This window comes from Mustela lutreola, chromosome 8, assembly GCF_030435805.1.
Source record: "Mustela lutreola isolate mMusLut2 chromosome 8, mMusLut2.pri, whole genome shotgun sequence".
Taxonomy (NCBI): domain Eukaryota; kingdom Metazoa; phylum Chordata; class Mammalia; order Carnivora; family Mustelidae; genus Mustela; species Mustela lutreola.
In genome coordinates, this window is record NC_081297.1 from 97,121,597 (window position 1) to 97,193,685 (window position 72,089).

The 72,089-nt window shown below is 36.0% G+C and overlaps 2 protein-coding genes across 2 annotated transcripts; both read left to right on the plus strand.

Moving 5' to 3' along the window:
* Positions 1–27,911: 27,911 nt before the first annotated feature.
* LOC131839045 (NKG2-A/NKG2-B type II integral membrane protein-like) lies at positions 27,912–40,353 on the plus strand. Its single transcript, XM_059186108.1, has 6 exons — positions 27,912–28,103; positions 28,506–28,583; positions 29,068–29,121; positions 30,107–30,258; positions 38,351–38,457; positions 38,691–40,353. The coding sequence occupies exons 1-6, from the start codon at positions 27,917–27,919 to the stop codon at positions 38,800–38,802; spliced, it is 690 nt and encodes a 229-aa protein (XP_059042091.1). The 5' UTR covers positions 27,912–27,916; the 3' UTR covers positions 38,803–40,353.
* Positions 40,354–51,538: 11,185 nt separating this feature from the next.
* Positions 51,539–58,166, plus strand: LOC131839810 (NKG2-C type II integral membrane protein-like). The gene is made up of 5 exons (XM_059187524.1): positions 51,539–51,608; positions 52,905–52,958; positions 53,472–53,620; positions 57,653–57,756; positions 57,985–58,166. The coding sequence occupies exons 1-5, from the start codon at positions 51,539–51,541 to the stop codon at positions 58,109–58,111; spliced, it is 504 nt and encodes a 167-aa protein (XP_059043507.1). The 3' UTR covers positions 58,112–58,166.
* Positions 58,167–72,089: the final 13,923 nt, after the last annotated feature.

A 72,089-nucleotide genomic window follows, 5' to 3' on the forward strand; every position in this document is an offset into this window, starting at 1 on the left:
GTCTCCTCCAATTTCTTCCCATTCAATTTTTTCCCTTCTTTCCTCTGTGGTCCTCTGAGTTATTCCTTACGTTCCACATATGAATAAAACCATATGAAAATTGTTTTCCTCTGCTTGACTTATTTTACTTACCTATATTCTTAAACTATTTCCTTGGTAGTAAGTGTAGGTATCACAAATATATCTTCTGTTTGTTTTTATTGAAATACAATTGACATATAGTAGTCTATAAATTTAAGGCATACGTTGTATTCATTTGATACATTATGTATTGCAGTATGATCACTGTAATTATGTTAGATCATACTTTCACTGAGTGCTGGCTGATCATAGCCATGTGTCAGGACCCAGAGAGCTGGTCACGGGCTCTACCAGCATAGCCTCCAAAGGCAGTTTAAGCTGTGAAATGGCTGCTTGGCCCTGGCAATGATAGGTCAGTATTGAACTTCCATAGGTAAAGGAAAGGGTCCATGATTTCATATTAGTTACTTGAAGCATTCACAGTAACATTTCACACAAAAAATAACAAATACTAAAAATAATAAGGTATCTGGTATACATCCAACTATATAGTCTTATAATGATGGCTTTAAATAATCTTATCCTTTAAGGCAAATAAAAGTGAATATACACAGATTTAAAAATTTACTGACATATTTACCATTTCCACTGATTTATTCTTTCTTGTGTATATGGGTTAATAATATGTAGCATCATTTACATTTAACGTGAAGAACATTCTTCTACTAAGTAGAAATTCTCTTAAGTTTTGTGTTTGTCTTGGGGTCTTTATGTACCTTCTTTTTTTTTTTTTTTAAGATTTCTTTATTTATTGAGAGAGATCTAGGGTGAATGCGGGGAGCAGAGGGGGAGGGAGAAAAAGTCTCAAAGCAAAGTTCATGCTGAGCGTGGAGGCTATCACAGAACTCAATCCCAGGACCCTGATATCATGATCTGAGCTGAAATCAAGAGTTGGACACTCAACCTATTGAGCCCCCCAGGTACTTCTATGAACCCTATTTTTGGAAAGATGGTTTTGTTGAATTTATAATTCTTGTTTGACAAGTCTTTTTACTTTTGTTTGTTTGGTTGTTTGAGGCTTTTGTATATGGGAAAAGCTGTTTTGTTTCTTGTTATTTTTTTTTTTTCAGTACTTCCAGCTCTGAATGACCTTTCTTGTCTCTTATTCTTCATTGTTACTGGTGAGAATTCATCCATTAGTCATATTGTTATTTTCCTAAATGTAATGACTAGTTTTTCTTTTGCTGCTGCACATAGTGGCTAACTCTCACTTTCAATATTCCTCAATGGAGTGGTTCATTTGCTACAGTTAATATAACATATTGACACATCTTTATCACTCAAAGACTATAGTGGATTTTTTTTGTGCATTTTATGATTTTGGAGAAATATGTAATGACAAGTAGCAACCATTATGAAGTTATGCAGAGTAGTTTTGTTGCCTTAAAATTCTCTGTACTTCACTTATCCATCCTTCCTTCTGGCTAAACCCTGTTAAACACTGATCTTTTCAATGTATCCAGAGTTAGTTTTTTCCAGACTGTCATCTAGTGGGAATCACACACTATCTCACATTTTACATTACATTTAACTATATCACACATCTTTACCAACTTTAAGCACACAGTTTGGGAGCAATAAGTATATTCATGTTGTTGTCCAACAGATCTTTAGAACTTTCACCTTGTCAAACTGGGACTCTCTACTCATTGAACAATAATTTCCCTTCTATACTTTCCCCTCAATCACTATTCTTCTTTCTGTTTCTCTCAGTTTGACTACTTTAGGTACTTCATATAAGTGGAACCATGTATCTTGTGTGTGTGTCTGTGTGTTTGTGTATGTGGGTGGCTTATTTCATTTAACACAAAGTCCTGAAGTTTCACTCATGTGATAGGATTTTCTTCCTTTTTGAGGCTGAATATTATTATGTTGTCATGTGTGTCTTGTGTTTTCTAGATCCATGCCTCCCTCAGTGGACACATGGGCTGCTTCTACCACTTGGCCTTGTGAATAATGCTGCAGTGAGCATGGGTGCCCAGAGAGCTCTTTGAGATCTTGCTTCCAATTCTTTTAGGTATTTTCCTACATGTGGGATTGCTGACTCACTTAATTTCTTAAAGAAGTTCCATACACTTCTTCACAATGGTTGATCAATTAGTACTTCTAACAACAGTGTACAAGTGTCCTCTTTTTCCACCTTGTCACTGACATTTTTTTTATAGTGACACACTTTAAGTGTCTTAATTCTTTTTAAAAATAAATTTACTTTATTTTAGAGACAGAGTGAGAGAGAGAGAGAGAGAGAGCGAGAGTATGCAAGTTGGGGGAGGAGTAGAAGAGGGGGACAGAGGGAATCCCAAGCCGACTGCACGCTGCCATGGAACCTGATGTGGTGCTCAACTCCAGGATCCTAAAATCAAGACCTGAGACAAAATCAAGGGTTGGCTGCTTAACTAAAAGAGTCACTCAGGTGCCCCATTTCTTAATTTTCTTGGTAGACATTTTTGATAACATAGTTTACTGGACATGCATCCTATTTCATTTTTCTTAGATTTATTATTTTCTTATAAGTTGCCTAAACTTTACTGCACAATCTTCTCTAAAGTTGGCCTCCTGATATTTTTTGCTTAGTTTTTCTAAATTTGTATTGCTTACCATTTTTTAGCCTATCTTCCTGGGTATGATCCTTGTGATTTTTTTTAGTTTAGAAATGAACCACCAAATTTTTAAAGACTGTGCTCAAATACTGCACACAAGTCAGCAGGGCTTCCACCCTCTGCCATGTGATATGTGTGTATGTGAGTGTGTGTGTGTGTGAGAGAGAGAGTGTAGGGAGTCCTCATAACTTTCCAACAGTTCTCAAGTCTTCTTCAGCTTTTACTTTCTTCTAGGTGCATCTTGGTCTCCTCTCCCCATTCCCATATTTTTTCCATCAGCCAGGAGTGTGTAGAGAGCTACTGTCATCTCTTCAGTTCTACTTTCCCTTAGAGTCCTTCTCATTATACTTATGGGGGTCACAATGCTTGATAAAAATCTACAACCTCTGGCTAGTAAAAGTATGGGTTTTCCTCATTCATACCAAGCGAAATCATGAGCTGAAAAGTCAGTGGGATATTTCAGTCCCTTCCCCGCTGTTAACAGAGTCTCCCCTGTGGGACCAGCGCCATTGCTTTCTGCAACTTCTCCAAATTGTGGACTCACAAGCTTCTGGACGACTGAGCTATGGTGGGTGGGTAGGGAGGCATGGGAGCAGTGCTAGGCAAGAAGACTAGAGATGTGCTTCTTCTTACTTGAATCTCTAGGAGATTTTCATAATAGATAATTCACAAAATATTAGTAACTCTTGATAAATTATCAGAAACCTGAAATTGTTATTTTTATATGGTTGTCCTCCTCACTAACTCCTACTAAGATATTTTTATAACATGTTCAGTATATAACACTATATGAAAATGTGAAAGATTTTATAAAGTAAGAAATAAGTAACTGTGGTTGTTATTACAAATTCAAGTAAGAGATTTTATTTGACTTCTTAAAAAATTGTTTTGTCTTAGTGTTTGCTCGGCCTCTTCACTCATTCTTCATGGATTAGTAGAGTTTCTCAGAATATCAATATTAATTCACCTCTGTGTCCAAAAGCCTTGACCTTCTTTCCTAAACCATAAGATTCTCGACAACTTTTGTATTTTATGCCTTAAGAGGACTAATCTTACAAAGAATCAGTACAGTACATGAACAATTCTATAACACAATTGTTAAAGTGTTTCCATAGCAGAATGATATGGGAAATATTCAGATTCAGATGTACAACTATTAGTTTACATAAGCAGTTTATTGTTTAAAACATTGAGATTTATATTTTAAAGAGTAATAAGATATAATTCTCTGTATTTCAGGTCATCAGTTTTTTCAGCAAGTGACAAGAATTGTTCATTTTTCAGCTTTGACTCAAACATAAGATCTTTTGAAAACTGCTTAGATCTAAAAATATATGTTTGTAAGCATTGGGCATTTTAGTTACCTAATTTTGATATAACACTACCTCACCAACTATAAAGAAGATATTTCTCATTTCTTCAAAAGGCATACAATTTTCCTAGATATTTTTCAGATACTATTTTTAGAACAATTTTAGGTTCACAACAAAATTGAGAAGAAGGTACAGAGCTATCCTCCATTGTCCCCGTACACACATGTGAATGGCCTGGCCTGTTATCAGCATCATTCACTAGAATGGTTCGTTTGCTACCACGAAGGAACCTGCAGTTTGCATCATAATCACACAAAGCCCAAAATGTACCTGAGGTTTCCCCCTTGGTGTCATAGAACTGTTTTTCCAACTTAATTTTATTAATGTAAATAATATATATGCTCATGTACATATTCTACATTTTGTATGCTTTAGTTATTTGTTGAATAATAAAGTACAAATTATAATATGAAGCACTGTTATTGTAAAGTCATCCATAAGGTTATCAATCCAAATGAATTGGATTCATATTTCCAAATGAATTGATTTGTCCTAGCCCTTAAATGGGCTGCAAGTAAGGGTTGAACAACCCTGGGTGCCAAGATTACCCACCAGAACAGAAACCAGAGGAAGACTGATGTAAACAATTATTATCTATTTGTAAGGGAAAGACTACTAAGAGGGAAAGTTCTAAAATGAAGAAAATTATAAAGAATTTCATAGGGTTAAAAGAGAGTACCCAAGGGAGAGATCACTGGGAAACCACATCTACTCTCTGGATTTAGGGGATTTAGATGTCATTGAAGACAATGTGGCCACACACAGCTTCATGGCAGGCATGCTCACTGCGTTGACCTGGGACAGAGTAGCTCCACAGTCCACAGGCTGAAATTGGTGAGGCTGGATCTCAGGTTGTGACTGGCAGGCAGGAAGAACCCCTGTTAGGAGGCAGAGAGCAAAGGCCAGGAATCTTTGATTGCGACTGGCCACAAGTACTTGCTGGAGGCACAGGTAACCTGCAAGCAGCAGGTAACCAAGCCATAGAGGCCAAACACCCTGAAAACACCATGAAACTAGACAAGCCCTTCCTGCTGTGTCTCTCCATTGACTTTATCAACAGAACTCAAACTCATGTGAGCTGACAAGGAAGAGAACTCCATTTTCTGAGAACAGGGCACAGAGGGATGGGTAGATTTAGAGCTAAGAGTACCAGATTGTTAACAGGCACTCAGGGTGATCATGCAACAACCACAGGATTGCTGTATAAGAGCCATTCCCACCTGCCCCACGTCCTCAGAGAATGGAATAAACAGCTATCTTCTGAATCTCTTTTAGTCCTGCATCATCAAAATTAGGTTCATTTTTTGGTAGAGATTGGTGTTTTCTCAATCATGAATAACCAGTGTCCTTCACTACTTTTTCTTATGTGATGTTTTCCTTCTTACCTGAAATTTCAGATATTTTAGAAGACATCTTGTATTATTAAATATTCCAATCCCCATTTCTGTCATCCTTACCCAGGCTAGTAAACATTTTGATGTAAAAAATAAAATGTTAAATAATGAAGAAAACAAGAATAAAAGTATAAAGATACTGTATGGGTCAAACAGCTAGTTAATGCCAGAATTCCCGAAACACCTTAGTAATTTGGTAATGAATCAAATATTTCTACCCTCATTCAATTACAAGAGGGAGAGAGATTGGTCTTGATTATTACTTGCAAAAAAAATCATGCTTCTTATACATTTATTAATTTGAATATAGACAAATATTTTTACACATATTTTTTTTGAGATCTATTTATTAATTTATTTGGCAGCAGTCAGAGGGAGAAGCAAGCTCCACACTGAAAAGAGAGCCAGACTGGGATCATGACCTGAGCGTAAGACAGATGCTTATCTGACTGAACCAATAATCGGTGGCTATACATATTCTTTACACTCTCTGTACTCTTTCCTTTTACTCCTATTGAGAAATTATATGAATATTCAAAATAAAAATCATATAATATGTAAATGCTATCTGTAACTATTCGCTGACATTATGCTCAAACAAACCAAGATTGCAATGACACTGTAAAATAAGCATTTATTTCTCATTCACCGGTTTGTGCTTTGGCTGGGTTTTAGTTGATCAAGGCTTGGCATGCATGGACATGGCTCTAGACTACAACTACAGATTCAGATCAGATCTTTTGGGTGTATTTTATTCTTAGAAGAACAGGAAACCTGATATATGACATCTTATAGCAGAGATTAGCAGCTAGGAGAAATGTGCTTCTTCACGCCTGGACTCTGACCTCAAAAATATCACATTCACACTCACATTAGATTGTGAAAACAAGTCACATGGCCAAAATTATCATTGATTTTCTGCAGGGTTTATGCCTTTCAAAGTGCTCAGGTGGAAGACGTGTAGTTTCATTGAACAAGAACCTAATCTACCATAATAACTATAGGGATATTTTCTCATTATATTTCATGAGATAGCAAAGCTTGTTTGTAAAAGAAAAATATCGGAAAATAGATGGAAAATTGAGTACTTTCTTAACTTCCAATCTAGTTTTTGCTTCTCTGTGCCAAAATGCTCGTATTTCTCTATGGTGGTAAACATCATAATGTAGATGCTTGCACCAGGAACCTTAATCAGTTTATAAATGGGAATAAGTAGTATGGGGTAAAGTTTAAGGACATTGGCAATGAAACCAGGCCTCTTCAATGTAATTTCTAAATGCACACTCTGGGTCTGTGAGTCAGTTTCATGATTGCTCTAGGTCAGTATCCTGTGTCCTGCAAAATATAATAGATACAGCATCTTATTCACAGAGTTACTTAGATTATTTGAACAGTAACTCTTGACACACAAGTATTCACTAGATTAGTCATTTTGACTTAAGAACTTGATGCTTCGTTTCTATCACCTGTGACATGGTGACCATAATAGTAGCCACATCACAGGGCTGATCTAAGAAATTATAATGTAACATCTGAACATCCTTAAAATGCAGCCTAGCCACATGAATTTCTTGCTATATGTGATATCTTCATATTTTATTTTTCCAAATATCCGATAAAAACTGATTTCCAAGAAAACTGAAGCTCTGAAATGGTCTTCTTCCTTCCACCCATCTAGTCTCTTTTGTTACAATATAGAAGTTTAACTGGGCATCAGAAATATCATCTGACTGGAGAAACTGGGTGTCTCAGTCAGCGAAGCCTCTGCCTTAGGCTCAGGACATGACTCCAGGGTCTTGGGATTGAGTCCTGCATCAAGCTCCCTGCTCAGTGGGAAACCTACCTCTCCATCTCCCTCTGCCACTTCAACTGCTTGTGATCTCGCTCTCCTCTCTCTCTGTTTCTCCTTCTCTCTCTCTCTCTTTCTGTCAAATAAATAAATAAAAGCTTTATGAAAAAAAACAATAAATATAATCTGACCTAATCTACTTCATCATACATATCAAATATATTTGCATTTTTCCAATCTTGATCAGCTTTTATCAATTTCTTTTAGTTTCCTCTGCCATTCTTTTTTTGTGTCAATATATTTAACTCTTTAAATTATTTAAATTCAATCAACATATAGTGTATTATTAGTTTCAGAGATAGAGTTCATTGATTCATTTTTCTTATATAATACCCAGTGCCCTTTACATCACATGACCTCCCTGATGTCCATCACCCAGTTACTCCATCTCCAAACACCTTTCCCCTCCAGCAACCCATAGTTTGTTTCCTATGGTTATGAATCTCTTATAATTTGTCTCCCTCTCTGATTTCATCTTTATTTTTCCCTTCCTTCCCCTATAATCCTGATTTTTTTTTAATTCCACATATGAGTGAGATAATTTAATTTTCTTTCTCTGATTGAGTTATTTTGCTTGACATAACACACTCTGGTTCCATCCACGTCATTGCAAATGGCAGGATTTCTTTCTTTTTTTTTTTTTCAAGGCTGAGTAACATTCTGTTGTGTATAAATACCACATCTTCTTTACCCACTCATCTGTTGATGTACATCTGGGCTCTTTCCATAGTTTGGCAATTGTGGACTTTGCTGCTATAAACATTGGGGTGCAGGCACCCCTTTGGATTACTACATTTGTATCTTTGGGGTAAATATCCAGGACTGCAATTGCTAGGTCATATGGTAACTCTATTTTCAACTTTGTAAGGAACATCCATACTGTTTCCCAGAGTATCTGTACCAGCTTGCATTCCCACCAACCGTGTAGGAGGGTTCCCCTTTCCCCGCATCTTCGCAAACATTTGTTGTTTCCTGATATGTTAATTTTAGCCATTCTGACTGGCATGGGGTTTGTGTCTCATTCTGATTTTGATTTGTATTTCCCCTGATGCCAAGTGATGTTGAATATTTTTTCATCTATCTGTTAACCATTTATATGTCAACCTTGGAGAAAAGTCTGTTCACGTCCTCTGCCCATTTATTACTGTATTATTTGTTCTTCAGGTGTGGAATTTGATAAATTCTTTATAGATTTTAGATACTAGCCCCTTATCTGATAAGACATTTGCAAATATCTTCTGCCATTCCATTCATTGTCTTTGGTTTTGTGGAGTGTTTCCTTTGTTGTGCAAAAAGATATTTAGATTTCAAAACAGGATTTTGAAAATTCAATACATATTATGTATGAACACTAAACAAGAGTAAATTTTTCTAGACATGAATTTCCATTTTTGAAATCAAGTTGCAGTTACTATTCTTTCTCTTATTGGTCAAGAACCCCAGTCTCCTCACCCAATGTGTTACTTTGGACATACATAATGGTCTCTTTTGGATTTGAAGACATTTTTAAAGGAATTTTCAAAGTTCAGCAAGATAGTCTGCTTGTTTTCTAGGTTTGGGGAACCTATTGGAGCCTAAAGGAAGAAGACGCTGAAATGCCCTTTTCTTTCTAGTGTTGAGTATCCCATCTACACAGATGTATTTCTTTCCATGGAGAAAAAGGAAAAGAGAGAGGCTCTTTAATATTAACATTCTGATGTGGAACACCTCCCAATTTTCTCTTAAATAATTTTTTACGTATCTACATACTTCTAAAAAAGATACTTAATGTCTTAGATGTACCCATAAGAAGACATGAGAAGACTTTGGTGGAGTGAGCTTAAGTGGAGGATCCACCAAATGCACTGGAGATATATAAGCATGGAACACAATTTTAAGAGAGTTAATCAGGTGTGAAGTCAGAGTAGAAAGAGTCATGGAGGGGCGTCTTGGTGGCTCAGTCAGTTAAGTGACTGACTCATGATTTCTGGTCAGGTCATGACCTCAGGGTCATGAAATTTAGTCTGTATCCTCCTTCTTGCGGGGCACAGAGTCTGCTTAAGGTTAGCTATCCTTGTTTTCTTCCCCTATCCCCCTTTCAAATGAAAAAAATAAACCTTTAAAAAAAAGAAAATAAGAAGAAGAGACTCATATAGTCTTGATGATAATAGCTTTGTAATACAGTATCAGGTACAGAATTGTGACACCTCAGGCTTTGGTTTTCTTTTTAAACATTATTTTGGCTCTTTGGGGGATTTTCTTATTCCACACAAATTTCAGGATTGTTTGTTCTACCTCTGTGAAAAATGCTGATGGTATTTGATAGGGATTACATTGAATATGTGTAGATTGCTTGGGAGAATACAGGTATTTTAACAATATTTGTTTTTCCAATCTATAAAAATGGAATTTTTCCCCATTTTTTGTGTCTTCCTCAATTTCTTTTATAACTATTCTACAGTTTTCCTTTACCTCTTTGGTTAGGTTTATTCCTCTGTACTATATATATATATATTTTTTAATTAACATATAATGTATTATTTGCCCATAGGTACAGGTCTGTGTATCATCAGGCTTACATAATTCACAGCACTCACCATAGCACATACTCTCCCTAATGTCCATAACCCAACCACTCTCTCCACACCCCCTCCCCCAGCAACCCTCAGTTACTTTTTTGAGATTAAGAGTCTCATAGTTTTTCTGCCTCCTGAACCCATCTTGTTTCATTTTTTTTTCTTCCCTACCCCTCAACCCCCCCACTTTGCCTTTCAAATTCCTCATATTAGGGATATCATATGATAATTGTCTTTCTTGGATTGACTTATTTCACTCAGCATAACACCCTCTAGTTCCATCCATGTCATTGCAAATGGCAAGATTTCATTTGTTTTGATGCCTGCTTAGTATTCCATTTTATATATATACCACATCTTCTTAACCCATTCATCTGTTGATGGACATCTAGGTTCTTTCCATAGTTTGGCTATTGTGGACATTGCTGCTCTAAACATTTGGGTGCATGTGCCCCTTCAGATCACTACATTTGTATCTTTAGGGTAAATACTGAGTAGTGAGATTGCTGGGTTGTAGGGTAGGGTAGCTCTACTTTCAAATTTTTGAGGAGCTTTCATGCTGTTTTCCAGAGTGGCTGCACCAGTTTGCATTCCCACCAATAGTGTAGGAGGGTTCTCCTTTCTCCCTATCTTCACCAGCATCTGTCATTTCCTGACTTGTTAATTTTAGTCATTAGGACTCGTGCAAGGTGGCATCTCACTGTGGTTTTAATTTGTATCTCCTTGATCCTGAGTGATGTGAAGCACTTTTTTATGTATCTGTTGGCCACCTGGGTGTCTTTATTGCAGAAATGTCTGTTCATGTCCTCTGCCCATTTCTTGATTGGATTATTTGATCTTTGGGTGTTAAGATTGATAACTTCTTTCTTGATTTCAGATACTAGCCCTTTATCTAATATGTATGTGCAAATATTTCCTCCCACTGTGTGGGTTGTTTTTTGGTTTCTCTGACTCTTTCCTTTGCTGTGCAAAAGCTTTTGATCTCGATGAAGTCCCAAGAGTTCATTTTTGCCCTTGCTTCCCTCTTTGGCTATGTTTCTAGGAAGAAGTTGCTGCAGCTGAGGTCAAAGAGGTTGCTGCCTGTGTTTTCCTCAAGGATTTGAATGGATTCCTGTCTCACATTGAGATTCTTCGTCCATTTTGAGTCTATTTTCATGTGTCATGTAAGGAAACGGTCCAGTTTCATTTTTCTGAGATGGCTGTCCAATTTTCCTAACGCCATTTGTTGAAGAGACTCTTTTTTCCATTGGACATTCTTTCCTGTTTTGTTGAAGATTAGTTGGCCATAGTGTTAAGGGTCTGTTTCTGGAATCACTATTCTGTTCCATTGATCTATGTGCCTGTTTTTGTGCCAGTACCATGCTGTCTTGATGATGACAGCTTTGTAATAGAGCTTAAAGTCTGGAATTGTGATGCCACCAACTTTGACTTTCTTTTTCAATATTCCTCTGGCTATTCGAGGTCTTTTCTGGTTCCATATGAATTTTAGGATTATTTGTTCCATTTCTTTGAAAAAAAAATGATGGTATTTTGATAGGTATTTCATTAAACATATTGATTGCTTTAGGTAGCATAGACATTCACAATATTTGTTCTTCCAATCCATCAGCATGGAGCGTTTTTCCATTTCTGTCTTCCTCAATTTCTTTCATGAGTACTTTATAGTTTTCTGAGTATAGATTCTTTGCCTCTTTGGTTAGGTTTATTCCTAGGTATCTTATGGTTCTGGGTACAATTGTAAATGGGAATAACTCCTTAATTTCTCTTTCTTCTGTCTTGCTTTTGGTGTATAAAAATGCAACTGAGTTCTGTGCATGAATTTTATATTCTGACACTTTACTGAATTCCTGTACAAGTTCTAGCAGATTGGGAGAGGGGTCTTTTGGGTTTTCACATAAAGTATCATATCATCTGCAAAGAGTGAGAGTTGGAGTTCTTTGCCGATTTGGGTGCCTTTAATTTCTTTTTGTTGTCTGATTGCCAGGTTAGGACTTCTAGTACTATGTTGAATAGCAGTGGTGATAATGGACATCCCTGCCATGTTACTGACCTCAGTGGAAAATCTCTCGTTTTTTTTCCATTGAGAACAATATTTGTGGTGTTCTTTTCATAGATGGCTTTGATGATATTGAGGTATGTGCCCTCTATCCCTACACTTTGAAGAGTTTTGATCAAGAAAGTATGCTGTACTTTGTCAAATGCTTTTCAGCATCTATTGAGAGTATCCTGTATTTTTTATCCTTTCTTTTATTAATGTATTGTATCACACTGATTGATTTGTGGGTGTTGAACCAAACCTGCAGCCCTGGAATAAATCCCACTTGGTCGTGGTGAATAATCCTTTTAATGTACTGCTGGATCCTATTGACTAGTATTTTGGTGAGAATTTTTGCATCTGTGTTCATCAAGGATATGAGTCTATAATTTTCTTTTTTGATGGGGTCTTTGTCTGGTTTTGGCATCAAGGTAATGCCTCATAAAATGAGTTTGGAAGGTTTCCTTCCATTTCTATATTTTGGAACAGTTTCAGGAGAATAGGAATTACTTATTCTTTAAATGTCTGGTAGAATTCCCCTGTGAAGCCATCTGGCCCTGGGCTCTTGTTTTATGGAATATTTTTGATGACTGCTTCCCTCTCCTTAGTAGTTATGGGTCTGTTCAAGTTTTGTATTTCTTTTTGGTTCAGGTTTGGTAGTTTATATGTCTCTAGAAATGCATCCATTTCTTCCAGATTGTCAAATTTGCTGGTGTATAGTTGCTCATAATATGTTCTTATAATTGTATGTATTTATTGGTGTTGGTTGTGATCTCTCCTCTTTCATTCATGATTTATTTATTTATTTCTCTTTTCTTTTTGATAAGTCTGTACCACATGGTTTTGGTGGAACTATAAATAAGATTGAGTCCTTGATTTCTTTTTTTTTTTTGTCTCATTGTTAATATACAGAATGCAACTGACTTCTGTGAATTCATTTTTTTTCAATTTTTTATTCTTTAAAAACATATATTTTTATCCCCAGGGGTACAGGTGTGTGAATCACCAGGTTTACACACTTCAAAGCACTCACCAAAGCACATACCCTCCCCAATGTCCATAATCCCACCCCCTTCTCCCAATATCCCTCCCCCCAGCAACCCTCAGTTTGTTTTGTGAGATTAAGAGTCACTTATGGTTTGTCTCCCTCCCAATTCCATCTTGTTTCATTGATTCTTCTTCTACCCACTTAAGCCCCCATGTTGCATCACCACTTCCTCATATCACAGAGATCATATGATAGTTATCTTTCTCTGCTTGACTTATTTCGCTAAGCATGATACGCTCTAGTTCCATCCATGTTGTCGCAAATGGCAAGATTTCATTTCTTTTGATGGCTGCATAGTATTCCATTGTGTATATATACCACTTCTTCTTGATCCATTCATCTGTTGATGGACATCTAGGTTCTTTCCGTAGTTTGGCTATTGTGGACATTGCTGCTATAAACATTCGGGTGCACGTGCCCCTTTGGATCACTACGTTTGTATCTTTAGGGTTAATACCCAGTAGTGCAATTGCTGGGTCATAGGGCAGTTCTATTTTCAACATTTTGAGGAACCTCCATGCTGTTTTCCAGAGTGGTTGCACCAGCCTGCATTCCCACCAACAGTGTAGGAGGGTTCCCCTTTCTCTGCATCCTCGCCAGCATCTGTCATTTCCTGACTTGTTGATTTTAGCCATTCTGACTGGTGTGAGGTCATATCTCATTGTGGTTTTGATTTGTATTTCCCTGATGCCGAGTGATATGGAGCTCTTTTTCATGTGTCTGTTTGCCATCTGGATGTCTTCTTTGCAGAAAAGTCTGTTCATGTCCTCTGCCCATTTCTTAATTGGATTATTTGTTCTTTGGGTGTTGAGTTTGCTAAGTTCTTTATAGATTCTGGACACTAGTCCTTTATCTGATATGTCCTTTGCAAATATCTTCTCCCATTCTGTCAGTTGTCTTTTGATTTTGTTAACTGTTTCCTTTGCTGTGCAAAAGCTTTTGATTTTGATGAAATCCCAATAGTTCATTTTTGCCCTTGCTTCCCTTGCCCTTGGCGTTGTTCCTAGGAAGATGTTGCTGCGGCTGAGGTCGAAGAGGTTGCTGCCTGTGTTCTCCTCAAGGATTTTGATGGATTCCTTTTGCACATTGATGTCCTTCATCCATTTTGAGTCTATTTTTGTGTGTGGTGTAAGGAAATGGTCCAATTTCATTTTTCTGCATATGGCTGTCCAATTTTCCCAGCACCATTTATTGAAGAGGCTGTCTTTTTTCCATTGGACATTCTTTCCTGCTTTGTCGAAGATTAGCTGTCCATCGAGTTGAGGGTCTATTTCTGGGCTCTCTATTCTGTTCCATTGATCTATGTGTCTGTTTTTGTGCCAGTACCATGATGTCTTGGTGATGACAGCTTTGTAATAGAGCTTGAAGTCCAGAATTGTGATGTCACCAACTTTGGCTTTCATTTTCAATATCCCTTTGGCTATTCGAGGTCTTTTCTTGTTCCATATAAATTTTAGAATTATTTTTTCCATTTCTTTGAAAAATATGGATGGTACTTTGAAAGGAATTGCATTAAATGTGTAGATTGCTTTAGGTAGCATTTTCACAATATTTATTCTTCCAATCCAGGAGCATGGAACATTCTTCTATTTCTTTGTGTCTTCCTCAATTTCTTTCATGAGTACTTTATAGTTTTCTGAGTATAGATTCTGTGCCTCTTTGGTTAGGTTTATTCTTAGGTATCTTATGGTTTTGGGTGCAATTGTAAATGGGATTGACTCCTTAATTTCTCTTTCTTCTGTCTTGTTGTTGGTGTAGAGAAATGCAACTGATTTCTCTGCATTGATTTTATATCCTGACACTTTCCTGAATTCCTGTACAAGTTCTAGCAGTTTTGGAGTGGACTCTTTTGGTTTTTCCACATACAGTATCATATCATCTGCGAAGAGTGATAGTTTGACTTCTTCTTTGCCTATTTGGATGCCTTTAATTTCCTTTTGTTGTCTGATTGCTGAAGCTAGGACCTCTAGTACTATGTGGAATAGCAGTGGTGATAATGGACATCCCTGCCGTGTTCCTGACCTTAGCAGAAAAGCTTTCAGTTTTTCTCCATTGAGAATGATATTTGCGGTGGGTTTTTCATAGATGGCTTTGATGGTATTGAGGTATGTGCCCTCTATCCCTACACTTTGAAGAGTTGTGATCTGGAAGGGGTGCTGTACTTTGTCAAATGCTTTTTTAGCATCTATTGAGAGTATCATATGGTTCTTATTCTTTCTTTTATTGATGTGTTGTATCACATTGACTGATTTGCGGATGTTGAACCAACCTTGCAGCCCTGGAATAAATCCCACTTGGTCATGGTGAATAATCCTTTTAATGTACTGTTGAATCCTATTGGCTAGTATTTTGTTGAGTATTTTCGCATCTGTGTTCATCAAGGATATTGGTCTATAGCTCTCTTTTTTGATGGGATCCTTGTCTGGTTTGGGGATCAAGGTGATGCTGGCCTCATAAAAGGAGTTTGGAAGTTTTCCTTCCATTTCTATTTTTTGGAACAGTTTCAGGAGAATAGGAATTAGTTCTTCTTTAAATATTTGGTAGAATTCCCCCGGGAAGCCGTCTGGCCCTGGGCTCTTGTTTGTTTGGAGATTTTTAATGACTGTTTCAATCTCCTTACTGGTTATGGGTCTGTTCAGGCTTTCTATTTCTTCCTGGTTCAGTTGTGGTAGTTTATATGTTTCTAGGAATGCATCCATTTCTTCCAGATTTTCAAATTTGTTGGCGTAGAATTGCTTATAGTATGTTCTTGTAATAGTTTGTGTTTCTTTGGTGTTAGTTGTGATCTCTCCTCTTTCATTCATGATTTTATTTATTTGGGCCCTTTCTCTTTTCTTTTTGATAAGTCGAGTCAGGGGTTTATCAATTTTATTAATTCTTTCAAAGAAACAGCTCCTAGTTTCATTGATTTGCTCTATTGGTTTTTTGTTTGTTTGTTTGTTTGTTTCTATTTCCTTGATTTCTGCTCTGATCTTTATGATTTCTCTTCTCCTGTGGGGCTTAGGGTTTCTTTCTTGTTCTTTGCTCCTTTAGGTGTAGGATTAGGTTGTGTACCTGAGACCTTTCTTATTTCTTGAGAAAGACTTGTACCGCTATATATTTTCCTCTCAGGACTGCCTTTGTTGTATCCCACAGATTTTGAACCGTTGTATTTTCATTATCATTTGTTTCCATGATTTTTTTCAATTCTTCTTTAATTTCCCGGTTGACCCATTCATTCTTTAGAAGGATACTATTTAGTCTCCATGTATTTGGGTTCTTTCCAAACTTCCTTTTGTAGTTGAGTTCTAGCTTTAGAGCATTGTGGTCTGAAAATATGCAGGGAATGATCCCAATCTTTTGATACCGGTTGAGTCCTGATTTAGGACCGAGGATGTGATCTATTCTGGAGAATGTTCCATGTGCACTAGAGAAGAAAATGTATTCTGTTGCTTTGGGGTGAAATGTTCTGAATATATCTGTGATGTCCATCTGGTCCAGTGTGTCGTTTAAGGCCTTTATTTCCTTGCTGATCTTTTGCTTGGATGATCTGTCCATTTCAGTGAGGGGAGTGTTAAAGTCCCCTACTATTATTGTATTATTGTTGATGTGTTTCTTTGATTTTGTTGTTAATTGGTTTATATAGTTAGCTGCTCCCACGTTGGGGGCATAGATATTTAAAATTGTTAGATCTTCTTGTTGAACAGACCCTTTGAGTATGATATAGTGTCCTTCCTCATCTCTTATTATACTCTTTGGCTTAAAATCTAATTGATCTGATATAAGGATTGCCACTCCTGCTTTCTTCTGATGTCCATTAGCATGGTAAATTCTTTTCCACCCGCTCACTTTAAATCTGGAGGTGTATTCGGGCTTAAAATGAGTTTCTTTGAGGCAACATATCGATGGGTTTTGTTTTTTTATCCATTCTCATACCCTGTGTCTTTTGACAGGGGCATTTAGCCCATTCACATTCAGGGTAAGTATTGAGAGATATGAATTTAGTGCCATTGTATTGCCTGTAAGGTGACTGTTACTGTATATGGTCTCTGTTCCTTTCTGATCTACCACTTGTAGGCTCTCTCTTTGCTTAGAGGACCCCTTTCAATATTTCCTGTAGAGCTGGTTTGGTGTTTGCAAATTCTTTCAGTTTTTGTTTGTCCTTGAAGCTTTTAATCTTTCCTTCTATTTTCAATGATAGCCTAGCTGGATATAGTATTCTTGATTGCATGTTTTTCTCGTTTAGTGCTCTGAAAATATCATGCCAGCTATTTCTGGCCTGCCAGGTCTCTGTGGATAAGTCAGCTTCCAATCTAATATTTTTACCATTGTATGTTACAGACATCTTTTCCCGGGCTGCTTTCAGGATTTTCTCTTTGTCACTGAGACTTATACATTTTACTATTAGGTGACAGGGTATGGGCCTATTCTTATTGATTTTGAGGGGCGTTCTCTGAACCTCCTGAATTTTGATGCTCGTTCCCTTTGCCATATTGGGGAAATTCTCCCCAATAATTCTCTCCAGTATACCTTCTGCTCGCCTCTCTCTTTCTTCTTCTTCTGGAATCCCAATTATTCTAAGGTTGTTTTGTCTCATGGTGTCACTTATCTCTCGAATTCTCCCCTCATGGTCCAGTAGCTGTTTGTCCCTCTTTTGCTCAGCTTCTTTATGCTCTGTCATTTGGTCTTCTATATCACTAATTCTTTCTTCTGCCTCATTTATTCTAGCAGTGAGGGCCTCCATTTTTTATTGCACCTCATTAATAGCTTTTTTGATTTCACCTTGGTTAGATTTTAGTTCTTTTATTTCTCCAGAAAGGGCTTTTAAATCTCCTGAGAGGGTTTCTCTAATATCTTCCATGCCTTTTTTGAGCCCGGCTAGAACCTTGAGAATTATCATTCTGAACTCTAGATCTGACATATTACCAATGTCTGTATTGATTAGGTCCCTAGCCTTTGGTACTGCCTCTTGTTCTTTTTTTTTGTGGTTAATTTTTCCACCTTGTCATTTTGTCCAGATAAGAGTATATGAAGGAGCAAGTAAAATACTAAAAGGATGGCAACAACCCCAGAAAAATATGCTTTAACCAAATCAGAAGAGATCCCAAATCGTGAGGGGGGAGAGAGGGGATAAAAAGAGGTTCAAAAAGGAAGAAAGAAAAAAAAAGAAAAGAAAAGAATTAAAAAAAAGAAAACAAATAAATAAAAATATAAAAAAGAAAATATATATATATTAGATAAACTATTTAAAAACGTTAAAAAATAAAAGGGTAAAAGTTAAAAAAAATTTAGCAAAAGGAGTAAAAAATGAAAAAGAAAAAAATAAATTAACTGCAAGACTGAAAAATCACAGGGAGAATCCATGAGTTCCGTGCCTTGCTTTCTCCTCCTCTGGAATTCTGCTGCTCTCCTTGGTATTGAAACTGCACTCCTTGGTAGGTGAACTTGGTCTTGGCTGGATTTCTTGTTGATCTTCTGGGGGAGTGGCCTGGTGTAGTGATTCTCAAGTGTCTTTGCCCCAAGTGGAATTGCACCGCCCTTACCAGGGGCTGGGCTGAGTAATCCGCTCGGCTTTTCTTTCAGGAGCTTTTGTTCCCTGAGCGCTTTCCATAGAGTTCTGGAGAATGGGAATACAAATGGTGGCCTCCTGGTCTCCGGTCCGGAGGAGCCGAGAGCCTGGGGCCCCACTCCTCAGTGTGCCCTCAGAGAACAGCGCTCAGTTACTCCCGTCTGCCTGACCTCCAGCCGTGCTCTGAGCTCACCAAGCCTGTGGCTGATTCAAGGTAACACCGAGCTGTGATCTTACTGTCGGCTCTGTCTCTGTAGCCGGTTTTCCCGTTCCAATACCCACAAGGTCTGCGACACTCAGACACCCCCAATCCTTCTGTGACCCTGTGGGACCTGAGGCCACACTGACCCCGTGTGGGCTTCGCCCTGGTTTAGCCTCTGGAGCTATGTCCCTCAGTGGAACAGACTTTTAAAAGTCCTGATTTTGTGCTCCGTTGCTCCGCCGCTTGCCGGGAGCCAGCCCCTCCCCCCGGGGTCTATCTTCCCGTCGCTTTGGATTCACTTCTCCGCCCGTCCTACCTTTCAGAAAGTGGTTGTTTTTCTGTTTCCAGAATTGCTGTTCTTCTTCTCTTCGATCTGCCGATGGATTTGCAGGTGTTTGCAATCTTTAGACAAGCTGTCTAGCTGATCTCCTGCTAGCTGAAATAGTCTCAGCCTGCTACTTCTCCGCCATCTTGACTCCTCCCTCTGTGCATTAATTTTTATCCTGTGCCTTTGCTGAACTCCTGCTTGAGTTCTAGCAATTTCTAGATAATATTTTTACATTTTCTCCATAGTCTATCATTTTATTTAGGAAGTATGAAAGTCTGACTTCTTTGCTGATTTAGATGTCTTTTAATTCTTTTTATTGTATGATTGCTGAGGCTAGGACCTCTAGTACTATTGAACAACTGTGATGAGAGTAGACTTGCCTGTTGTGTTTCTCACCTTCTCATACTGCTGGTGAGAATGCAAAATGGTGCTGCCACTCTGGTAAACAATATGGAGGTTCCTCAAACAGTTAAAAATAGAGATACCCTATGACACAGTAGGCACACTATTTGGTATTTATCCAAAGGTACATACATTGTGATTCAAGGGGGCACATGCACCCCAATGTTGTAGCAGCAATGTCCACAAGAGCCAAACTAGGGAAAGAGCCCACAAGTCCTTCAGCAGATGAATAGATAAATAAGATGTGGTGTATGTATACATTACCCAGGCATCAAAAAGAATGAAATCTTGCCATTTTCAATGATGTCCATGGAACTAGAGTGTGTTATGCTAAGCAATATATGTCAGTCAGAGAAAGACAAATACTGTAAGATTTCACTCATATGTGGAATTTAAGAAACAAAACAGATGAACATAGGGGAAGAAGGGAAAATAACATAATATGAGAACTGAGGTGGAGGCAAATCATAAGAGACTCTTAACTATAGGGAATAATCAGGGTTGCAGGAGGGGAGATGGGTGGGAGGAGGGAACAACTGGCTGATGGGCATTAAGAAGGACATTGATGTAATGAGCACGGGATGTTATATGCAACTGATGAATCACTAAATTCTACCACTGAAACTTTAAAAAAATGTCTCAGAGAATTCAGAGATATAAAGATCAGTGTAGCAGTTTTCTCTGTGTCTAACTTTCTAAAACTATACATTAGGTTTTGAACATAATGGACTTCTTATTCTACATCCCAGAGTGAAACAATCCTCATTTCAGTACTAATTTCAGAGGAAGATGAAGCCCTTTTTATAATTTGCTGTGTTTGCAGCAGAGCAGAAAGTGTATTCTTTGCTGGCACTTAGTTCCAAAAAAAAAAAAAAAATGCAAAATGGACAAAGTTGTGTCTGTCCAATCTCCTGTACCCAATTTATTTAATTTGAAACTTTTATTTTCTAATAATTAACAATTGTAAACTTATGAATAAGATAACACTTTAGCATTTAAAATTTGTTGCTCTGCTCTTAATTACAACCGTTTGGTTCTTTGTGGCTCCTCCTAAGGGATATGTAAATATCTAGATTTGTTCCCCTCAAAGGCTGTGGATTGGGTATGCATCCAGAGAGGGAATCAAAAATATTTTTTACAAGAGAGATCAATGTGATAATATCCAAATTTATGACACATGTAATTCGCATCTTACAAGGAGAGGGAAACAGTTAACAGAAGATTATTTGAAGAAATAATGGCTGAAGCTAATTTGAATTTATTGAAAAACACCAAATTAAATTCAGGAAGCCTGGCAAAACCCAAATGAAAAAAATAAATAAATAAAAACTAGATCACATGTGGGCACATTTTTCTCATACTTCTGAAACAGATTAAAACATATTGAAAGCAATGAGAGAATAACAGCACTTTATATGCCTAGAAATTCATTAGAAACAATAAATTTTGGAGATAATAATCATCTCATTAAAAATCCTGCCAACTCAGAATTCAGTCTTCCAGAATAAAAGTAAATGAAGAAATTTTCCAGCTATATTTGGCCTGCAGTGCAAGAAGTGTTAAAGGAAGGAAATGTGTCAGGTTTATGTGTAATAGTTTCATGAGAAATCTGGTTATTTTGGAAGGCATAAGGACATATCAGGGTAAATATGAAAGAAAATCTTCTGTTAATTTCCTTGCAGTATGTATGAGCATTCAAAGGAAAGTTTGCAAGTTTCTTCCAATATTTATAATGTATGTGATATGTAAGACCTATGACAACTATTGAAAATAATGGGTAGGGGAGGGGATCAATAGACCTGATCCATACAGGATTTCTTTTGTTGTACAGCTAATTCTACCTAGACCATGTAAAGTTAAGACTATGTACTGTAATCTTAGTACAACCACTAACAAGAAACTATAAACAGGGAGAGCCTAGAAGCCAATATACAAATTGAAATGGAGTTCTAAAAAGATTTACGTTTCTTATTTTTCAATCTCCAAATATATATTAGTAGATAAGAAATAAAGCTCTTGTCTTTCAACCACATGATCTTCTCTATTACCTTTTTCATATTAAAAAATCCTCTAAGTGTACATTTTATCATAGAAAAAATTATTTCCCAGACTTTGATGATCATCGTTGCTAAAAAATTACTTCTGCAGTTATTCTCAACGTAGGCCATATAGGATATGGAAGGTATGCTCAAAATTGAAAACCATGCAGAAAAAAAAAGGAAAATAAGAAAAGTAAAAGAGAAACACACACACACACATGCACCCCAAATAATGGAATTCTTTAATATTGATTATAAAGTACAAATATTTAGAGTGAATAAAAGTATAAAGCATACAGATGGACTACCAAAAAAGAGGTTAGTATCTGAGGGTTTGGCAATGGGAAAATCCATTGTAATCCAGAGTAATTTTTAAAAATCAAAAAGAAGAAGTCTAGAAATGAAAACAAAAACATTTAAATGAATAATCCATGGAGTGATTGAAGAACAAGTTAGAAAAGATTAGGGAGTATGTAAGTGAATTGAAAGAACACTTGAAGACAAGAGAAAAGGAGGGAGAAACTATAAAAGCTACTCAGGCATGAGGGATAACATTTGCAGAGAGGATCAGAATCATTGAGAGAATGTGGATATGCCATATTGGAAGAGAGCATATGGGATGGTATCAAGACTGGCCACTGGATCGTCCCATCGAAGAAACACAGTTCCTCATTTTGGAAAAGATACCCTTAATGAACACTTTAAACATAGTAAAACTATTTCTAATTCCCATCTTTCCATTTTCTGTTGAATCTATGACAAATTGGATTTTTGCCCCAACAGCTCACTGGAACCATTCCCTGTTCTATACACAAAATAACAAAATCTCATCTTACTTGATTAGCAGCAGAATTCAACAGAGTGGATCATTCAATCCTCCTGGAAACACTTTTTCACTTGGTATCCATGGCAACATAGTTTCATGGACTTGACTCCTATCTCATCATTTTACCTCTTCTCCTCTTCCTCTTTACATGAGAGAGTCCCAGAGCTTATCCTAGAACTTCCTCTTATTTACATCCACTTTAAGTTTCTGGGTGACAATCTCTGTTACTTTGTTTTAAGCAGCACATGCAAGCTGAAAAGCCCAGTTTTATACTTTCTTGCCCATATCTCACCATTCACCTGAGGGCATGATATCTGAATCCTTAGTCAACTGTTCCATTTGTTTGTTTCATGAAAAATTCACTCTTCAGATGTCCAATCCAAACACAGACTCTTAATCACACCTGCTTCATGTATAATCTTTTCCAGCTCATTGAATGGAAACAGATTCAATCTGTTTTCAGATCCTCAAGGTAAAGCACATGTTTCATCCATGACACTTTTCCATTTTTCTCAGGCCACGTTCTCACATTGGAGGCTTCTTAACACTGACTTCAATGTATTCCAGTGTTCAATCTCTTATCGCCATTGCCCGTTTTACCTTAGCTCAAGCCACCATATCCCTGTAGTATTTTGAATCTCCCTGTTTTTGTTCTTAATTTTTACATTTCTTTTTTTTTTAATTTTTTAAAATTTATTTGACAGAGATCACAAGTAGACAGAGAGGCAGGCAGAGACAGAGGAGGAAGCAGGCTCCCCGCGGAGCAGAGAGCCCAATGCGGGGCTTGAACCCAGAACCCTGGGATCATGACCTGAGCCAAAGGCAGAGGCTTTAACCCACTGAGCCACCCGGGTACCCCTAAATTTCTTTTTATCTGACCAGTTGAGACTACTATAATGTAGTCAGAGCATGCTACTCATCTGTCCCTGCTTCTTGAAAAAGAAGTTACAGACTTACCTAGCAAAATCCTGGGAGATCTGATCTTTTCAATTCATGCATATTACTTTATAATATAGCATTTTTCAATCTTTACTTCATTATATCCCCCAAACTCAACCTGCCAAGGAGTCTTTACAGATACATTATTGTCATGAAAATTCAAAACCAAGAACATGTTATGTCTCTCTTCATGTACTGTATGTGTATCTGCACTTAAATAAAATGGGCTAGATTTTTTCACTACCAACACAACAGAAATACAATTATAAGAGAATATTATTTTCCTTAAGATTTTATTTATTCATTTGTCGAAGAGAGAGAGAGCCCAGGCAGGCAATGTGGCAGATAAACGCAAAGAGAGAGGCAGGTTCCCCGCTGAGCAAGGAGCCCAATGCAGGACCCTGGGATCATGACTTGAGCCAAAGGCATACACTTAATGACTCAGCCACCCAGGTGCCCTAAAAGAATAGTATTTAAAAAATATTTAAACCACATTTTCCTTATCCATTCGTCCGTTGAAGGGCATCTTGGTTCTTTCCATACTTTGGCGACCGTGGCCATTGCTGCTATAAGCATGGGGGTACAGATGGACCTTCTTTTCACTACATCTGTATCTTTGGGGTAAATACCCAGGAGTGCAATGGCAGGGTCATAAGGAAAATGTGGTCCATATACACTATGGAGTATTATGCCTCCATCAGAAAGACGAATACCCAACTTTTGTAGCAACATGGACAGGACTGGAAGAGATTATGCTGAGTGAAATAAGTCAAGCAGAGAGAGTCAATTATCATATGGTTTCACTTATTTGTGGAGCATAACAAATAGCATGGAGGACATGCAGAGTTAGAAAGGAGAAGGGAGTTGGGAGAAATTGGAAGGGGAGGTGAATCATGAGAGACTATGGACTCTGAAAAACAATCTGAGGGGTTTGAAGTGGTGGGGGCTGGGAGGTTGGGGTACCAGGTGGTGGGTATTAGAGAGGGCACGGATTACATGGAGCACTGGGTGTGGTGAAAAAATAATAAAGACTGTTATGCTGAAAATAAATAAATTTAATTAAAAAATAATGAATACTGTTATGCTGAAAATAAAAAAATAAATTTAAATAAATAAATAAATAAATATGTAAACCAACAAATGGGGACAACCTGGAAGAAATGGATAAATTCCTAGAAACAGGAACTACCAAAACCAAAACAGGAAGAAATGGAAAACTTGAGCACATGGAAAATCAGCAAAGAAATGGAATCAGTCATCAAAAATCTCCCAACAAAGAGAACTCCAGGGCCAGATGTTCCCAAGGGGATTCTGCCAAACATTTAAAGAATTAATACCTATTCTCCTTAAAAAATTCCAAACAAATAGAATAGGAAGGAAAGCCTCCTAATTCATTCTATGAGGCCAGCATTAGCCCATTCGCAAAACCAGACAAAGACTCCACTATAAAAGAGGACTGCAGGCCAATATTCCTGATGAACATGGGTGCAAATATTCTCAGCAAAATATTAACAAATCAAATCCAACAGTAATTCAAAGAATCAAGTGGGATTTAATTTTTGGCGGCAAGGGTCGGTCGATATTCACAAAGGAAACAAAGTGATACACCATATTCATAAAAAAAGTATAAGTACCGTATAAAGCTTTCAAGAGATCTATGGAAAGAATTTGACAATGCACATTCAAAATAAGTGGAGATAAATATCAATAAACCCCTGTTGTTAATGGGGTGGTGTTTACAGATATTTCCCATTATAATAGAAATGACATAAGGAGAGTATAATGGAAAGAAGTGTGTAATGCCAAGATTTAGAATCCTGTATAAAAGTAGAACTGTCACATCTAAGATAATCAGGTCTCAGCATTTGTGACCAAGAAAAAAGCAAGTTAACAGCATGGGTGGTCAAGCTTCTGACCCCAATATCTTGTGGAATATAAACATTTCTCAGAGTCATGTCACAATTAGCTGACACACTACAAGCTGAAAGTCTTAGACATTCTGGGGGTGTGTGATGAGATACAGTGTCTTCAAAAAAGCCCAAGTGTAAGGATTTCCTGTTCAAATTTTAAGTGACACATTGAAGAGAAATCTACTTTTTCCACTATTACCTCTCTCTGAGCTTTCACAGGACTGGCAGTCTGTGAAGACCACAGATACTGTCTGTTTAAAAGAGTAACCTGGTCTCCCAGTGGAAGATGTAGGACTCTCTGGCCTACACCAGAAAGGGTATGTGTCACTCCTCTGCTGTCTCTCTCCTAGCTGCCTCACTTAGTGGAATATACAGATGCTGGATGGGATGTACATGAGGTACAGTTAATATGCAATCAAATCACAGAGAACATTGGTATATTTATTCCAACAATTCAGGGTAACTGACAAGAATGAATATGGAAAACATTGGATAATTTCTTAAAGTATTCAAATTCTTGCCTGTGGAGAAATAATTAGGTACATACACATGCACATAATTGTGTTTGCAGATCAGTATAATTTCAAGTGAAATCCCATAAGCATCATGAGAAGGGATGTTTAATTTTGGAATTATCATCAATATAGATATAATTATATATATTATTTGATCTTTAGCCCAGTCTTTGAAAATAGATTCTTAAAACAGACAAACATAGATGAAGGGGAAAAAAAGAGAGGAGGCAAACAATAAGACATTTGTAACTATAGAGAACAAATTGAAGGTTGCTGAAGGGCAGGTAGGTAGGGGATGGGCTAAACATGAGATGGGTATTAAGGAGGGCTTTTGTAGTGATGAGCATTGGAGGTTATATGTAAATGTTGAATCACTAAATTGTTTTCCCGTATCGAATATAATACTATATGTCAACTAACTAGAATTACATAAATATTTGAAAAAATATTTTAAGATGAAACCTTCTATCATAAAAGTCAAATGTAATTCCTCATATACTTGTTTTGTTAAATGAAAGTTTGATTGTTCATGGACAGCAGATGAGGTACCTTCTGGAAAATGTTAATTTAAACTTAAGTATGAAATAATCAAAAACTTTTTAAAAAAATTGACCAAAACTTGACAAAAAAAGATATTTAATACTGAAAGAGATTTCTGTCTAATGGATTATGTTACATGATCTAAAGGATATGAATCAGCAATGATACTGTGACTCGTATTAAAAATACTTAAGCGGGGACCTGGGTGGCTCACTGTGTTAAAGCCTCTGACTTCGGCTCAGGTCATGATCTCAGGGTCCTGGAATCGAGCCCCACATCCGGCTCTCTGCTCAGCAGGGAGCCTGCTTCCTCCTCTCTCTCTGCCTGCCTCTCTGCCTACTTGTGATCTCTCTGTCAAATAAATAAATAAAATCTTTAAAAAAAATTTTTAAAAATGCTTATGATAACTACCATACTACTGAGAACTTAGAAAAGCTGAATGGAATAAGTAGTTTAAATGCGTTATATTTTATATATTTTAATTCCCCGTTTAGATTAGTATAAACTAGGTAGTTAGATAGGAAGTAAATTCTTTTTTTTTTAATTTTATTTATTTATTTGACAGAAAGAGATCACAAGTAGGCAGAGAGGGAGGCAGAGAGAGAGAGAGAGAGGAGAAAGCAGGCTCCCCACTGAGCAGAGAGCCCATTGTGAGGCTTGATCCCAGGACCCTGGGATGATGAGCTGAGCTGAAGGCAGAGGCTTTAACCCACAAGCCACCCAGGCACCCCAGGAAGTAACTTCTTAAAGGTCATAGTCTGTAAATTTGAGACCTAGAAGTAATTCCATATTTTACTGATTTTGAGCTCATTGACTGAATTATGAAATCACATTTATTTCATTTATTAGAATTCCTTATACAACTGAAGTTTCCCTACTGCTTTTGACATTCTTAGGTTTTTCTGGAAGTTTGTACCAACAGTTTTCTTCCATAAATGAACTACACTTTTATTTATCATTTTATGGTTTTACACCTTTACTGTTAAATTGGTTGTCAATTTCTGGTGTTAAATAAGTACTTTAAAAAATACTTTTTGGTGTTTTTTATTTCATTATTGTTCAGGGTTGGGATAAGTTTATTGTGTCATGTAACATTTTCAGCACATAAAAGATTTCTTTTAAAACTTAATGATTTCTTCGAACTCCGCAATTACTCAAAGTAAGAGACCACTTGATAGTACTGCATGACATTTTAGTAAAGAAACCTGAGTCTTAAATAAATGTAATATACTCCAATTTACTCCACATACTCCTGTATGTGCTAAAACTAATATTCCCTAATCTGGGGGACTCAATTTTTTTAACCAATAATGTATTTAAAACTTGCCAAAAAAATGGTGCAGCATTTTCTTTCTAATGTAGCATTTTAATATTAACTATTTTAATATTATTCCAGTAGTGTTGACCTGTTCTATGGAATCTGGCCTTACATTAATGAGGACAGTATAATTCCTGAATTCTTTTCCTTCTTCACTCATTTGTTGCTTTACATGTTTCCAACCAATACTATTGTGTCAAACAGCGAATATCATTATAAAAACCACTTATATCTTCATGAAGCACCACTTTAAAGCTCCAAGAAAATTAGTACCAGATTTTACATTGTTCAACAGCAGATGAGTACTAGCACTCACCACACACTCCACCTACTGTGACTGTCCCACCCACTGTTCATTAAGTCCTTCAGCACAGTCCCATTCAGTCCTGTGCCTGACACCACACAGCTGCAAAGATGAATAACCAAGGAGTTACCTATGCAGAACTCAGTCAGGTTAAGGGTTTAAGAAGACAGCAAGTGAAAGCGAAGGGCACTAAAAGTGGCATTTTGGGAACTGAGCAGGAAATAACATATGCAGAATTAACTCTTCGAGATGCTTCTCGGGATCTTCAAGGGAATGGCAAGAACTACCAATGGAAAGGTAAAATACTTAATTCAGACATAGTATAACTCTAGAATGTGCACTTGGGGAGCAGGGGTGCAGGGAATGAGTAGAGGATGATCTCATATTTTTCATTTGTGTGGTTCAGAGCTTGGAGCTGGAATATGGTATTGTAATTGAAATCTGAGGATGAACCTTGTTCAAGTGTTGTAATTCGTGGTCTTAACCCAATCTCATGAGGGTAATATATTTATTGCAAATGTAATGATATATTCTGAGGGATGATTACAATGACCGATACAAGTTTGGGGTCCAAATTTTTATATGTGACTCTCTGTGCTTTGTTGGTTCTCTTGTATGTAAATTTCCTAAATGATTGTTTTTCATCCATATTTTCTGAGCATTTTCATTTCTCTTCCCACTATTTACCTTCATGTCCAGGGAAGGTCATTGCTGGGATCCTGGGAATCATCTGCCTTGTCTTGATGTCCACTGTGGTCACAATAGTTGTTATTCCCTGTAAGTGTTTCAATGATGACAAGGGAATTTTTCACTTTAATGATCATCGGTGCTCGAAATGTTGCACAATATTATGGAATGGTATTACCTCATTTTAATGCATGTTCTAAGTGTGGAATGGTTACTCAGAATCTGTCAAAAGTAGAAATAACAGAATGAATCTATATAAAGCGTATTACACATATATTCAGATTTCATGCCTGAGATACAGGTTATGACAGAGACTTTATGGAGATATACAAGTTAGTTCTTGAGACTGGTTAAACCAAATACTGTAAAGACTGTGAGGTTTGATTCTTTAAACTTTTGAATTGTCTTCTCCCATATGTTCACTATTTTATTTAATTTTTATGGGTAAAATCAATTTTATCACAGAGGTTTCCCATTCTAAATACTATACCAAACTTCAAACTAAGAAACTCAAATCATAATGACTTATTTAGTTTAATATTAAGTTTTATGAACATTGTTTTAATTTTTCTAGTTGCTGCAGGACCAGTGCAGAACAAGGCGTCCATGGAAATAACGATCCAGAAAGGTAGAAAATCATTTCCAAAACTCTGGTATTAGGAGAGCTTATATTTTGTCTGTATCTTAAGCTAGACAAGTATGATAATAGATGTTTTTTGGGGAAAATGAATTAGAAAATTGCATAGTAAATTTTCATAATTGATGAGAATAGGAGAGTATTACTTATTACACAACAGTGTAATGAGGAAATACTCATTTAAAATCAGCATTACAGGGGCACCTGGGTGGCTCAGTGGATTAAGCCGCTGCCTTCACCTAGGGTCATGGTCTCAGGGTCCTAGGATCAAGCCCTGCATCTGCCTCAGCATCTCTGCTGAGCAGAGAGCCTACTTCCCCCTCTCTCTCTGCCTGACCTCTCTGCCTACTTGTGAACTCTCTCTCTGTCAAATAAATAAATAAATAAAATCTTAAAAAAAAATAAATAAAATCAGCATACATGAGGTACCTGGATGGTTCAGTGAGTAAAGTGTCTGACCCTGGGTTTTGACTCAGGTTATGAACTCAGGGTCCTGGGACTGAGCCCCATGTCAGCTCCAGGCTCAATGCAGTGTCTGTTTGAGATATTCTTTCCCTCTCCCTCTGCCCTCCGGTTCATGCTCTCTCTCTCTCTGTGAAATAAATTAATAGATCTTAAAATAAAATAAAGTTACTACACCCATTGTTAACCAATGGACTCAAATTTCCTCCTGCTTTGACATGATATAATATAAACCGTTATACAATTCCAAATAAGTTGTTTTGTTCAGGGACTCAAAGTGCATGTAAAGATGGACATTTTTGTTTGTTTGTTTGTTTGTTTTATACTGGCACATAAGTAAGGGATGAAAGCCCGACTCTTCTGGGAATGTGCATGTGTTTTTGTTTTATTTTTGCCCGCTTGTGAGGGTAAAGTGGTGTGTTGTATACACATTTGTGTATACATATGTAACTTGCAAACTTGCAAGTTTTAATATTCAAAGCCTTTTGGATAATATCTCATAATCTTTCTTTAGCTTATCATTGTGGTCACTGTCCAAAAGAGTGGATTACATATTCCAAAACTTGCTACTACATTAGCACTGAAAGAAAATCATGGAATGAGAGTCGGTTGTCCTGTGCTTCTAAGAGCTCTACCCTGCTCTCCATAGAGGATGAAGAGGAAATGGTGAGGTTTCAAATGTTTTCAGCTTTTATTAAAAGCTTATCATTTAATATTACATTTGTAGATCTCATCCATATAGTCATACACATTGCTTGTTTATTTATTTTAAAGTCTGTTATTATTCCATAGTTTGACTCTATGATATTTTACATTTTTATATCTTTAATGTACATTTAATAATTTCTAGTTCTTGCTTTTCATAGAAAGCCATATTCTATACATGCTCTTTTGCCTGAAAAAACCTTACTACATTTTTTACCACACATCAAGAAAAACTATGTGATTGGGGCGCCAGGGTGGCTCAGTGGGTTAAGCCTGTGCCTTTGGCTTGGGTCATGATCTCAAGGTCCTGGGATTGAGCCCCACATCATGTTCTTTGCTCAGCAGGGAGCCTCCTTCCCCTTCTTTCTCTGCCTGCCTCTGTGCCTACTTGCTTTCTCCTTGTCAGATAAATAAATAAAATCTTTTAAAAAAAGAAAACTATATGACAGGGCACATTCATCACAAAATAGAATATAACTACACATCTGACCATGAGCAAGAAGTTTAGAGCCTCTATTAGCCCTGCTAATGTTAATACTGTGAAATGTCTTTCTTACTTTTGGAATTTATATCGATGGAATCATGCAGTATGCATTATTATGTGTGTCTCCTTTTGTTCTTGTATGATATTTGTAATCCATCTATATTATTCCATTTGTCTATAGTTTATGAATTTTCACTGCTGCTGTCTTATATAAATAGGACATTTTAAAAGCTCTTCTCAGAAACGTACATACTTTTTAGTATGTGGGTATTATGAATAATTATTTTATGAAAGACTTTTTCTATGTGGTTTCCATGTATTGTATTTATAATAACTTATTATACATAACTACATAATATATAGTATATTTATGAAATGTAAATAATGCATTTATCAAAATAACAATGCATCAATGTGGCTCTGTGGGTTAAGCCTCTGCCTTCGGTTCTGGTCATGATCTTAGGGTTCTGAGCCCCGCATCAGGCTCTCTGCTGGGCGGAGAGCTTGCTTCCCCCTCCTCTCTCATTGCCTCTCTGCATACTTGTGATGTCTCTTCCTTTCTCTCTCTCTGTCAAATAAATAAAGAAATCTTTAAAAAAAACAAAAAGAAAACTACATGATTGTGCATATTCATCACAAAATAGTCAGAACATAAATACAGATCAGATCATGAGGAAGAAGTTTAGAGCCTCTATTAGCCCTGCCAGTTTTAATACTGTGAAATGTCTTTGCTTATTTTTGGAATTTATATAGATGGAATCATGCAGTATGAATTATTATATGTGTTTCCTTTTGCTCTCGTATGATGTTTGTAATCCACCTATATTATTGCATTTGTCTATAGTTTGTGAATTTTCACTACTGCTGTCTTATATGAATAGGACATTTTAAAATCAATTTTCAGAAATTTACTTCCTTTTCAATATGTGGGTATTATAAATAATTATTTTATGAAAAGCTTTTTCTATGTGGTTTCCATGTATTGTATTTATAAAAACTTATTATACATAACTACATAATATATAGTATATTTATGAAAGGTAAATAGTGCATTTGTCAAAAATAGCAATGCATAAATGTAACATTATAATTGTATTTATATATGATTATTATACATTTTCTTCAAAGCATTAGTATGAAAATGCCCAGCCATGGATATGTGTATCTTTCAATATATTATATTATCCCTACATTTATCTAATGTATTGTGTAAACAGATTGTACAAAATATTCCCTTGATTCAAAATTCAGAGATCTGAGAAAAATTATGACAAAAACTTCTAGTGGTTGTAGAACAGTATCATTTTTCTGGGGTATGAGTTATTAGGATATTCTCTTCGGTGAGAAGAACACAAGTGTGTCCCTTGCTTATTTCTCCTAGATGGTGCTTTCTTTGGTCTTCTTGGAAATCCATACCATGTTTTTTTTGTTTGTTTGTTTGTTTGTTTTTTAATTTATTTTTTTATTTTCAGCATAACAGTATTCATTATTTTTTCACCACACCGAGTGCTCCATGCAATCCATGTCCTTTATAATACCCACCACCTGGTACCCCGACCTCCCACCCCCCGCCCCTTCAAAACCCTCAGATTGTTTTCCAGAGTCCATAGTCTCTCATGGTTCACCTCCCCTTCCAATTTCCCCCAACTCCCTTCTCTCTATCTCCCCATGTCCTCCATGCTATTTGTTATGCTCCACAAATAAGTGAAACCATATGATAGTTGACTGTCTCTGCTTGACTTATTTCACTCAGCATAATCTCTTCCAGTCCCGTCCATGTTGCTACAAAAGTTGGGCATTCATCCTTTCTGATGGAGGCATAATACTCCATAGTGTTTATGGACCACATCTTCTTTATCCATTTGTCCATTGAAGGGCATCTTGGTTCTTTCCACAGTTTGGCGACCGTGGCCATTGCTGCTATAAACATTGGTGTACAGATGGCCCTTCTTTTCACTACATCTGTATCTTTGGGGTAAATACCCAGTAGTGCAATGGCAGGGTCATAGGGAAGTTCTATTTTTAAGTTCTTGAGGAATCTCCACACTGTTCTCCAAAGAGGCTGCACCAACTTGCATTCCCACCAACAGTGTAAGAGGGTTCCCCTTTCTCCACATCCCCTCCAACACATGTTGTTTCCTGTCTTGCTAATTTTGGCCATTCTAACTGGTGTAAGGTGACATCTCAATGTGGTTTTAATTTGAATCTCCCTGATGGCTAGTGATGATGAATATTTTTTCCTTACCATGTTTTAAATATGAGCTCTTTTTTGAGTTTACAAGATGGAAATAGCTCTATATTGCATTTTTACTTCCCTATTAGAGTTCTTTAATGATCAGAATTTTAATATTACCATGGTCCAATATATCATTTGGGTGTTAATGATTATTTTGAACCTATTTCAGAAGTTAGTCAAAGCTCATAAATATAATTTCCCATATCAGTTTTATGTTTTTAATTTATTTATTAATTTTTCACTTTAATTAGAGTTTCTGATGCAATTGGAATTTATTTTTGGTGATGTTGTATTTGCAATGCAGAGAGATAAATGTGAAGGTTATAGTTTTCTACATCATAAACCTGATTGATGGAACACAATGTAAAGCAAAGTCGATCTTTTCTTCATAAATAACTTTATACATATATAGTCATATGCATGTCTCCATATGTTCCAATCTGCTTCATATAAGCTATGTAGATAGCATATATCTTTATATAGATAATTATAAACACATATATCAGTCTACACATTCTTTCACAACCCACAGCACTTTGAGTAAAATGTAAAGCCTTCCCTTCACTTGATGTCCCTTTACTGTGTCTCATTTCTACTTTGTTTTAAATGTTTCTCTACTTACGTTGAGAATTACATGAATGTTATCACTTTGTTTTAACTGATGATTTTCATTCAAATATCGAATAATTTAGACACTAGAGTTGAAGCAAAGCCCGTTAGACCTAACGATAGTTTTATACTTTCCTTTGTTTTCCCCTCCTTCCTGATGATCCTTGCAAGATTCCTTCTGTTACCATTTAATTTCTGTTTGGATAATTCCCTTTAGCAGTTCTTTTAGAGTGGGTTTGGCAGTGACACTTTTCCTAGTTTTCCTTTATCTCAGAATGTCTTGATGTCCCCGGCTTTCCTGAGTGATGTGCCCCTTGAATAGTCCGTGATTGATTGGTGTCTACATTTTTTTTTTGTTGTTGGTTGGTTTGTTTGGATCTTTCTAGCATGCTTTTTTTCTATTAGGTTGACTAGAGAGAAAAAACCATTTTGGGGCCTTTTGTCTGTGCACTTTGCTCTCTGTGGTTTGCTCACCAGTCTGGGATATGTGAGGCAAAGAGAAATTCCAGGGCGCTGACCACCATGTCATTCCTTGGGGTTAGAGGGCGCAGTTCTGTCAGCTTTCTCATTGCCTGTTTGAATGTTATGTTTTTTTGTGTATCATATCCAGGTATCTTAGCTGTATTTGGTGGAGGAAGTAGGGAACAGTAGCATATCCTCTCTTTCTTGCTGGAATAGGAATTCTGATATGTAGTAGTTCTAATGTGAATGTTCCTAAGACTGATAGTATTGAGCAACTTTCTCTGTATTTATTTGCCATCAATAAATGCTTTTCAGTGAACTATCTTGAAATATTTTTTTTTGTTATATTTTGAGAATTCTTTATGTATCCTGGCAGCAAGTTTTTTAGTAGATGTATGATTTGTAAATATTTCCTCAGTCTATGACTTGTCTTTCCTTTACTTCAAAGCGCAGACATTATCTTAAGGAACCACACTTCATCAGTTTGTTCTTTTATGGATCATGTTTTGTTTCTCTCTGAGAAATCACTGCCCAACTTGTGGTCAGATGTTTTTCCTAATACATGTTCTTGAAATTTTATCATTTGCACTTACAGATGGCCATCTTTTAACATTTTTGTATATAGTATAAAGTATATATTACTAATTCCATTTGAAACTGATTTCTTCCTCAACATTTATTGTGATACCATACTTTCTCCAAGAAATGATTTTGTATCATTGGCGAAATCTGCATTCCATATATGTGTGGGTGTGAACTTTGCACTTCTTTCTTGGGTTCTTTGATCTTGTATATATTTTTGTCAATACATACTTTAAAAATTGTCCTTTTACAAACAGTAGCTTTATATTAGTTCTTTTTCAGAGTTATCATATCTATTCTAGATCTTTACATGGATGTTTTCTTTTCTATTTCTGTCAGTACAAATGTGTTTTTAATTAAAAATAAAAATTAGTTTTATCTTCTGCATCAGAGAAATCACATCTTTTGACCTTCTTTATTCTGCGAATGTGACAGATTACGTTAATGGAATTACAAATGTAAATCCAATTGATATTTTTTCAATAAATCTACTTATCTTAGAGTTCATTATTTTTATTTATTATCAGAATCAGTTTAGATTGCCATTGACATGTAATTTCCTTTTTTTAGTATTACAAGAAAATGCACAAAACACACACTTTATTAGACCCTTTTTTCTACCTTGTAAGATTTTCTTTTCGGTTCTTAATTGACATTTCATCTTTCTTTCCTCATAAGCATCGAAATATTCTGTAACTGAGTATGAAAAGTTTCTGAATTAGAGATTAAATTATAGTAGAGGTTAAGACACTTCTGATATTTTATTTCCTTTTGTGTTTTGGTTTTCCCAAGTCGTATTTGGTAGGATGTTTTCAATTTTATGTCTAGTTTTAAACATATTTATATATTTTCATGGTATTCTATTATGTTAATTTTACTGTGTTATAATGTACATACAGGCAGTTGCACATGTGATACATGCCAACAGCTGGCTGAATTTTCAAGTGTTGCCATATAGGAAGGAGAAAATGAATATTACCAGCACTTCAAAGTGCCCCTTTCATTTTTTCACCTCCATTTACAAACATTTACATAAGTAGAATGATACAGTATCATATTTTATTTATGGTATTTTCAGGGGAAGCTAAACTTGTCCCTTTCATCCGTAGTTGCATGAAATTGTAAATAGTCCATACTCCTTACTGTTTTTTTTCTTTATTTTTTCTTTTCTTTAAGATTTTATTTATTTATTTGACAGACAGAGATCACAAGTAGGCAGAAAGGCAGGCAGAGAGAGAGGGAAACAGGATTCCTGCTGAGCAGAGAGCCTGATGTGGGACTCGATCCCAGAACCCTGGGATCATGACCTGAGCTGAAGGCAGAGGCTTTAACCCACTGAGCCACCCAGGTGCTCCCATAATTTATATCTTTTGATTGGAATATTTAATGAATTAGCATGAGTGTATTGTTTTGATAGTTGGATTTAGGTCTCCCGTTTTGCTATTCATTCTATGTTTATGTCATTTTCTTCTTCTGCTAGATGTATAACCCTTTTCTGATATATATGTAGGAGTGCCATCACTGAATAATATGATATTTTTATTTGTAATTGCTTGAAAAAATGCTGTACTCTTTTCCATTGTGGCAACACCAATTTATATTTCTTCCAAAGGATTTCCTTTTCTTCAGATCCTCACCATTATTCTCTTATGTTTTTGGAAAAAGCAATTCTAACAAGTGAGAGTTGATATTTTATTGTGATTTTGATTTGCCTTTCCCTGATGATTAGTGGTTTTCTTTCTTGTACCTATTGGCCATTTCTATGTCTTCAGAAAAATGTTACTCAGGCCTTGTGCCTATTTCTGAATTAGATCATTTTCTTTATTTTTATTTCCTTGTTTGTGATATTTATTCACTTTGGATATCAGTCCCTTATCTGATATAGGGTTTATAATTTTCTCCTGTTCTGTACATTGTTCTTCCAAATATTTTTCAACTTCTTTGTTCTTTCCTTTGCTGTGCAAGTGCTCTTTAGTTTAATGTACTCTGTTAATTTTCTGCTTTTTCTTTCTCATTAATGAGATGAATAAAGTCTACTATTACTTCCTCAATTTCATATATTTTTTCTACTGAATCTCCAATTTTCTGGAGAGCCAATGAAGTGAATTTTCATTCAGGTGTATAATAAACTAATTCTCTATGGTTTATTCATATAGTTTTATATCTCTATTGATATTTCCTATTTGCTGTATTCCTGCCATTATATGTGGATTTACTTATCTGAGCTGTTTTCTTTATCATTTCCATGTAATTATTTTTTTTTAAGATTTTATTTATTTATTTCAGAGAGAGTAAAAGACAGAGAAGCACAAGCATGAGCAGGGAGGAAGGGCACAGGGAAAAATGTCTCCCCACTGAGCAGGGAGCCCAATGTGGGGCTTGATCCCAGGACCCTGGAATCATGACTTGAGCCAAAGGCAGAAGTTTAACCAACTGAGCCACCCAGGTGCCCCATATAATTTCTGTATATTTATAAACAGTACTCTAAAATACTGTCTTCTACTTAATGTAACACCTTATTCCAGTAAAAGTTTATATTGACCTATGTTATCTCTTAGCATAGAAGACATTTGTCAGTAACTTTCCATGTTTTGTCTTGTTTTTGTTATTGTTTTTTTAGGTAGATATTTTTAGTAATACCGTGTAAATAACACGCAGTCTGTTTCATATTCTTATATGTATGTTTTTTGTAAGTTGCATACAATATACGGAAGGATCTTCTCCCCTATAATCTGCCTGCTGATATTTTTGTTCACTGTTTCCAAATTCTTATTCTTTATTTTTATTTTTTAGCCTTCATGCCCTGGTGATTTTGTAGCTTAGATGAAACCCACAAGTTTTTTAAAAACTGTGTTCAAAGACTGCAAGTCAGTAGGGCTTGTACCCTCTGCCATGTGATGTGTGTGTGTGTGTGTGTGTGTGTGTGTATGAGTGTGAGAGGGAAGTGCTCACAACTTGAATATCAGTTCTCAAGTCTCCTTCTGCTTTCACTTTCTACTGGCTCATCTTGGTCTCCTCTCCATGTGCCCATAATTTTTTCCATCAGTCAGGAGTGTATAGAAAGCTCTTGTCAACTCTTCCATTGTATGTACTCTCACTAACTATCTTGCCATTGTATTTATGGGGGTCTCAGTGCTTGACAGAAAACCACAACCTCTAACTAGTAAACATATGGCTTTTCCTCATTCATTAACAAGCAAAATCATCACTCTGAGCTGAAAAGTCAGTGGGCTTTTTCAGTCCCTTCCCCACCCCCACTGCTGATTGAGTCTCCCCTGTGGCACCAGCACCATTGCTTTCTGTAGCTTCTCCAAATTAGGAAAATACAAGCTTCTGGATCACTGAGCTACTATGGGCTGGTGCGGAGGCATGGGAGCAGTTCTGGGCTCAAAAACTACAGACGTGCTTCTTTTCACAAAAAATCTCTAGGTGTTTCTCAATAATGGATATTTCTTAAAGTGTTATTAACCTTTGATAAATTATCAGAACACTGAAATTGTTGTCTTTGTAAGTTTTTCCTCTTCATTTACTCGTACTAAGATATTTTTATAATATGTTCAGTGTATAACACTATATTAAAATGTGAAAGATTCTATAGAATCTATAGAAAAAATAACTGTGGTTATTACAAATTCAAATAAGAGCTTTTATTTGACTTCTAAAAAATTCTTTTCTCATAGTGTTTGTTTGGCTTCCTCATTCATTCTTCATGGATTAGTAGAGTTTCCCAGAATATCAATATTAATCCATCTTTGTGTCCAAAAGCCTCTGCCTTCTTTCCTACACCGTAAGTTGCTTAACAACTTTTGTATTTTATGCCTTAAGAGGACTAATCTTACAAAGAATCTGTACAGTATGTGAACAATCCTACAACACAACTGTTAAAGTGTTTCCATAGAATAATATGGGATATACTCAGGTTCGGATGTACAACTATTACTTTATATGAACTGTTTATTGTTTAAAATATTGTGATTTATATTTTTTAAGAGTAATAAGATATAATTCTCTGTATTTCAGGTCATCAGTTTTTTCAGCAACTGACAAGAATTGTTCATTTTTCAACTTTGACTCAAACATGAGATCTTTTGACAACTGTTTAGATCTAAAAATATATGTTTGTAAGCATTAGGCATTTTAGTTACCTAATTTGGGGATAACTATATTTCACCATCTATAAAGAAGATATTTCTCATTTCTTCAAAAGGCATGCAATTTTCCTAGATATTTTTCAGATACTATTTTTAGAACAATTTTAGTTCACAACAAAATTGAGAAGAAGGTACATAGCCATCCTCCACCATCCCTGCATGCACACATGCATGGCCTTGCCCGTTATCAGCATGATTCACTAGAATGGTTCATTTCTTAGCCAAGAGGAGCCTGCAGTTTGCATCATAATCAAGAAAGTGCACCTGAGGTTTCCCCCTTGGTGTCAAAAAACTTTTTCCATCTTAATTTTATTAATGAAAAAAATATATCCTCAGGTACATATTATACATTTCTTAAGCTTTTGTTATATGTTAAATAAAAAAAGTGCAAATTATAATATGGAGCAATGTTACTGTGAAGTCTTCAGTAAGGTCATCAATCCACTCATATTACCAAGTGAATTGATTTATCCTGCAAATAAAGGTTGCAAATAAGGAGCTGCAAATAAGGGTTGACAACCCTGGGTGGCAAGATTACACACGAGAATTGAATCAGGAACAGAAACCAGAGGAAGATTGATGTCAATAAATAAAATTTATTATCCAATTGTAAGGAAAAGCTTACTAGAAGGAAAGGCTACTAAAATGAAGAAAATCATAAAGAATTTCTTAGAATTAAAGGAGAGTACCCAAGGGAGAGATCACTGGGAAGCCCCATATGCTTCCTGAAGATGGGATTTAGATGTCATTGAAGACAATGCGGCCACACACAGCTTCATGGCAGACATGCTCATTGCATTGACCTGGTATATAGCAACTCCACAGTCCATAGGCTGAACAAGGTGGGGATGGATCTCAGGCTGTGACTGACAGGCAGGAAGAACCCCTGTTAGGAGGCACAGAGCAGAAGGGCAGGAAGCTTTCACTGGGACTGGCCACAAGTACCTGCTGGAGGCTGAATACACAGGACTTCCTACGTGCATGCCGCTGGCAACAAAGCCAGAGTGGCCAAATACCCTGAAAACACCATGAAACCAGGAAGAAGAGCCCTTTCTCTTGCAGGGTCTCTCTCCATTGCCTTTATTAATAGAATTTAGCCTCATGTGAGCTGACAAAGAACAGAACTTTATAGGATCCTGCTCCATTGTCCGAGAACAGGGCACAGAGGGATGGGTAGATTTAGAGCTGAGAATACTAAATTGTTCACAGGCACTCAGGATTATAATGAAACAAACACAGGATTATTATATACGACCCATTCCCATCTGCCCCGTGTCTCCAGAGAATGGAATAAACACTTTTCTTCTGAATCACTTCTAGTTCAGCACTATACAAAATTACGCTCATTTTTTGGTAGAGATTGGCTTCTTCTCAGTCATTAATAATGAGTTTCCTTCACTACATTTTCTGGTGTGATGTTTTCCTTACCTGGAGTTCAGATATTTTAGAAGACATCTTGTTTTACTCCAAGTCCCCACTTCTGTTGCCCTTCCCCAGACCCAAAACTACTTTGGTCTAAAAAATAAATGTTAAATAACGAAGAAAACAAGAATAAAATTTAAAGATATTTGTGTGAGTCGAACAGTTTATTATTCCCATAATTCAGGAATAACTTTAGTAATTTGATAATGATTCAGATATTTCTACCCTAGCTCAATGACAAGAGGGAGAGAGATTGAGCTTGATTATTAATTGCAAAAAAATTCATACTTCACATACATATATCTCCTTGAATATAGACACATTTTTTGCACATATTATTTTTTAAAGGTTTGTTATTTGTTTATTTTGCACAGAGGGAGAGAGTTCAAGAAGGGGGGGCAGCAGTCAGAGGGAGGAGCAAGCTGCCACTGTAAAGAGCAAGATGGGAGGGTGCAATACTCAATCCCAGGACCCTGGGATCATGACCTGAGTGAAAAGCAGACACTTAACTGACTTAGCCATTCAGGTGCCCCTACACATATTCTTTACACTCTCTGTATTGATTTCTTATACTCCGATTGAGAAATTATATGAATATTCAAAATCAAATTCATATAATATGTAAATGTTAGCTGACATTGTACTCAAACAACCAAAGATTGCAATTAAATTATAAAATAAGCATTTACTTCTCATTCACCAGTTTCTGCTTTGGCTGGGTTTTAGTTGATCAAGGCTTAGCATGCATGGGCTTGGCTCCAGAATACAACTACAGATTCAGCTCAGATCTTTTGGACATATTTTATTCTTAGAAGAGGAGCTACCTGATATACATGACATCTTATAGCAGAGATTAGCGGCTAGGAGAGATATGCTTCTTAATACCTGGACTCTGAACTCATAAGCTATCACACTCCTACTCACATTATATTGTGAAAACAAGTCACTTGGCCAAACTTATCATTGATTTTCTAGAGGGTTTACTTCTTTCAAAGTGCTCTGATGGAAGGAATGAAGTTTTCTTGAGCAAAAACCTAATCTACCATAATAACTATAGGAATTTTTTTTCTCATTGTATTTCATGAGAGAAACTTGTTTGTAAAAGACAAATATCGGTAAACAGATTTTTGAAATCAAGATGCAGTTACTATTCTTTCTCTTATGGGTCAAGAAACCCAGTCTCCTCACCCAATGTGTTACTTTGGACATATATAATGGTCTTTTTTGGAATAGAAGACATTTTTAAAGGAATTTTCAAGGTTAGCAAGATAGTCTGGTTCCTAGATTTGGTGAAGCTACTGGGCTTAGGGGTGGAAGACACTGAAATGCCCTTTTCCTAGCAGTGTTGAGTATCCCATCAATCCATATGTATTTCTTACCATGGAGAAGAAAGAAAAGTAAGAGAGAAGATCTTTAATATTAACATTCTTTTTTTTAATTTTTTTATTTTTTATAAACATATATTTTTATCCCCAGGGGTACAGGTCTGTGAATCGCCAGGTTTACACACTTCACAGCACTCACCAAAGCACATACCCTCCGCAATGTCCATAACCCCAACCCCCTTCTCCCAACCCCCCTCCCCCCAGCAACCCTCAGTTTGTTTTGTGAGATTAAGAGTCACTTATGGTTTGTCTCCCTCCCAATATTAACATTCTGATGTGGAACCCCTCACAGTTTTTTCTTAAATTATTTTTTACATCTCTACATGCTTCTAAAACAGATGCTAATATCTTACATGTACCCATTAAGAAGCCATGGGAAGACTTTGGTAGAGTGAGCTTAAATGGAGGTTCCACCAAATTCACTGGAGATATATAAGCATGGAATACTATTTTAAGGGAGTTAGGAAAGTGTAAAGTCAGACTAGAAAGAGTCATGGGAGGGCTCAGTCAATTAAGTGACTGACTCTTGATTTCAGGTCATGTCACGACTTCAGGGTCATGAAATTGAGCCTGTGTCCAGCTCCATGCTCAGTGCAGCGTCTGCTTAAGATACTCTCTCCTTTGCCTTCTGCCCCAACCCCATTTCAAATAAATAAATAAATCTTAAAAAAAAAAAAAAAGAAAGAAAGAGAAGACCGTATGGTCTTGATGATAATAGCTTTGTAATACAGTTTCAAGTCCAGAATTGTAAGGTCTCAAACTTTGGTTTTCGTTTTCAACATTATTTTGTCTTTTGGGGGGCATTTCTTATTCCATGCAAATTTTAGGATTGTTTTTTCTACCTCTGTGAAAAATGCTGATGATATTTTGATTGGGCCTCTATTGAATGTATAGATTGCTTTTGGTAGCATACATATTTATCCATATTTGTTTTTCCAATTCATGAGGATGGAATTTTTTCCATTTTTCTTTGTGTCTTCCTCAATTTCTTTCATAGGTGTTCTATAGTTTTAGTTTATCTTTACCTCATTGGCTAGGTTTATTCCTCTGTACCTTCTGGTTTTTGGTGCAATTATAAATATGATTGATCCTTTGGTTTCTATTTCTTCTGCCTCAGTGTTAATATATTGAATGCAACTGACTTCTGTGCATAGATTTCAGCAAAGGATGAATTCCTGTATGAATTATAGTAATTTTTTGATGGAATCTTTGCATTTTCTACATAGACAATCATATCATCTATGAAGAATGAAGGTCTGAATTCTTCTTTGATGATTTGGATGTCTTTGAATTCTTTCCGTTGTCTGGTCGCTGAGGCTAGGACCTTTCCGTTGTCCGATTGCTGAGGCTAATACCATTGAACAACAGTGGTGAGCATGGACTCACCTGTCATGTTCCTGACCTTCTCATACTGCTGTTGAGAATGCAAACTGGGGCAGCAACTCTTGTAATCAGTATGGAGGTTCCTCAAACAGTTAAAAATAGAGCTAACCTATGACACAGCAGGTGCACTACTTGGTATTTATCCAGAGGTACAAACATTGTGATCCAAAGGGGCACATGCACCCTAATGTTTGTAGCAGCAATGTCCACAAGATCCAAACTAGGGAAAGAGCCCACATGTCCATCAGCAGATGAATGAATAAAGAAGATGTGGTATATATACATTGAAGGATGACCCAGGAATAAAAAAGAATGAAATCTTGCCATTTGCAATGATGTGCATGGAACTAGAAAGTGTTATGCTAACCAAAATAAGTTATGTCAGAGAAAGTCAAATATTATATGCTTTCATTCATATGTGGAATTTAAGAAAGAAAACAGATAAACATGGGGAAGGGAGGAAAAACAATGCAAGATGAAAACTGAGATGGAGGCAAATCATAAGAGACTATTAACTATAGGGAACAAACAGGGTTGCAGGAGGGTAATAGATGGGAGGAAGGGACAATTGGGTGATCTTCATTAAGGAGGACATTGATGTAATGACTGTGGGATGTTATATACGACTGATGAATCACTAAATTCTACCACTAAGCCTTTAAAAAAATGTCAGAAGTCAGAGATATAAAGATCAATGTGGCAGTTTTCTCTGTGTCTAACTTTCTAAGACTATGCATTAGGTTTTGAACATTATGGGATTCTTGTTCTAGATCTCAGAGTTAAGCAGTCCTCATTTCAGTACTAATTTCAGAGGAAGATGAAGCCCTTTTATAATCTGCTGTGTTTGCAGCAGAGCAGAAAGTGTATTCTTTGCGGGCACTCAGTTCCAAAGAAAATACAAAAAGGACAAAGTTGGGTTTGTCCAATCTCCTGTACCCAATCTATTAATCTGAAATTTTTATTTTCTAAAATTAATGATTGTAAAGTTATGAATAAAATAAGGCTTTAATGTTTAAAAATTGTTTTTCTGCTCTTATTTACAGCCATTAATTCTTTGCAGCTCCTCCTAAGGAAACATGTAAATATTTAACTTTGTCCCCCTCAAATGCTCTGGATTGGATAAGAATAATAATGGAATCTGAGAGGGGATCAAAAATAATTTTTACAAGAGAGATCCATGTGATAAGACCAAAAAGTTATGACACATGTAATTAGCATCTGACAAGGAGAGGAAAACAATTAGCAGAAGATTATTTGAAGAAATAATAGCTGAAGTTAATCCGAATTTGTTGAAAAACTCCAAGTTAAATTCCGGAAGCCCGGCAAAACCTAAATTAAAATAATAAAAACTAGATCACATGTAAGCACATTGTAGTCATACTTCTGAAACATAAAAATATTGAAAACAATGAGAGAATAACAACACTTTATATATCTAGAAATTCCTTATAAACAATAAATTTAGGAGAAAATAATCATCTCATTAAAAAACCCTGCCAACTCAGAATATGATATCATTAGTAGTCTTCCAGAATGAAGGTAAATTCAGTCATTTTCCAAAAACTACTTGGCCTGCCATGCAAGAAGTGTTAAAGGAAGGAAATGTATCTGGTTTATGTGTAATAATTTCATGAGAAATACTTTATTTGGGAAGGCATAAGCATCTATAAAGTTATAAATTATCAGGGTAAATATGAAAGACGATCTTTCTTAATTTCCTTGTAGTATGCACGGCCATTCAAAGCAAAGTTTGCAAGTTTCTTCCATGTTTATAATGTATGTAATATGTAAGACCTATGACAACTATTTACCATAATGGGGAGGGAAGGGTGTTAACAGACCTGTTCTATACAGGATTTCTTTGTACAACTAATTGTACAACAACAGGATTTTGTTGTACAACTAATTCTACCTAGACCATGAAAAGTTAAGGCTGTGCACTGTAATCTTAGTATAGCCACTAAGAAGAAACTATAAACAGGGAGAGCCTAGAAGCCAATATATTAATTGAAATGGAGTTCTAAAAATTATTCAAATAATCCCAGAGAAGGCAGGCACAAAGTGCACATAGTAAAAATAAATTACAAATCCAGAAGTATATAACTTGGGGAATTAACAGTTCCATAATATGAATCATATACATATGATGACATAATTAAGAAAAGAATTCTTCTATCCCAAATTCTTACTTTGATTATTCCTCCCCATGAGTGTGTGTGGCCTAGCTTCAGTTAGTATTCCTTTGGTAGATTCAATTTAAGCTATTTTCCCTTAAAATTGATATAGTGTTTTCCAGACTACAAAAGATGGATTTTGAAAAATACTTATATTCCTTATTTTTCAATTTCAAAATATATATTAACAGATAAAAAATAAAGTTCTAGTCTTTCACCCACATATCTTTGCTATTATCTTTTTCATATTAAAATCCTCTAAGTGTATATTTTGTCACAGGCAAAATTATTTCCCATATTTTTTTTTAATAATGTTTTTTTTTTAAAGATTTTATTTATTTATCAGAGAAAGAGAGGGGGAGAGAGCAAGCACAGGCAGACAGAATGGCAGAGGCAGAGGGAGAAGCAGGTTCCCTGCTGAGCAAGGAGCCCGATGTGGGACTCGATCCCAGGACGCTGGGATCATGACCTGAGCCGAAGGCAGCTGCTTAACCAACTGAGCCACCCAGGCGTCCCCCCATATTTTTTTTTAAAGATTTTATTTATTTTCATTTATTTGACAGACGGAGATCACAAGTAGGCAGACAGGCAGGCAGAGAGGGAGTGAGGAGGAAGCAGGTTCACCGCTGAGCAGAGAGCCTGATGCGGGGCTCGATCCCAAGTTCCTGAGATCATGACCTGAGCTGAAGGCAGAGGCTTTAACCCACTGAACCACCCAGGTGCCCCTACTTCCCAGATTTTAATGATCATTGTTGCTAAAGAAAAACTTCTGCAGTTTTTCTCAACCCAGGCCATTTAGGATATGGAAACTCTGCTCGAAATTGAAGATCAACCAGGAAAAAAAAAAAAAAAGGAAAAAGGGCAAAAAGCAAAAGAAACACACACACACACACACACACACACACACGCCAAATGACGAAATTCTTGAATATTGATTATGAAGTACACATATTTAGAGTGAATAAAAGTATAATGGATACAGAATGACTGCCAAAAAAAGAGGTTAGTTTCTGATGGTTAGACTTTGGAAAAACCCAGAGTAATTTTTAAAAATCAAAAAGAAGAATTCTACAAATGAAAACAAAAACATTTAAATGAATAATAGATGGAGTGATTAAAGAACAAATTAGAAAAGATTAGGAAGGAAGTAAGTAAATTTAAAGAACACTTGAAGGCAAAAGAAAAAGAGGGAGAAACTATAAAAGCTACAGGTGTGAGGGACAACATTTGCAGAGAGGATCAAACTGATAGGGAAAATGCAGACAAGCCATACTGGAAGAGAGCCTAAGTGATGGTAGTCAGGACTGGTTGTACATTGGATCATCCCATTCAAGAAACACAGTTTCTCATTTTTGGAAAAGATACCTTTAATGAACACCGTGCTGCATCATACTGCATAGTAAAACTATTTTTAATTCCCATCTTTCCATTTTCTGTTGAATCTATGACAAATTGGATTTTTGCTCCAACAGCTCACTGGAACCATTCCCTGTTCTGTACACAAAATAACAAAATCTCATCTTACTTGACTAGCAGCAGCATTCAGCAGAGTGGATCATTCATTCCTCCCGGAAACACTTTTTCACTTGGAATCCATGGCAACATAGTTTTATGGGCTTGATTCCTATCTCATCATTGTGCTTTTGGTCTTGTTTGCTGATTTCACCTCTTCTCCTCTTCCTCTTTACATGAGAGAGTCCCAGAGCTTATCCTAGAACTTCCTCTTATTTACATCCACTTTAAGTTTCTGGGTGACAATCTCTGTTACTTTGTTTTAAGCAGCAGATGCAAGCTGAAAAGCCCAGTTTTATACTTTCTTGCCCATATCTCACCATTCACCTTAGGGCATTGCTATCTGAGTCCTTAGTCAACTGTTCCATTTGTGTGTTTCACACAAATTCACTCTTCGGATGTCCAATCCAAACACAGACTCTTAATCACACCTACTTCATGTATAATCCTTTCCAGCTCATTGAATGGAAACAGATTCAGTCTGTTTTCAGATACTCAAGGTAAAGCACATGCTTCATCCATCACCCCTTTCCTTCTTTCTCAGGCCACGTTCTCACATTAAGAGGCTTCTTTTTTTAAATTGTTTTAATTTTTTATTTTTAATAAACATATATTTTTATCCCTCGGGGTACAGGTACGTGAATCACTAGGTTTACACACTTCACAGCACTCACCATAGCACATACCCTCCCCAATGTCCATAACCCCACCCACCTTCCCCCAAACCCCCTCCCCACAGCAAACCTCAATTTGTTTTGTGAGATTAAGAGTCACTTATGGTTTGTCTCCCTCCCAACCCCATCTTGTTTCATTTATTCTTCTTCTAACCCCTTAACCCCCCATGTTGCATCTCTACTTCCTCATATCAGGGAGATCATATGATAGTTGTTTTTCTCCACTTGACTTATTTTGCTAAGCATGATACCCTCTAGGTCCATCCACGTTGTCGCAGATGGCAAGATTTCATTTCTTTTGATGGCTGCATAGTATTCCATTTTGTATATATACCACCTCTTCTTTATCCATTCATCTGTTGATGGACATCTAGGTTCTCAATAGCTAAACTATGGAAAGAACATTAAGAGGCTTCTTAACACTGACTTCAAAGTATTCCAGAGTCCAGTCTTTCATCGCCATTGCCACTCTTTACCTCAGCCCAAGCTACCACATCCCTGTAGTATTTTGAGTCTCCCTGTTTTTGTTCTTAATTTTTTATTTCTTTTTATCTGCCAAATTGAGACTAGTATAATGTAGTTAGAGTATGCTACTCATCTGTTCCTGCTTCTTGAAAAAGAAATTACAGACTTACCTATCAAAAATATTCATGTATATTACTTTAGAATACAACATTTCTCAATTTTTACTTCATTATCTCCCCCAAACTCAACTGACCAAGGAGTCTTTACAGACACATTATCTCCATGAAAATCCAAAGCCAAATACATGTTATGTCTCTCTTCATGTACTATATGTGTAACGCTGCTTAGATAAGATGGGCTAGAATTTTTTTGCTACCAACACAACAGAAATACAGTTATAAGAGAATATTATTTTCCTTAAAAGAAGAAGAGAGAGAGAGCACAGGCAGGCAGTGTGGTGCAGAGGCAAAGGGAAAAGCAGGTACCCCACTGAGCCAAGAGTCCAATGCCTAGGTCCTAGGACTCAATTCCAGGACCTTGGGAATCATGACCTGAGCCAAAGGCAGACACTTAATAACTGAGACACCCAGGTGCCCTAAGAGAATAGTACTCAAAAAAATATTTAGAGCTACAAATGAAGACAACATGGAAGAAATGGATAAATTCCTAGAAACATGAACTATGAAAACCAAAACAGGAAGAAATGGAAAACATGGAAAGCCAGCAAAGAAATTGAATCAGTCATCAAAAATCTCCCAACAAATAGAACTCCAGGGCAAGATGGTTCCCAAGGGGATTCTGCCAAACATTTAAAGAAGAATTAATACCTATTCTCCTCAAAAAATTCCAAACAAATAGAAATGGAAGGAAAACCTCCTAATTCATTCTATGAGACCAGCATTAGCCGAATCGCAAAACCAGACCAAGACTCCATTATAAAAGAGGAATGTATGCCAATATTCCTGATGAACATGGGTGCAAATACTCTTAACAAAATACTAGCAAATCAAATCCAACAAGAACTAAAAGAATCAAGTGGAATTTAATTTTTGGCTGCAAGGGTTGGTCAGTATTCACAAAGAAAACAATGTGATACACCATATTCATAAAAAAGTATAAGTACCATATGAAGCTTTCAAGAGATGTATAGAAAGATTATGACAATGCACATTCCAAATATTTGGAGATAAATATCAATAAACCCCTGTTGTTAATGGAGTGGTGTTTACAGATTTAAATGACATCAGGAGAGTATAAGGGAAAGAAGCATGTTATGTCAAGATTTAGCAACCTGTGTTAAAATAGAACTGACACACCTACGGTACTCTTCAAAGACCTGAATTTTCAGGTCTCAGCATTTGTGACTGAGAAAAAAGCAAGTTAACAGCATAGGTGGTCAAGCTTCTGACCCCAATACAAACATTTCTCAGAGTCACATCGCAATTAACTGACACTCTACAAGCTGAAAGTCTTGGACATTCTGGAGATGTGATGAGATAAAGTGACTTCAAAACTGACCAAGTGTAAGGATTTCCTGTTTAAATTTTCAGTGACACGTTGATGAGAAATCTACTTTTTCCACTATTGCCTCACTCTGAGCGCTCACAGGGCTGGTAGTCTGTGAAGACCACAGATACTGTCTTTTTACAAGAGTAACCTGGTCTCCCAGTGGAAGATGTAGGACTCTGGCCAACAGAAGGTATGTGTCACTCCTCTGCTGTCTCTCTCCTAGCCACCTCACTTAGTGGGAGATACAGATGCTGGATGGAATACAACAAATACACAATGAAATCACAGAGAACACTGGTTAACTCTATTCCAACAACTCAGGGTAACAGGAATAAATATGATATATGTCAGAGAATATCTTAAAATATTCATATTCTTGCCTGTGGAGAAGTAGTCAAATGTATACACATGTAGATGATAAGGGTTTATAAATCCATATAGCATCACGTGAAATCTCATAAACATCATGCATGACAAGGACCAGTTAATTTGGATTTGTCATCAACATAGGAATAATTTCATATATTACTTGATATTTAGCCCAGCCTTTAAAAATAAATTCTTAAATAAAATTATATAATCATGAAGGTCAAATATAATTCTTCATATACTTTCTTAAATAAAACTGCTTAATTTTTCCTAATAGCAGGATGAAGTAACTTTCCTAATATGCTAATTTAAGTTTACATTTACCTATAAATAATTATAAGATTTCTAAAAAGAAAAAAAAACAAAACTTTGCAAAAGTTTGCACTACACTGATGAAAGATTTCATCACACCACCTCTGTGAATCATGGTATATAGTACGATATGATTCAGAAACAATAATATGGCAATTGTGGTAAAAATAGAAATAAAATAACTAACATATTATTAAAATTTTATAAAGACCTGCTTGAATCTTAAGTGTTTTACATGTATTAGAGCTTACATATTTTCATCTCAATGATAGATTAGTAACCTGGATAGCTAGACACAAAGTAACTTTTAAAAGATCAGACATTGTAACTTTGAGAGCCAGAAGGGATTCTAGAACTCATCCATTGTAGAGCTAATTATGTGAATTATTAGATTATGTTTATTTGAGTTATTATACTTGCTTGCACAATAAAGCTGCCTTCACTGCCCTTGACAGCCATAGATTATTTCTGAGTTCATACCAACACTATTCTTCCATAAATGATCTCTAATTTTTTTATAATTTTATACTTGCATATGTTGGCCATTATCAATTACCCTTTCTTGGTGTCAAATAAGGATTTTTAGAAATCTTTTCTTTTATGGTCTTTTCTTGGTTTTCCGTATTGTCTAGACTTTGGATAAGTTTAGTGTTTCATGTAGCATTTTTCACTATATACAACCCATTTACAGTATTTCTTTAAAACTTAGTGATTTCCAGAATTCTACATTCATTCAAAATGAAAGGTCAATAATAAGACCTCAACACATTTTACTAAGTATACAGAAGTCACCAAATAAAACTAATTTACTGCAAGAATTTCCTGTATCTGCTAATACCATTGTTTAGGTTTTAGATAAGTTTAATGTGTCATGTAGCATTTTTCACCATATACATTATTTGTTTAAAATTTAATGATTTCTCAAATTCCACAATCATTCAAAATGAAAGGTCATTTAATAAGACCTTATCCCCTTTTACTAAGTATACTTCAGTCACCAAATAAAACTAATTTACTGCAGGAATTTCCTGTATACCTAATACCATTATTATCCCAATTACTTTAGAACATTCAAACATTAACCATTCATGGATTTTAAAAATTGTCATAAAAATTAGTTTAATTATTTTATAATAATAGCATTTTAGTTTTAACTCTGTTATTCTAACCCTGTTTCTATGGAAATTGACTTTAAGTTAATAAGGGCATCATTCTTCGTGTTTCTTTATTCCTCACTAATTTATTGCTTTTCATGGCTACAATCAATAATATTGCAGAAACATAAAATATCACTTTAAAAATCACTTATTCTCTGACGAAACACTTATTTCAAGCTCTGAGGAAATCAGAACGAGAATTTTACATCATTCAACTGCAAAGGAGTGTTACCACTTACCTCACACTCCACCCAGTGTGACTCTAGCAGGGCTCTTGTCGTTACCTACACTGTTTGTCAACTACATCAGTCCAGTTTCCATACAGCACAGGCCCTGAGATCTCTCAGCTGCTGAAATGAATAACCAAAGAGAAAACCTCTCAGAACCAAATCTGGTTAAGAACTCAAGAAGACAACAGTCGAAAGGTAAGGGCACTAAAAGCTCTAATTCAGTAACTGAGCAGGGAATCGTCTGTGTAGAATTAAATCTTCAAAATGTGTCTGAAGACCTGCAAGGGAATGACAAGAATTCCCACTGCAAAAATAAAGCACACAGTTAAGGGACAAGGTACAACTGTTCTAGGATGTGAACTTGGGGTGTAGATGTGTGGGGAAGAGTAGGGATTGATCTCATATATTTTTCATTTGTGAGGATTAGAAGTTGAAGCTGGAATAGGGTATTGTTTTTGAGATCTGAGGACTAATTCACTCCAGAATTGTTGTAAATCATAGTCCATGACCAACAACTCATGGAGCATGATGCTTACTGACAGTTAAGTGGTATATTGTGAGGAAGATTACAATGGTAGATATGGGTTTGTGGTCCATGTTTATACTTATGATTCCCTGTGCATCTTTGGTTCTCTTGTATGTAAACCATCTAAACTTTAGTCTTTATCCATCCATCCTTTCTCACTGTTTCATTTCTCTCCCCACAAATTTTCCATCATCTCTAGAGAAGCTCCTTGCTGGGATTTTGGGAATCACATGTCTTGTCTTGACATACGTTGTAGCAAGAATGATAAGTTCTCTTCCCTGTGAGTAAACCTTTGAATGATTATGAGAAATCTTTTCATTTTAATAATCAGCAGTGCCTGTAAATATTTCAAGTGTTGTGGGATGGAACTTTTCCTTTTCATGTATGCATTTAGACTAAATGTGGAATGCTTATTCTGAATTTATCAAAAGTATAAATAACAAAAATTATAGAAAATATACATATATATAATTGAGAAACACAAATTAACTCTTTAGATTGGTTAAACAAAATACGGTAAGAGATGCTGTAGTGTTCCACTACCTAAAAATATAAATTAAGGAAATAACGAGGAAAAAAAATCATTATAACCATTTATTTCTTTTTTTTTTGAAATTTGGTCTATTTTTTAAGATTAGAATACTCTGGAATATAATAAAATTGATTTATTAGGATCAGTTAATAATATCATGATGATTTGAAGAGAAATCAATTCAAAAACTTAAACAATTAACTTCAGCATCTCTTAGCGAGAGAGAGAGAGAGAGAGAGAAAGCCTGAAGTTAATTAAGTTTTTGAATTGATTTCTCTTCAAATCATCATGATATTATTAACTGATTGTAATAAATCAATTTTATTTTATTCCAGAGTATTCTAATCTTAAGAAATAGGCCAAATTTCAAACAGAAAAAATAAATGGTTACAATGAATTTTTTCCTCGTAATTTCCTTAATTTATATTTTTAGGTAGTGGAACACTACAGCAGAACAATTCATACCCAGTTACAAGAATCCAAAAAGGTATGCAATGATTTTCATAGTTCTGATAGTAGTACTGTTTATATTTTGTCTCCATCTAGGCTGTGAAATATCAAAACAGTTTCGGGAGAGACATAAACTATAAAATACAGATAATAGATGTTAATAAGTAATGTTATAAGATAGCATTCTTATGCAACAATATGAAAAAAAATCCTATTTTAAAATCACCACACCCTTTGTTACCAGTTGCCTCAAGTTTCCTCCTGCTATAACACAAGAGAGAAATCATTTTACAATGGCAAAAAGTGCTTTTGTTCAGTGACTCAAAGGACATGTAGAGATGGACATTTTCATGTATTTGCTTTATATGGGCGCATAAATTAGGGAAGACAGCTTGACTTTCCAGAAGTGTGCTTGTGTTTTATTTTTGCCAGCATGTGAGGGTGCATGGATATGCTATATACACATGTGCATACATACACATGCAAGTTGTAAATTTGTGTGTTTTAATAGTCAAAGCTGTTTGGATAATATCTCATAAACTTTCTTTAGCTGATCCATGTGGTCATTGTCCAAAAGAGTGGATTACACACTCCAACAACTGCTATTACATTAGCACTGAAGGAAAACCATGGAATGAGAGTTTGATGTTCTGTGCTTCCAAAAACTCTACCCTGATCTCCATAGATGAAGAGGACATGGTAAGATTTCAAATGTTTCCAGCATTTTACTAAAAGTTGAGGAATGACTTATCAGTTGAGGGATGCCTGGGTATCCCAATCCATTAAGAATCTGTCTTCAGTTGAGGTCATGATCCCAGGGTCCTTGCTCAGTAGGGAGCCTGCTTCTCCCTCTGCCTGCCACTCCCACACCTTCTGTCCCCTCAGTCTCTTGCTGATAAATAAATAAATAAAATCTTAAAAAAAAGAAAGCTTATCAGTTGATATTATACTGGTAGAATTCATCCATATTTTTGTACACTCCAGGTCTGTTACTATTCCATAGCTTGACTCTACAATATTTTATTTATATTTTTATACCTTTAATATACATTTGGTATTTTCCAGGTCGTGCTTTTCATTGAAAACCATGCTTCAATAGATGCTCTTTTGCTTGAAATAACTTTACCATTTAATTTTACCATTATCATCAAGGCAACTAAACATATGATTCTGCAACTAGGTCACAAAGTAGTTGGAAACATGTAATTACAAATCAGAGCATGAAATAGAAGTTTAGAGTCTCTGTCAGCCCTGCCCATTTTAATATTATAAAATATATTTGCATATTTTTGGATCTTACATCAATGGGATCATGCAGTGTGCATTTTTATGTGTATCTCCTTTCAGTCTTACGTGCTATTGTAGTTCATCTATACCACTGCATTTGTCTATAGTTTGTGAATTTTCACTGCTGTCTTATATGAATATAACCTTTTAAAATCTATTCTCAGAAATGTAATTCCTTTTTAGTCAGTGGGTATTATGAATAACTATTTTATGAAAAGCCTTTTCTATGTCCTTTTAAAATATTTATTTATTTATTTATTATTTGTGAGAGAGAGAGAATGTGGGAAGAGTCAAATGGAAAGAGAGAGACAGAATCTCAAGAAGGCTCTGTGCTGAGTTCAGAGTCCATGGCGGGGCTGGATCTCACCACCCTGAACTCATGACCTGTGGTGAAAACAAGAGTCATTGCTTAACCAACGAGCCAACCAACCTTACATATTTTTTTCCACAAATCGCATTTATAATAATTTTATTATACTTTACATAGAAAATAGTCTATTATATTTATGGAATATAAATATTGTATTTGTAATAATAAAATACTATTGTATAAATATATTATAATTTTATTTATAATTATAATACATTTTCTTCTAAGCATTAGTATGAAATTGTATGAACATAGATATGTTAAATTATCCCTACACTTTTCTAGTGTTTTGTGTAAATATACATTATACAAGGTAGTCCCTCTATCCAAAACTCAATTGTCTCAGAGAAACTAATAAAAAAATTCTGTTGATTATATAACGGTATCATTTTTCTGGTCTGTGAAACATTAAGATTTTCTCTTCAATAAGAATGACAAGTACTCAGGTGTGTCTCTTGCCCATTTCACCTAGATGGTGTATTCTCTCCCTTCTTAGTCCTTGTAATTTTTTTTTAAAGATTTTATTTATTTGAGAGAGAGAGCCCAAGAAGGAAGGAGAGGGAGAAGCAGGTTTCCCATGGAGCAGGGGGACTGATGTGGGGATCCACCTCAGACCCTTGGGATCATCTGATCTGAAGGCAGATATTTAACCCGCTGAGCCATGCACACACCCCAGTATTGTCATATATTAAATAGAAGTGCTTTTGTGAGTTGATGAGATGGAAATAGTTGTGACCTGCATTTTTACTCCCCTACTGGAGTCCTTTAATGATCAGAATTTCAATGTTATCATGATCCAACTTATCAATTTGGGGTGTTAGTGATTATTTTCGATCTATTTCAGAAGGTAGTCAAAGTTCATGATTATAATTTCTTATATTACTTCTTGAATTTACCTTTTTTTCTTTATTATTTAACTTTTATTTATTTACTTATTTTTAAAGAAGCTGCGGGCTTCCTATTGCTCTATCTTTCTAAGGTTACCTCTTCTCCATAGTCTGAAATAGTGTCCAGGGCAGATATGGATTCTAACACTGATGAAGATATATCACCCATTGCCTGATTTTCATACTTAAGTCACATCTTAATCCACCCTGTTCCCTCAAGAGTATTTCTTTGTGTTCTCCAGCCATCTTCCTGAGATGCTGATTTATTTTTTAACTTATTTTTTAAAGATGTTTAAATCTACATATTTTTGCAATAGAGAAAGACAGAAAGCACGTGGAAGTGTGAAAAGGGGGATGCATAGAAGGAGAGGAAGAAGCAGACTCCCTGCTGACAGGAGTCGGATAGGGGACTCTATCCCAGGACCCTGGCCCAAAGGCAGCTGCTTAACCGACTGAGTCACCGAGGCACCAGAGATGTGGATTTCCATGTGCACATCTCTCAGTTTACTAAACCTCTGAGGTCTATAAATATTTTTAAATAATATTTGGAAATTATTCATACATTGTGACATAAGATTGATTTTCTTGTTTTTTTTTTTTTCCTGCCTCTCTTCTCTTTCCCATATTGTATTTAGAACTATGCTAGTTTTCCTGATACTGTTTTGAAGATTTCTGAACTCTGTGAATTTTTCTCTCTCATACTATGGGGTGAAAAATACTCTTACTTCTTTTTCAATTTCATCAACATTTTGCTCTGTGTCTCAAATTTTCTGTAGAGCCAATTTATTAAATTTTTAATTTCAGGTACATATAAAGCAAGAGTTTCTCTGTGGTCTAGGCATATAGTTTGATTTCTTTATTGATAAATCACACTTGCTATATTGCTGCCATCATATTTTCATTTAATTATTTGAACAAAGTTTTATTTAATATATATATATATATATATATATATTACTTTAATTACTTCTTTCTAATAATGTAATATCTTATCCCAGTAAAAGTTCTATTGATGTGGCTTTTTTTCCCCTTAATGTGGGAAACATTTTCCAGTTTCTTTTCAGGTAGATGTTATTGACAATACAGTTCAATTTTTTAGATAGATTTTCTTGACAATAGAGTTCAATAAACCTGCATTCTCTTTAATTTTTCATAGATTTATTATTTTTTGTAAGTTGCATAAACTTTACTGTAGAATCTTCTCCTCTTAAGTTGGCTTCCTGATATTTTTGTTCAGTTCTTCCAAATTCACATTAATTTTTTTCTTTTTTAACCTATCTTCCTGGGTACGATCCTTATGATTTTGTACCTTAAATATCAACCACTACTTCTTTTAAAAGTCTGTGTTTGAACACTTCAAGTCATCAGGGCTTCACCCTCTGCCATATGGTATGTGTGCATGTGAGTATGTGTGTGTGTGTGAGTGTGTGTGTGTTTGGGGGAAAATGCTCATAACTTCACTAGCAGTTCTCAAGTATCCTTCAGCTTTTACTTTCTACTGGGTTCATCTTGGTCTCTCCCTGTGCACAGATTTTTTTTTTTTCCATCTGCCAAGAATGTGTAGAGAGCTCAGGTCAACTATTCTGTCATACTTTGCCTTACAGTGTCTTCCCATTGTATTTATGGGAGTCTGAGCGATTGACCCAAAGACCACAAGCTCTGACTAAAAAAAAAGTAAGATTTTTCCTCATCATGACTGAGCAAAATTAACACTTTGAGCTAGAAAACCAATGGACTCCTATTCCCCCTTCCCAACTGCTAACCAAGTCTCCCTGTGGCACCAGCACCATTGCTACTTGCAGCTTCTCCAACTGTAAAAACTACAATTCTTCTTGATCACTGAGCTAGGGTGATAGGGGGTTGGAAGGAGGCACAGGAGCTGTCCTACACAAGAAAATCACAGGTGCTTCTTCTTACTTGAATCTCTAGGATTTTTCCCAATGTACACATTTCACAAAGTATTTTTAAACTTTTTGTCACTTATCAGAAACCCAAAATTGTTATCTTTGTCAGTTTCTCCTCCTACTTAGTCCTAGTAGGATATTTTTTTTAGTGTGTCCAGTGTGATACAAAAAATATAGATATAGACAGATACTATAAGGAAAGAATTAACTTTATTGTTACTACAAAATTCAAACGAGTATGAGAGCTCCTATTTGATTTCTAATAAAATCTGCTTTCTCACAGTATTTGTTGCACTTCTTCCTTCCATCTTCATGGATTAGAAGCTCCCAGAGAATCAATAATAATTCATCTGTGTGGCCAAAAGGCACAACTTTCTTCTCCAAAACGTAAGTTTCCTGAGAATGTTTATATTTTAGGATTTAAAAGAATTAATCTTACAAGAAAAAGTGTTAATATGTGAGCAACTAGAAAACACAAATGTTGCAGTGTTTTCATAGAACAATGACAAGGGAAATATTTAGATTTGTTACTTAACTATTAGTCAAAATAAATTATTTATTCATCAAAATATTATGGTATTTATCACTAAATTAATGTAATTCTCTGTATTTCAGACCAGCAGTATCTTCAGAGAGTGACAAGAATTGTACATTTTTCATCTTCAGTTCAAAGATAATATCTAATGAATATTGCTTAGAATTAAGACCATATGTTTGTAAGCACCAGAAGTTAGTTACCTAATTTGGGGATAACGCTCTGTCACCATCTAAAGAACTATCTAATTCCTCCAAAAACAATGCCGTTGCTTTCTCAGAATATTTTTAAGATCTTATTTTAAGAGCAAATTTAGGTTCGCAGCAAAATTAAGACAAAAGTACAGAGATTTCCTCTATTGCCCATGTCTGCACACGTGACACATTCTCCCATCATCAGCAACACTCAGTAGAATGGTCATTTTTTACAAGGATGAAATTGCAATGATGCATCATATCTTCCAAAGTCCAAAGTGTACCGGGGGTTTCAACCTTGGTGTTGGTGTCATACTAATATAAAAAATAAATACTCATATACAGTTCATGTATTTCTTAAGCTTTTGCTATTTATTAAAATGAATTCTATTTAAATTATAAATCATAATATCAAGCACTCTTTTTGTAAATTCCTCAATAAGGTGAATAATTCTACTGATAATTCCAAAATAATTGATTTGTCTTAGTTCTTAAAGGGGCTATAAATGAGTGTTGAACAGCCCTGGATGGCAAGGTTATCAGTCAGAATTAAGTCAGGACACAAAAAACCAGGGGAACTTTGGGGCAAACAATTATTATCTATTTGTAAAAGAAAGCCTACTAAGAGGAAAGGCTACTAAGATAAAATAAGAATAACTTAGGATTGAAGGAGAGTAATCAAAGGAGAGATCACAGGGAAGCCAGGTCTACTCTCTGAAGATGGAATTTAGATACAATTGAAGACAATGTAACCACACACAACTTCATGGAAGACATGCTCATGGGATTGGCCTGGGACAGAGCAATTCCATAGTCTACACCTGTCCATGGTGAGGATGGATCCCAGCTGTGACTAGCAAGCAGGAAGAATTTCCCCACCAGAGTGTTAGGAGGCACTTCTTAGAGGACAGGAAATTGACTGGGACTGGCCGCCAAACTTGCTGGAGGCTGAATACACGGGACTTCTGCCTGCATGTACCTGGCAACCAAGCCATAGTGGCCAAACACCCTGAAACACCATGAAACCAAAAGAGCCTTTTCTGTTGCTGTGTCTTGACAATGCCTTTACCAACAAAACTCAACCTCTTCTGAGTTGACATGCAAGAGTAGTTCATAGAATCTAGCTCCATTGTCTGAGAACAGGGCACTGAGGGATCCATTTGGAGCCGAGTACTAAATAATTAACAGGCACTCAAGGTTATCAGGCAACAATCACAGGGTAGCTATATAAGAACAATTCCCATCCATCCCAGGTCCTCAGAGAATGGAATGTATATTCTGAATTACTTTTAGTACAATACTACCAAAATTGTGTTCATTACTTAGTAAAGATAGATTTTTTTCATTGAATAATAACCACTGTCCTTTGATACTCCTTTTTTTTTAATTTCTTTTCAGCCTAACAGACATTGTTTTTGCACCATACCCAGTGCTTCATGCAATACATGCCCCCCTTAATACCCATCACCTGGCTCCCAATCTCCCATCCCCTGCCCTTTCAAAGCCCTCAGATTGTTTTTCAGAGTCCATAGTCTCTCATGGCTCATCTCCCCTTCCAATTTCCCCCAACTCCCTTCTCCTCTCTATCTCCCCATGTCCTCCATGCTATTTGGAAGTTCTATTTTTAATATCTTAAGGAATTTCCACACTGTTCTCTAAAGTGGCTGCACCAACTTGCATTCCCACCAACAGTGTAAGAGGGATCCCCTTACTCCACATCCTCTCCAACACACGTTGTTTCCTGTCTTGTTAATTTTGGCCATTCTAATTGGTGTAAGGTAGTATCTCAATGTTTTAATTTGAATCTCCCTGATGGCTAGTGATGACGAATATTTTTTCATGTTTCTGATAGCCATTTGTAATGTCATCGGAGAAGTGTCTGTTCCTATCTTCTGCCCATTTTGTGATATGATTATCTGTTTTGTGCGTGTTGAGTTTGAGAAGTTCTTTATAGATCCTGGATATCAGCCTTCCCATTGAGATCAGGAACACGACAAGGATGCCCACTCTCACCACTCCTGTTCAACTTAGTATTAGAAGTCCTAGCAACAACAATCAGACAACAAAGAGAAATAAAAGGTATCCAAATTGGAAATGAAGAAGTCAAACTCTCTCTCTTCGCAGATGACATGATACTTTATATGGAAAACCCAAAAGATTCCACCCACAAACTACTAGAACTCATACAGCAATTAAGTAACGTGGCAGGATACAAAGTCAATGTACAGAAATCAGTGGCTTACTTATACACTAACAATGAAAATACAGAAAGGGAAATTAGAGAATCAATTCCATTTACTATAGCACCAAGAACCATAAGATACCTGGGAATCAACCTAATCAAAGAGGTAAAGGATCTGTACTCAAGGAACTATGGAACACTTATGAAAGAAGTTGAAGACACAAAAAGATGGAAGATCATTCTATGCTCTTGGATCGGAAGAATAAACATTGTAAAAATGTCTATACTGCCTAGAGCAATCTATACTTTTAATGCCATTTGGATCAAAATTCTACCGGTATTTTTCAAAGAGCTGGAGCAAATAATCCAAAAATTTGTATGGAATCAGAAGAGACCCCAAATCACTAAGGAAATGTTGAAAAACAAAAATAAAACGGGAGGCATCACGTTACCTGATTTCAAGCTTTACTATAAAGCTGTGATCACCAAGACAGCATGGTACTGGCATAAAAACAGACACATATACCAGTGGAACAGAGTAGAGAGCCCAGATATGGACCTCAACTCTATGGTCAAATAATCTTTGATAAAACAGGAAAAAATATACAGTGGAAAAAAGACAGTCTCTTCAATAAATGGTGCTGGGAAAACTGGGCAGCTATATGTAGAAGAATGAAACTCAACCATTCTCTTACATCATACAGAAAGATAAACTCGAAATGGATAAAAGACCTCAATGTGAGACAGGAATCCATCAGAATCCTAGAGGAGAACATAGGCAGTAATCTCTTTGATATCAGCCACAAAAACTTCTTTCAAGATATGTCTCCAAAGGCAAAGGAAACTAAGAGAAAATGAACTTTTGGGATTTCATCAAGATCAAAAGCTTCTGCACAGCAAAGGAGACAGTCAACAAAACAAAGAGGCAACCCATGGAATGGGAGAAGATATTTGCAAATGACAGTACAGACAAAAGGTTGATACTCTTTCTTGTGTGTTGTTTTCCTCAACCGGATTTCAAAAATATTGGAAGAGATCTTGTCTTATTAAATTATCCACATCACCACCTCTGTCACTTTTTACTACTATGCTAAAAAAACACTATGAATTGAAAAAATAAACATTAAATAGTAAAGAAAAGGAGAATTAAGTGTATAGAGATATTTGTGTGTGTTGAACAGGTAGTGATTGCCAGAATTCAGGACAAACATTATTACTTTGATCATGATTCAGAGCTATTTCTACCCTAATTCAAATACATCAGGGAAAGAGGTTAAACTTGATAGTTACTTACAAAATAAATCCATATTTTACATACATTTAGCTCTTTGAAGATATATTCATATTCTTTGTACTTATTCCTCATGATTAGATAGAGAAATCATGTGAATATTCTAAATCAATTTCATATACATGTAAATGGCAGCTGTAACTAATTGCTAACGTTGAGTTACAAACAGCCCAAAATTGTATTGACATTTTAAAAATAAGCATTTATTTCTCATTCACCAGTTTGTGGTTCAGTTATGTTTTAGTTGATTGGGGCTGGGCATATATAGATTTGGCTCCAGCCTACAGATTCAGCCCAGATCTTTTTTTCCATATTTTATTTTTAGAAGAACAGACTATCTTATATATTCACTAGATCAGTCATTTTGACTTAAGAACTTGATCTTTGTGTTTCACCTCCTGTGACATGATGATGATAATTGTAGCCACCTCATAGGGCTGATCTGAGGATCAATAATATAATGTCTGAAGATCCTTAAAATACAGCTTAACTACATGATGTTCTGGTTATATGTGATGTCTTCATACCTTGCTTTACCAACTATTCAATAAAGGCTGTTTTCCAAGAAAACCAGTGATCTATAACTGTGTTCTTCTTTGCATTCAAAGAAATAGCCAGGCATTAGAAATATAATCTGAATTAACCAGTCTGATATTTGCATTTTTTTTTAGATTTTATTTATTTATTTGACAGAGGGAGATCATAAGTAGGCAGAGAGGCAGGCGGAGAGAGAGACGGAAGCAGGCTCCCTGCCAAGCAGGAAGCCTGATGCAGGGCTCTATCCCAGGACCCTGAGATCATGACCCAAGCCAAAGGCAGAGGCTTAACCAACTGAGCCACCCAGGTGCCCGATATTCGTATTTTCAAACAGATTTTTGAGAAATTCAGTATGTCATGTATGGAGAATTAATGGGAGTAATTTTTTTCTGGGCATGCATATCCATTTTGGAAATCAATTCTGTTCTTTCTCTCATTGGTCAAGAACCCCAGTCTTCACATTCCGTGTTCTAGTTGGACATATGTAAGGGCTATCTCTTTGAAATTGAAGAAATCTGAAACAAATTGTCAAGGTTTGATAAGGTAGCCCTTTTGATACTGACACTTGGGGAACCTACATGGTCCTAGAGGATGAAAACACTGACATGCCCTTTTCCTTTGAATTCTGGAGCATTCCATCAGCACATGCATTTCTTGCTTTTGTAAATGGAGAAAAATAAGAGGCTGCTTAATACATTCTGATGTGAAACACCTTCCAAAGTTCCCCCCAATTTTTTATCTATCTAAACACGTGCATAAAAAGGTGCCTAACGTCTTATGTGTACCCATAAAGCCATGGGAATTATTTTGTGAATTGAGCTTGATCTAGTGGTTCCACTAAAAGCAATGGAGATATATAAATATGGAGCAATACTAAGAGCATGTTGTATTCAAGAGTGAATACAGAATAGAAGGAATCATGCAGAAGTCTGGAATAAATGATCAAAATGGTCATTTTCTGTGTCTAACTTTCTGAGAGTATACATTAGGTGTTGAACATAAAGGCTTGATTCTAGATCCTGAGTTAACAATATTCACTTCAGTACTAAATTTAGTGGAACATGGTGCCCTTTTAAAATTTACTGTTGCAGCAGAGCTGAAAATGTATTCTTTCCAGGCACTCGGTTTCAGAGATAATGCAAGAAGGACTGAGCTGTGTTGATCCAATCTTCTGTACCAAATTTACTAATCAGAAAATTTTATTTCTGGGTAGCTAATGGTTGTAAATTTATGAATAAGATAAGTCATTACATTTAAATAGTGTCGCTCTACCCTACATTTAGGAGCATTTCTCCTTAACTACAACCATTATTACTTTGTGGCTCCTCCTAAGGCAACATGATATCTTGTGTACCCACAAATGCTTTGGACTGGATAGAGTAACAATCCAATCTGAGATGAGGAGCAAAAATATTTTTAAAGCAGATCAATGTGATAACATCAAAAGTTTGACACGTGTAATTAGGATCTTACAAGGAGAGGGAAATATTTAGCAGGAAAATATTTGAAAAAATGGTGAAAACTATGTACTTCAAAAATCCATTTTCACTTTTGTTTCCTTTGCCTTTGGAGACATGTCTTGAAAGAAGTTGCTGTGGCCGATGTCAGAGAGGTTATTGCCTATGTTCTTCTCTAGGATTGTGATGGACTCCTGCCTCATGTTGAGGTCTTTTATCCATTTCAAGTTTATCTTTGTGTATGATGTAAGAGAATGGTTGAGTTTCATTCTTCTACACATAGCTGTCCAATTTTCCCAGCACCATTGATTGAAGAGACTGTCTTTTTTCCACTCTACGTTTTTTTTCCTGCTGTGTCAAAGATTACTTGATAATAGGGTTGAGGGTTCATCCATATCTGGGCTCTCTACTCTGTTCCACTGGTATATGTGTCTGTTTTTGTGCCAGTACCAAGCTGTATTGGGTGATCACAGCTTTGTGGTAAAGCTTGAAATTGGGCAACGTGATGCCCCCAGGTCTGCTTTTCTTTTTCAACATTTCCTTAGCAATTTGGGGTCTCTTCTGATTCCATACAAATTTTAGGATTGTTTGATCCAGCTCTTTGAAAAATACCAGTGGAATTTTGATCAGAATGGCATTGAAAGTGTAGATTGCTCTAGGCAGTATAGACATTTTAGCAATGTTTATTCTTCCAATCTATGAGCATAGAATGCTCTTCCATCTTTTTATGTCTTCTTCAACTTCTTTCATGAGTGTTGTGTAGTTCCTTGAGTACAGATCCTTTACCTCTTTGGTTAGGTTTATTTCCAGGTATCTTATGGTTCTTGGTGCTATAGTAAATGGAATTGATTCTCTAATTTCCCTTTCTGTATTTTTATTGTTAGTGTATAAGTAAGCAACTGATTTCTGTACATTGATTTTGTATCCTGCCACATTGCTGAATTATTGTATGAGTTCTAGTAGTTTGGGGGTGGAGTCTTTTGGGTTTTCCATAAAAAGTATCACATCATCTGTGAAGAGAGAGAGTTTGACTTCTCCATTGCCAATTTGAATACCTTTTATTTCTCTTTGTTGTCTTATTGTTGTTGCTAGGACTTCTAATACTAAGTTGAACAGGAGTGGTGAGAGTGGGCATCCTTATTGTGTTCCTGATCTCAAAGGGAAGGCTGTCAGCTTTTTCCCATTGAGGATGAAATTCCCTGTGAGTTTTTCATAGATAGATCTATGAAGTTGAGGAATGGTCCCTCTTTCCCTATATTTTGAAGCATTTTAATCAGGAACAGATGCTGGATTTTGTCAAATGCTTGTTCTGCATCAACTGAGAGGATGATGTGGCTCTTCTCTTTTCTCTTATTGATTTGTTCTATCACATTGAGTGATTTATCAGTGTTGAACGACCATTGCAACCCAGGGATAAATACCACCTGGTCATGGTGGATAATCTTTTTAATGTACTGTTGGATCCTATTAGCTAGGATCTTTTTGAGAATCTTGGCATCCGTATTCATCAGGGATATTGGTCTGAAATTCTCCTTTTTGGTGGAGCCTCTCCCTGGTTTGGGTATCAGGGTAATGCTGGCTTCATAAAAAGGGTCTGGAAGTTTTCCATCTTATTCAATTTTTTTTTAAACACTTTTGCACAGCAAAGGAAACAGTCAACAACACCAAGAGGCAACCCATGGAATGAGAGAAGATATTCACAAATGACAATACAGACAAAGGGCTGATATCCAGGATCTATAAAGAACTTCTCAAACTCAACACACACAAAACAGATAATCATGTCAAAAAATGGGCAGAAGACATGAACAGACACTTCTCCAATGACAACATACAAATAGCTATCAGACACAGGAAAAAATGTTCATCATCACTAGCCATCAGGGAGATTCAAATCAAAACCACATTAAGATACCACCTTAAACCAATTAGAATAGCCAAAATTAACAAGACAGGAAACAACGTGTGTTGGAGAGGATGTGGAGAAAGGGGAACCCTCTTACACTGTTAGTGGGAATGCAAGTTGGTGCAGCCACTTTAGAGAACAGTGTGGAAATTCCTCAAGAAATTAAAAATAGAACTTCCCTATGACCCTGCAATTTCACTACTTACCCCAAAGATACAGATGTAGTGAAAAGAAGGGCCATCTGTATCCCCGTGTTCATAGCATCAATGGCCACAGTCGTCAAACTGTGGAAAGAACCAAGATGCCCTTCAGTGGACAAATGGATAGGAAAGATGTGGTCCATATACACTATGGAGTATTATGCTTCCATCAGAAAGGATGGATACCCAACTTTTGTATCAACATGGAAGGGACAAGAAAAGATTATGCTGAGTGAAATAAGTCAAGCAGAGAGAGTAAATTATCTTATGGTTTCACTTATTTGTAGAGCATAACAAATAACATGGGGAGATGGAGAGGAGAAGAGATTTGGGGGAAGTTGGAGGGGAAGATGAACCATGAGAGACTGTGGATTCTGAAAAACAATCTAAGAGTTTTGGAGGGGCAGGGGGTGGGAGCCTGGTGGTGGGTATTAAGGAGGGCATGTATTGCATGGAGCACTGGGTGTGGTGCATAAACAATGAATTCTGGAACACTGAAAAGAAATTTAAAAAATAAATAAAATTTTTTAAAAAAACTATGTATTTCAAATTTTTTGCAAAATGTGTTAAATTCAGGAAGCCCAGCAAAACCCAAATAAGATAAATAAAAACTAAGTCACAAGTGGGCATACTATAGTTATGCTTCTCAAAAAGATAAAAAGAAAATCTTGAAGCAGTGAGAGAATAACAACAATTCATATGCCCAAAAAATAACTACAAACAATGAAATTCAGAAGATAATAGAATATTCATCTCAGGAAAAGGAACTTGCCAACCCAGAATGCTATGTTACTAATAGCCTTCCAAAATAAATGTAAATTAAGTCATGCTCAAATAAGTACTCATCCACCAACAGCAAGCCTGCATTGGAAGAGGTGCTACAGGAAGGGAACTCTTCAGGCTAAGGGTAATAGTACCACATGGAAAACTAAGTATTTGGGAAGGTAATAAGGGCATGAAATATTATAAATATCTGTATAAAGATATAAGACAAGTGGTGCCTTCTTCCCCACACCACCTGCCTTCCTTTCTGCCTACTTGTGATCTCTGTCTGTCAAATAAATAAATAAAAAACCTTTAAAAGAAAAAAAAATATAAGACAACCTTTTATAATTGCTTTAAGTATGCATGTCTATTCACAGCAAAGTTTGCAACAGGGTCTTCCAGTGTTTACAAAGTTTCTAGATTGTAATACACACAACTGTATCATAATGGTTGGGGGATGTGATCAATATTTTTGAAGTGTTGTTATTCACTAGTGATGCCATCTGACTTCTGAGTAGAATGATTTTGTAAGAAAGTTTATATAATCAAGCCGAATTCTTTAACACATGGTAGATTTGCCCAAGTTGCTTTTTATTATACTTTACTTTGGTAATTTTCATTTTCTGGGAATTTTCTATTACCTATGGATTTTAAAACCTATTAATAATATGTATTTACTGCCTTTTAACATTGTTTTTATTTAAAACAATACTGTATTCTCAAATTTAATCTGGATATAAATGATTTCTGTCTTTAGTTTTTTGGCAGTCTTGTCCATTTTGTCTTTTCAAAGAGAATCTCTTTTTTGATCCTCTCCACTGCACTTTTGTTCTTTGTCATGATTTTTTACTATTCATTGTTTTCTTTCATCTTCCTTATTTGGATTTAATTTCACCTAATTTTTTGCTTTGATGTTTTAAATTTGTATTTATTTTTTAATTGTCTAACATTTTTATTTTCCATAAAGTATGACAGTATATGGAATTGTGGCATCTTCCTATTCTATAAAACATTTAAAGAAGAATTAATACTTGTTCTTCTGAGGCTGTTTCAAAAAATAAAAATGGAAGGAAAAATTTCAAACTCATTCTATGTGGTCGGCATTACCTTGATCCCAAAACCAGACAAAGTCCCAGCCAAAATGGGAAATTACAGACCAGTATCCATAATGAACATGTATGCAAAAATTTTCACCAAGATACTAGCAATAGGATCCAACAGTACATTCACCACAACCAAATGGGAAAACAGTATAGAGGTGCTTCAAGAAGTTAAAAGTAGAACTATCCTACAACCCAGCAATTGCAGTACTGGTGTTTCTCCCAAAGATATAAATGTAGAGATCCCAAGGGGCACCTGCACCCCAATATTCATAAACAGCAGCAATGTCCAGAGTAGCAGAACTTTGGAAAGGGCCTAAATATCCATCGACAGATAAATGGATAAAGAAGATACAGCATATAAATTCAATGGGATATTACTCATCCATCAAAAAGGATGAATACTTAACATTTATATTGATGTGTATTGCAATAGACAGTATCTTGCTGAATGAAATAAGTCAATAAGAGAGAGCCAATCATTATATGATTTCACTCATCTATCGAATATAAGAAACATCATAGAGGATCATGGGAGAAGGGAAGGAAAACTGAATGGGAAGAAATCAGAGAGGGAGACAAACCATGAGATACTCTTAACTATAGGAAACAAACAGAGGGCTGCTGGAGATGAGGTAGTAGGGAGATGATGAAGATTAAGGAGGGCATGTGATGTGATGAGAACTGGGTTCTAAGTTATAAGTGACTAATGAATAACTGAAATCTATATCTGAAAATAATGATGCAGTATATGTTGGTAATTATATTTAAAATAAAAAAAAGAAGAAGAAAATTAAAACTCCCTGGAGAAAAATGAAAATCACAATGCTTCAAAATCTATGTGAGTGGAAATAAATGAAATTGAGAGTAAAAAAAATAGAAAAAAATCAATGAAATGAAGAATGGTTTCCTTGAAAAAATATATAAAATTGATAAGACTTGGGGGACCTGGGTGGCTCAGTGGGTTAAAGCCTCTGCCTTAGGCTCAAGTCTGGGTCTCAGGATGCTGGGATCTAGCCCCGTGTCAGGCTCTCTGCTTAGCAGGAAGCCTGCTCCCTCCTCTCTTGCCTGCCTCTGTGTCTACTTGTGATCTCTGTCTGTCAAATAAATAAATAAATAAAATCTTTAAATTAAAAAAAAATGATAAGACTTTAAGCAGAATTATCAGGAAAAAGAGTGGCAACCCCAAAAATACATTCAGAAATGAAGAAAACTTACAACAAACACCTCAAAAATACAGAAGAGTGTAATAGACTTACTCTGACCAATCATATGCCAACAAACTGAAATCTAGAAGAAATGGACCAATTCTTACAAATCTACAAATTTTCAAGATTAAATCAGGCCTAAACAGACAATCTAAACAGACTAATAGTAAAGGAATTGAATCAATAGTCAAAACACTCTCAACAAACACATATCCAAGACCAGTTGGCTTCACAGATGAATTCTAACAAACTATTATCATATTTTATTTTTTCATCATTTTTTTATTGTGTTACATTAGTCACCATATAGTACATCCTTAGTTTTTGATATGGGCGAGCCTGATGATGGATATTAAGGAGGACTTAATACATGGATTCCATGGAGCACTGGGTGTTACACAAAGAATGGATCTAACAAACTTTTATTACTTTTTTATTAAAGATTTTATTTATTTATTTGACAGACAGAGATTACAAGTAAGCAGAGAGGCAGGCAGAGAGAGAGTAGGAACCAGGTTCCCTGCTGAGCAGAGAGCCTGATGCGGGGCTCAATCCCAAGACCCTGGGATCATGACCTGAGTTGAAGGCAGAGGATTTAACCCACAGAGCCACCCAGGAGCCCCTCTAACAAACTTTAAATTAAGAGATAATACCTCTTCTTCTCAGATTTTTCCCAAAATGAAGACAAAGGAAAGCTTCCAACTTCATTCTGTGTGGACAGTATCACCATGATATCAAAACAAAACAAGCATGCAACACACACACACACACACACACACACACACAGAATATTAGAAGAGAAAATTCCTGATGAACATGCAAAAATCTTCACTAAAGTTTTAGCAAACTGAAGTCCACAACACAATGAAAGGATCATACACCATGTTCAAGAGGGATTTATTCCATGTATGAAAGGATGGTTCAATATCTGCAAATCAAGCAACTTGACACACGACATTAACTAACTGAAAAATCATATGGCAATCTCAATAGATGCAGAAAAAGACTGACAAAATTCAACAACCATTTATGATGAAAACTCCCAAAAGTGTGTAGAGAGGGAACATACCTCCATATAATAAAGGTCATATATTACAAGTCCACAACTAACATCATTCTCAAAGTGAAAAGACAAAGGGTTTTCTTTTAAGATCACTTGTACCAGTTTTATTTAAAAAGTAGTGGAGGTCCTGAAAAGACTGTAATCTGCAAAGAAAAAGAAATTAAATACATCCAAATTGATAATGAAATTGTGAAATTGTCACTATTTTCATATGACATGATTCTCTAGATAATTAACCTAAAGACTCCACCAGAAAACTATTACAACTGATACTGAAATTAGTTAAAAGGCAGGATAAAATTAATATGCAGTAATATGTTGCATTTCTATACACTAGTAAAAAGCCGGGAGAAATAGAACTTAAGAAAACAATCCCCTTTATAATTCTATTTATAAGAATAAACTCCATAAGAATAAATTTAACCAAGGAGGTAAAAGTCCTATAGCCTGAAAATTAAAATTCACTGATAAAGAAATTTGAATATGACACAAATAAATAGATGGGAAGATATACTTTGCTTATGGAGTAGAAGAATTAATATTGTGAAAATATCCATATTTTGCAAAAAAACATAAAGATTCAATGTAATCCCTATGAAAACCCAACAGCATTTTTCACAGAACAAGAATAAATTATCTTAACAGTTTGTGTGGAACTTTTAGAACAAAACTGGAAGTAACATGCACATACACTTCAAACTATACTACAAAGCTTTAGCAATCAAAGCAGTATGGCACAACAATAGAAACAGAGATCAAAGGAATGGAATACAAAGCCCAGAAATAAACCTGTTTATATGATCAACTATATATGACAAGAAGGCACGAATAGAGAATGGGGAACAAAGAGTCTTCAGTAAATGGTGTTTAAAAAACTGGAAAACTATGTGCTAAAGAATAAAACTGGACTTCCTTTTTACACCATAAGCAAAAATAAACCTAAAATGAATTAAAGATGTAGGTGTAAAACCAGAAGCCACAAAACTCCTAAGGAAAGCACAGGCAATAAACTCTGGAGATAGGCCTTAACTTTATTCTTTTGAGTCTGGTTCCATAGGAAGGGCAACAAAATGAGAAATAAAAAGTACATCAAACTATACGGCTTTAAAAAAAAAAAACAATATTTATTCTTCCAATCCAGGAGCATGGAACATTTTTCCATTTCTTTGTGTCTTCCTCAATTTCTTTCAGGAGTATTTTATAGTTTTCTGAGTATAGATTCTGTGCCTCTTTGGTTAGGTTTATTCCTAGGTATCTTATGGTTTGGGGTGCAATTGTAAATGGGATTGACTCCTTAATTTCTCTTTCTTCTGTCTTGTTGTTGGTGTAGAGAAATGCAACTGGTTTCTGTGCATTGATTTTATATCCTGACACTTTACTGAAGTCCTGTACAAGTTCTAGCAGGGGAACACTCCTCCACTGTTGGTGGGAATGCAAGCTGGTGCAGCCACTCTGGAAAACAGCATGGAGGTTCCTCAAAATGTTGAAAATAGAACTGCCCTATGACCCAGCAATTGCACTACTGGGTATCTACCCTAAAGATACAAACGTAGTGATCCAAAGGGGCACGTGCACCCGAATGTTTATAGCAGCAATGTCCACAATAGCCAAACTATGGAAAGAACCTAGATGTCCATCAACGGATGAATGGATCAAGAAGATGTGGTATATATACACACAATGGAATACTATGCAGCCATCAAAAGAAATGAAATCTTGCCATTTGCGACAACATGGATGGAACTAGAGCGTATCATGCTTAGCGAAATAAGTCAAGCAGAGAAAGACAACTATCATATAATCTCCCTGATATGAGGAAGTGGTTATGCAACATGGGGGCTTAAGTGGGTAGAAGAAGAATCAATGAAACAAGATGGAATTGGGAGGGAGACAAAACATAAGTGACTCTTAATCTCACGAAACAAACTGAGGGTTGCTGGGGGGAAGGGGGTTGGGAGAAGGGGGTGGGATTATGGACATTGGGGAGGGTATGTGCTTTGGTGAGTGCTGTGAAGTGTGTAAACCTGGTGATTCACAGACCTGTACCCATGGGGATAAAAATATGTGTTTATAAAAAATAAAAAAATAAAAACAAAAAACAAAACAAAACAAAACTACAAGGCTTTTGCTCAGCCCAGAAAACCATCAACAAAGCAAAAAGGCAGTAAATAATGGTAGATGGTATTTGTAAATGATATATCTGACAAGAGCTTAATATCCAAATATATAAGGAATTCCTACATCTCAAAAAAATGCAAACATTAAAAAATGGGCTGAGGACC

What these genes read in the sequence shown, in the direction of transcription:
- LOC131839045 (XM_059186108.1), top strand. Translation starts at nt 27,917, where the DNA reads ATGAATAACCAAGGAGTTACCTATGCAGAACTCAGTCAGGTTAAGGGT. An exon ending in GGAAATAACGATCCAGAAAG is followed by an intron (nt 29,122 to 30,106) that starts GTAGAAAATCAT and finishes ATCTTTCTTTAG; the next exon opens with CTTATCATTGTGGTCACTGT. An exon ending in TAGAGGATGAAGAGGAAATG is followed by an intron (nt 30,259 to 38,350) that starts GTGAGGTTTCAA and finishes CTTTTCTCATAG; the next exon opens with TGTTTGTTTGGCTTCCTCAT.
- LOC131839810 (XM_059187524.1), top strand. Translation starts at nt 51,539, where the DNA reads ATGAATAACCAAAGAGAAAACCTCTCAGAACCAAATCTGGTTAAGAAC. An exon ending in AAGAAGACAACAGTCGAAAG is followed by an intron (nt 51,609 to 52,904) that starts GTAAGGGCACTA and finishes TTATATTTTTAG; the next exon opens with GTAGTGGAACACTACAGCAG. An exon ending in CCATAGATGAAGAGGACATG is followed by an intron (nt 53,621 to 57,652) that starts GTAAGATTTCAA and finishes GCTTTCTCACAG; the next exon opens with TATTTGTTGCACTTCTTCCT.